Here is a 70,724-nt window from a genome sequence, read left to right on the forward strand (position 1 = left end):
AGAAGCTTCTCCCGAGCTTGAACAACTTCAATTGTAGCCGGCGGAGATTGCAAAGTAATCCTACTCTGTCGTGTTTAGAGAGGAGAGAAGAAAGAAGGAGGACGAAGGAGAGATGTGACGATGAGTTCAAGGTCTACGACGAACTAAGACGGCCGGAGAAGATGGTGTCGATAACGAAACCTAATCGCCGCCTCTTCGTTAGAGAGAAAGCAAAACCTGAGTCGACGACATGTATCAAATTTTTACTCTGTCTCTGTTTTTTTTTACTTCTTACTTATTTCCTGAGTAAATTACATGACTTTTTTAATATATGTATTTCAAAATTAATAGAAAGGACAAAACGGAATTAGCATTATTGTTTATACTATAGGGACAAAGATTTTGGTTTTAATTCTAAGAGGACAAAGTAGTAGTTGTTTGGTTCTCTTTTCCCAAATTTCTGTTTTCTAACGATTTTCTCATGTAAAGTTGTATGAGGATGTGTGAGTGCATATTCTTTCTTGACTTTTACGTATAATAGCTAAAAACTAATTAAGGAAGCACAGTTTAACTTTTATACGGAGATTATTTTAAATAGCAAATCCGTAATTTTAGTGATGGAGCAGCCTTCTTAGACGATGGAGACCCATTATCAAAAAAGATCAACACATAATCTTTGATTAATTAGTTTAATAAATTTTGTGCCATTGGTTTAAACGCATCGTATTGAAAAGTCTACAGCAGGTGAAACCAATAAGAACACAAAGGATTCAATACCAACGGTCTTTTTATTAAGAATCACTTAAATAATATATTACAAAGACTTGTCTAATCCGAATTACACAACGCCACACGCGGTTTGTCACGGACCAATTCTTAATCTACCCTTTGCGTGAACCAACCCCTGTTGATCACGTTTACAAATCACTCACTTCTTGTAGTTCTCAGTAAGTTTTCTTTCCAGAAGTTGACTCTTCTCAATTTCTTGATTCAGCAGCTGTTTCATTTGATGAAACTTTATTTCAGACTCTTGTTGAACTTGGTTTTGCTCTGCAATCACTATCTTGAGAGACTGAAGCTCGTCTTTACCATCATTCTCTGCTATCTTCGATGTTGTCTCAGCTTTTGTAGAAGGTTTTTCTAGCTCCAGAATGTTGACTTGCGCTTTCAAAATGGATGTATCTTTGAGGAGTTGCAGGTTTTCATGACTGAGCTCTGCAAATTTCTTGAACAATGTTGTATATTCAGACTTGAGATCAGCAGTCACATCTTCCCCTTCTCTTTCTGAATCTGAATTTGAATTTGAGTCTGAGCTAGAATGATGATCAACAATTGTATCTTAACCAGCGAGAGCAACAAAGTTGTTTAACAAATGTTCTTCATCACTCTCACTTTCTGATTCAGTGTCACTAAAGCATAACAGAGACTTGTCTTTCTTCAGATTATTAGGACAATCACTCTTTGTGTGTTCAAATCCCTTGCATCCAATACACTTGAGCTCTTTTCGTTTTGCTAAGGGGCATTTGTTACGAAGATGATCAAAGCCTTCACACTCTTGACACTGTAAATTCTTATCCCTCTTTTCCTTAGACGAATCAGACCTAAAACCTTGATTGCTGAAGCGCTCTGAATCATTCCTGGAGAACTGATTACATGACCTGCTTCCACCTTTCTCAATCTGTTTGAGCATTTTGTTGAAGTTCCTAGCCATAAGACTCAGATTGTCTTCTAACCTTTTAACACCATCTTCTTCTTTAGACTCAGCCAAGAACACTATTCCCTTTGAATCTTTTAATAACTCATCAGTTTCTTCCAGATCATGTACTTTCAGAATCCCAGCCAGTTGATCAAACTTCATATCATCAATGTTCATGGCAATCTGAAGGACTGCCTTGTAAGCTTCAAATTGTGGAGGCAAACATCTTAACAACTTCTTAACGAGATTCTTTTCTTTATACTTCTTACCAAGGACAGTAGCTTCATTAGCAATTGAACTTAACTTAGACACAAAGCCAACAATGGACTCGTCATCTTCCATTCGCATGTTCTCAAACCTTGAAGCTAAATGATCAATCCTTGTTCTTCTTACACTTGTGTCACCTTCAAAGTGATTAACCAGCACATCCCATGCCTCCTTTGCTGATTCACAGCCCTTGATAATTTTGAATTGGTCGAGTTCAACAGCTGAGAATATCATAGTAAGTGCTTTAGAGTTGAACTTTGTTTCAGCTTTTTCAGATTCTGTCCATCTCTCCTTCGGTTTGGGAGCATATGTTTTATATTCCATGTGCATAGCAGGTGCCGACCAGCCAATTTCAACAGAAGTCCAAGCGTCTTCATCTAGTCCGCGAATGAGATGTCTCATACGTGCTTTCCAATGGCCAAAACTCCCTTCATCCAGGATGTAGAGACTCGGTAGGGTGATGAATTCTTTCATGGTTTCAAGACTTCTTCCGCAGGACCTCAACCTGTATGTGAATATGGAATCCAACAAGGTGACCCGCTATGATACCAAATGAAAAGTCTACAGCAGGTGAAACCAATAAGAACACAAAGGATTCAAGACCATCTGTCTCTTTATTAAGAATCACTTAAACAATATTTTACAAAGACTTGTCTAATCCGAATTACACAACGCCACACGCGGCTTGTCACGGACCAATTCTTAATCTACCCTTTGCGTGAACCAACCCCTGTTGATCACGTTTACAAATCACTCACTTCCTGAAACCACAAAACCCTTGTTTGTGTTTCTGTGAGAATATAACGTTGAAAGCTTAACCTAATCCTAAGTCTAAGCTTTCCTATATATTACCACCAATTCTTTCCAATTGTGCAATATCTCTTTTCCTAAAAATCAGCATCACCAAATCTTCCAATTTGTGATCTGAAGATCTTCTAGTTTGTGAATTACGTCCAAACAAGATCAGCCAATGGGAACTCTCCACGTCACCACGTCTTAGTACCTTTTGTCCACGTCGATGTGTTACACATTATCGTCCATGTGTAACACAACAGCAACACGCCAAACTTCAACATTCTTTCTATATATCCGAGCCATACTCCAAAGAACCCTGTCAATCAACACTCTCTCTGTGTCAATGCACCAGCATGTCAAGCTCCAAATCTCCGAGCTTACACTCTCCCCCTTTTTATCTGAATATGTCAATCTCTTGAAACTGCAAGCATCAACTCACAAACACACAACCAGTGAAGCGCAGAAGCAATATAATTCACTAAACCATCAGCCACAGAACAATATGTGAGTTGCTCAATTCTCAAGCAGGTACAGTGTAAAAGTACCTACAACAGTTCTAGATAATTAATCAATCTTTTACACGATTCTCCCCTGATTGTGACCACATAACCAGATTCTACTTGATTGCATATTGTGATAAAACTAACTGGTTCACAAAGAGGATACTTACCTGGAGTCGCATGAGTCGCATGATCATGGAGAAGAATGACACTTATCTGTTGGCTACCATTCAGAGGAATATGGATGTACTTTATAAGACTCACTCAAAAGATCTTGTTAGTAAAGACATCAATGACTATAAGGACAGTTAAGACCCAAATTATTCACTTTATCAAACCAGAGATTTAAATTCACTTAGACACTGAAGTGTAAAAGACATAGCAAGCTGAGTTCGACACATCTGCAGAGAATAGATAAGGACCCCATGATAAATCACCTAGCATGTACATCTGAGATAATTAAATGAATTTACAAAATTGAGTTTGATAAGTTCCATGTGTCAGGAAGATAGATCAGCCGAAACTTTATCACATATTTCATCACAAAAGACGATTAAAGAGATCAACTTGTCAGCGCAAACTTGTAGCTATTTCTCAGCCGAGTAGCTGTCACAAACTCTTCTGTCCAGCTACTAACCGATTCCACTTTGACTGGGATCATGATCACAACGTTTTCAAACAACACGATGGGTATCTTGTGTTCCTACCTCTTCCTCTTCGATAGTGTTTTGTTCATGTTCTTTTCAGAGGATTAAAGTACATGAATCACCTCTGCCCAATCAAGACAGTGATCGATGTCAAATACAAAATGTGTTGCATCCTGATTCAAATCGAGTGTCTATCACGTTGGGCCTTATTAACCTTTTCTTTTAACAGTGTGTAAGACTTCATGTTCTTTGCACGACACACTTTTAACTTCCCTTTTTTTAAAAAAAAACCTCAACAGGTGTTACACTCATCCTCTGCCATGTTACTTCGTTCAATCCAGACAGTGATCAACACCAGAACCAAAATGTGTTGCATCCTGTTCCGAGATGAGTGCCTTTCTCCAGTGAACTGCTATGATCAGACCCAGTCATTGTAGTTTATGTTATTAACATGGACAAAACTTGCTGACAAGAGGTTTTAGTTGGTGTGACTCAATATGTGATTTCAGCTATGCACATGACCTTCTCTCAAAGACAAAACAGGTTAGAGATTAGAAATTCCAAAAAAAAATCGCATACACAAAAAGTCATTGAATTCAGGTAGTTTGGTAACTGTGTCAACTAGTTTATTCTCAGATGCAACATGTTCAATGATAACAAGTTTTTCCTCGATCAATTCTCTAACAGGAAGATGTCTAGTTTCTACTTGCTTAGTCAATGATAATTGAACAGGATTCTCGATTATGCAGATGTCATTCAAGTTATTGCAGTGAACATCAAAATGGTCAAAAAGACTACCATACTCAACGTATGTCGATCTTTTTACCAATATATGGGTCCACAACTTTCTCAAGGCTGTGTATTCCATTTCAGCAAGAAAACGTGACGCCTTGTGACCCATCTTCAAGTTGTTCTCAACCCAGTAACACATCCAACTGACATCACAAGTTCCTGCCATCATCATGTTAGTGTCAAAAGAATAATGTAACTTGAGCTTAATGATACCTTTCACATGGTTACTGATTTGTTTGACAACCAGTTGGTGTGATACTCTCGAAGTAGCTTGCCATGTGGTGCATATGTTAGTGGTAAGACCGAGATATGATCGCCTGGCAGTGAGGTATATCAAGCTCCCACTTATACTCTCGTGTGTAACACTTTCGTCTCTGTGTGTTACATCTTTCTGAGACAGATTCTCTGTTTTAGCAACGATGGCTTTAGGGATGATTGATCTCATCTGATTCACATGCCCAATCAGTTATGTACCAGTTTTCTTCTTGTTACAACCTCCGTAAACCGTGACTCCTTGATCACCACGAGCTGAAGTTCCCTTTTCCCTTTTCATCCTTTCTTCCTTTTCAAGGTGACTTTGAGACAAATTGCATACACAATCTGCAGTATGTTCCTCTCTACCCAGGTGTGACAAACCATGTTTGAGATTTAGCTTCTAACTAGCTTGATTTATGATCTCTGGTTCTTTGACCTCAATGCGTGCAGAGTTACATATAACTTCTTCAACATGTTCTGCAACAGGCTTGTGTGACACATCTGTTTCAAGGTGTAACCCATGACGCGTCTATATTCTGAATTTAGGATAAAGATCTCTTTTAGCAATCCACACACATCCATACTTCCTGGACTCTATGAAGCACAAATTTAGCCTCCATGCTCTTTCAACCTGATTTCTGCGAGCATAACAGTAAGCAACACTATGTCCGATCTTACCACAAAAGTGACAGTCATTCCTTCGCTTAGCAACAACTTTTCTGTCTTGTATCTTTGGAGTCTAGTGTTTGCTTGATATTTCATCCTTTAGTTCAGCTGAAACAACTGGGATTGGGCGCTTTACAACCTTGGTAATTTCATTCTTTTCAACTGCCTGAGAACTAGTTCCATGATGACCTCACTTTCCTCTTAATAAGTCTCCATTCCTACAAGCTGTGTTTTGATTCTCTTTAGACTATGTCACTGATCCTGATTTTTCTTTAGCTTTTGGTTTGTCAGCTTTTTCTCCTCCAGCTTTTGGTGTGTCATCTGATTTTACTCCAGCTTTTATGAACATCATCCCTTCAGCTTTGTCATAATCTTGTGAATTTGATCCTTTATAACCCAAACCCCAATTCATTTTTGGAGACTGACCCATTGACAAGATATGATCTAGACTTGATGATCCAGTGTTCAACATTCTTACTTTCTTGTAGTTCTCAGTAAGTTGTCTTCCCAGAAGTTGACTCTTCTCAAGTTCTTGATTCAGCAACTGTTTCATTTGATGAAACTTTATTTCAGACTCTTGTTGAACTTGGTTTTGCTCTGCAATCACTATCTTGAGAGACTGAAGCTCGTCTTTACCATCATTCTCTGCTATCTTCGATGTTGTCTCAGCTTTAGTAGAAGGTTTTTCTAGCTCCAGAATGTTGACTTGCGCTTTCAAAATGGATGTATCTTTGAGGAGTTGCAGGTTTTCATGACTGAGCTCTGCAAATTTCTTGAACAATGTTGTATATTCAGACTTGAGATCAGCAGTCACATCTTCCCCTTCTCTTTCTGAATCTGAATTTGAATTTGAGTTTGAGCTAGAATGATGATCAACCATTGTATCTTGACCAGCGAGAGCAACAAAGTTGTTTAACAAATCTTCTTCATCACTCTCACTTTCTGATTCAGTGTCACTAAAGCATAACAGAGACTTGTCTTTCTTCAGATTATTAGGACAATCACTCTTTGTGTGTCCAAATCACTTGCATCCAATACACTTGAGCTCTTTTCGTTTTGCTAAGGGGCATTTGTTACGAAGATGATCAAAGCCTTCACACTCTTGACACTGTAAATTTTTATCCCTCTTTTCCTTAGACGAATCAGACCTAGAACCTTGATTGCTGAAGCGCTCTGAATCATTCCTGGAGAACTGATTACTTGACCTGCTTCCACCTTTCTCAATCTGTTTGAGCATTTTGTTGAAGTTCCTAGCCATAAGACTCAGATTGTCTTCTAACCTTTTAACACCATCTTCTTCTTTAGACTCAGCCAATAACACTCTTCCCTTTGAATCTCTTAATAACTCATCAGCTTCTTCCAGATCATGTATTTTCAGAATCCCAGCCAGTTGATCAAACTTCATATCATCAATGTTCATGGCAATCTGTAGGACTGCCTTGTAAGCTTCAAATCGTGGAGGCAAACATCTTAACAACTTCTTAACGAGCTTCTTTTCTTTATACTTCTTACCAAGAACAGTAGCTTCATTAGCAATTGAACTTAACCTAGACACAAAGCCAACAATGGACTCGTCATCTTCCATTCGCAGGTTCTCAAACCTTGAAGCTAAATGATCAATCCTTGTTCTTCTTACACTTGTGTCACCTTCAAAGTGATTAACCAGCACATCCCATGCCTCCTTTGCTGATTCACAGCCCTGGATAATTTTGAATTGGTCGAGTTCAACAGCTGAGAATATCATAGTAAGTGCTTTAGAGTTGAACTTTGTTGCGGCTTTTTCAGATTCTGTCCATCTCTCCTTCGGTTTGGGAGCATATGTTTTATATTCCATGAGCATAGTAGGTGCCGACCAGCCAATTTCAACAGCAGTCCAAGCGTCTTCATCTATTCCGTGAATGATATGTCTCATATGTTCTTTCCAATGGCCAAAACTCCCTTCATCCAACATGTAGAGACTCGGTAGGGTGATGAATTCTTTCATGGTTTCAAGACTTCTTCCGCAGGACCTCAAACTGTATGTGAATACGGAATCCAACGAGGTGACCCGCTATGATACCAAATGAAAAGTCTACAGCAGGTGAAACCAATAAGAACACAAAGGATTCAAGACCAACTACCTCTTTATTAAGAATCACTTAAACAATATTTTACAAAGACTTGTCTAATCCGAATTACACAACACCACACGCAGCTTGTCACGGACCAATTCTTAATCAACCCTTTGCGTGAACCAACCCCTGTTGATCACGTTTACAAATCACTCACTTCCTGAAACCCCAAAACCCATGTTTGTGCTTCTGTGAGAATATAACGTTGAAAGCTTAACCTAATCCTAAGTCTAAGCTTTCCTATATATTGCCACCAATTCTTTCCAATTGTGCAATATCTCTTTTCCTAAAAATCAGCATCACCAAATCTTCTAATTTGTGATCTGAGGATCTTCTAGTTTGTGAATCACGTCTAAACAAGATTAGCCAATGGAAACTCTCCACGTCATCATGTTTTAGTTCCTTTTGTTCACGTCGATGTGTTACACATTATCGTCCATGTGTAACACAACAGCAACACGCCAAACTTCAACATTCTTTCAATATGTCCGAACCATACTTCAAAGAACCATGTCAATCAACACTCTTTCTGTATCAATGCACCAGCATGTCAAGCTCCAGATTCGTGAGCTTACGCGTATGTTTTTGCATGTCCCATTCCTCATGTTAGGCGTGTCAAAATGGACGTTCTTGCATGTCCCATTCCTCATGTGAGGCGTGTCAAAATGGAAATCTCTACCCAGTGATTTACCCGTAGACGTGATAAGCTAATAGTTTAAACTTTAAACGCAGACAAACACATACGTTAGTGTTATTGTGCTCCTAATCCGAAATTCGGTGGAAATTAAAGAATTCTTTAACCGTATCATTAGCGGGGACGAAGACTACGCAATGGGGACCTTTGTAAAAATTATTTATATTGTGTCTGTCGCGAAAGAAAATATGCTAAATCAATTGGGAAATTTATTTTGTGTATCTATAGCATCCCAAGTTCGATTCCACCTATTACTTTTACTAGCTAGATCATTTCTCCGCGCTACGCGCGGATAATATATTTAAATTTGTTACATTTATCATTTTTATTTATATGTGAATTTTTGTATATTAAATTATAAATAATTAATTTTTAAATTTGATTTTTTTTTATATTTTTAGTTTGAAGTAAGTATTTCTATTATATGTAACATAATTAACTAATAAAATATGAAGAATCAAGTCCGGGATTTTAGAGTTATGTAAAAAAAATATAATTATGTACATAACATAGGCCGCAACTGGATATACATTTTTTGGAATAAAATTATGTCGAATGAGTTATTCATGAAGATTCCACAGAAAAGTTACCAATTGAGTTGAACGAAAAAAAAAACTTTATTCCATCAATTCCAATGGAATACATGGAAAGGAATGGAATGAAGTTAAAAATCATTCATAAACAAAAAGTCTCGTGAATGGATAGAACAAGAGGAATGAAAAAAATAAAATAACAGTTTTTTATTATTTAGATTGTTCTATTAAGTTTAAAATAAATTTGTTTCCATCCCACTATATTCCCGTAAAAACTACCAGTTATGTTACACAAATATTTGTAATTCCATTCATCTTATTTCTTTAACTGCTATCATTCCATTTGCTTGTATTCCATTTTTCTTAATTCATTTCATTCCATGTATTCCTATAAACTAAAACCAGTTACAGCTATAAATTATCTTAGTTTAAAAGATCAGAATCTCATTTCGAATAAATTCACGAAAAGAAAAAGTACTCCAATAACTTAATTAAAATATAAAACTCCCTTTAAAAAAAAAATCGTACTTAATAATATTTTTTATGTGTAATAGTTAAAAACTGATAATTGAATATCGATCTAGAATATTATTTTAATATATCTAATGGTAAAATATTAATTCTAATAAACAAATTTTGAATTTTGTAATATTACATGAATTAGAAGTCTTTAAAATCTAAAATCTAAAATCTATTTTGTTAACATAATATATTTTTTATTCATTTATTATTTTGACGCTACAAAATATTGCTTTAGTTTTATTTGTATATTAATTTTTTAATAATTTATTTTCTTTTTAAGTAATTTTAAAATTATCAAGAATATAATATATTTAAAATTATTGATTTAAATATATCCAAATATGATGTCTCATTTTTATCTGTGTTTGCATTGAGCATATTTAATTTTTAGTTTGTATATTTAATAACACCTTGTTGCGTGCCGTTCTATGGTTTTAATAAATGTGTTGTCATTTCATTTTTATTACTACTAACATGATTTTTTAGTGATCAGTGATAATTTATTTTTGACGTTATGTATTATATTTTGTCGTATATTTTCTAACTCTTCATGCTGGCACTTTTTTAGAATCATTTTAATTAGATAATAGGTTTAAGGATGTAAATAAAACTGTGTATGTTGTAAATTTAGACTTTTTAGTGTAACTGAGCACTATCAATTATGAAAATTATATTATGATTTTATTTTACTAAATCTTTCTTTCTGTGTATATTTTTTGTTTATTTTGTATTTTTACAATTTTATTGTCTTATTCTTTAATTGCAGAGAATTGTTATTTCTAATTTTTTTTCATATACGTTAAAAGTCTTCGGTTGATTTTTGTTTGTTTTCTTTCTCCAATTATAATGTACAGTTCGACCGTTTCTTTTTTTTTTGGATCAAACTACTAATATCATCAGATAGAAAAGCTTAAACTTCAAGAATGGAGTGAGTATTTGTGCTAGAGAAAACTGATTTAGCCACTAATATAGTGAGATATTATAATATTAGAAGGTACATAAACTCTTCTCTGTTGTCCTACGCTGGACATAATTAAGTTGTTGTCAATTGATTTTATATTTGTGATAACTGAAAATACATCTTTATGTCTTCCTTACATCATCCTTAATTGATTTACAGTTAGACCATTTCTAATATACTGAGAGTAACATAAGATTAGATGTTGATTATCTCCTTCCAATTAGGAATGCACAGAATGAGAGAAATTCAAAGTGAGACCACTTTATAATTTTGTCCTCATATCTATATAGAGTTAGTTTATAGATTACTCTATCTGTTTCAAAATGTAATCAGTTTTAATTAAAATTTATAATATTTAAAAGTTATTACTTTAGAAAACTGTCATTTAATATATAAATTTAATCAATTACACAGTAATTTACATAATTTAATTGGTCACACAATATCCAATAAATATAAAGTTACATTGAAATATAAAAACAATTTATATAGTGAAACAAAAAATACTTTTAAACCATTATATTATAAAACAAATGGAACATTCAAATTATATTGAAACATTAGAATAGTAAGAATCAGAAAAGCTGAAATCTCAACGTCGATCATTTACGTCGGCCATGCCTTTAGACCATCTCCAATGTATTCTTCTAATTTTTCTCTAAAATAGAAGAATTTCATAATAGATATGGATTTGTCTCCGATGTATTTTTATATTTTCTCTCATAAAAAAGAATATTCTTGATATATTCTTTTCTAAGTTTACAAATAATATTTTTTATTTGTGAAAGTTGAAAACCAGCCCAATTTATTTTAGCATTTTATAAAATTATGATATTATTTACACTAAATATTTCTTTACAAACTATAATGTAAACAAAAAATATATAATTGTATTTATATAAATAATATATTTATCTAGGGTTCTCTTCTCTTCTTTGCTATTTTATTAAATATCTCTAACACATTATAGAGATATTAACTATTATAGTATCTAGTGCTATGAAGATGCATGCATGCACGTGTAATATACAAATTTAAATAATATATTTAATAACTTATATTTATAACCAAACTCATCTCCACAATCATGATCAATGCTCACATCATGTGATAAGCGGAGTTCTCTTTGTAATTGATGTTTAGAGGTTGTAGTAGATCAAAGTGTGACAATTCTTTTTGGTTATTCATGGTCTTCTTGGTTTTCCAGATTGACATATGCAATGATGGAAATGTAATACTTGCCATCAGAATAGGAACTCGTTACTTCTTGTATTAGTGCAGTATTTTTTATAACCAACATTTGCTTGCTTCTTAAGTTTTTTGTTAGATTTCATTTTACTATATTCATTTTCTTTATCATAAGTTGTAAGTGTCTTTGTTTAGTTGCCAGATTGATCATATGCAAACTTCTCTTTAAAATAATCCAAGAAATTCTCTTTGTTTTTCATATTTTCGTAAAGACTTACAATCAATAGGCCGTTTTTGTTTTGTCACATTTTTCTTAAAGACTTGCAATCAACAGGCCTTTATATGAAGGACTATTCTATATAGCTTAAAATGCAGCAAAGAAACGATGGTTTTCGACAAACCAAATTTAGGTAGGTAATTAGGACTTAGATAACGTTATTTGGAGTGAAAATTTGTAAAAAAACTACCGTTTGTGCTTAGAATTTTGGAGTCCTACTGCTTGAAATAGAAACTTAGGTGATCTCAGTGATTTGTGATGATTCTTAGCATAGACAGGCCATTCTTTCCTCAAATCAGAGCGACACTTTGTCCTGTGTTCTTCAAGTGAGTTAGTATCACCGATGAGGCGATATGACAATTCTTCTCAGAAACTCCATAACGTCAAGCCCACGATACCCGCACATCCGCTCAACGCACCTTACGTTCAGCACTATTAAATCATCACATATAAATGCATTAAGTAACTTTTGATCAAGTATCGTTCAGCACATATAAATCATCATAAATAACGTTCAGCACTATTAAATCATCACATATAAATAGCACCAAAGGATATGATCAAGTAACTTTTTCCCTGATAAGTGTTTTTTTTTATACTAATTGGTGTCTTTATGAGATGGTGTTGTTGCTGATCGTCTGCAAAAAAGCTTCCACAGGCTTAATTTCTGTATTCACAGACTCTAGTAACATGTCTAACTAAAACCTGAAACCATATTAGGAAATTAATAGATCAGATGGAATTAAAATTTGTTTGGGAAATAGATTGTTAGGCAAAAAACAAACACATGTATTAACATAAATTTCAAAAACTTAGTTAAATTACAAGGAAAGACTCAATCGGATAAAAACATTCATGATCTCACAAATGTTATTGGAATATTCCTAATCGAGATATAGTAAGAATTTCGAGGAATCTAATATGTATGAGTTAAACATCCTCACTCTTATGTAACAGATACCCAGTCATCAGTATATACCTTTTCACATAGTGTGTTTCTGTAGTTTGGAATCTGAATAGGATACTGCACATGAGAAATCAAATTATATGTTATACAGCACAAACTGAAGTATCGTAGATAATGTTTCAGAGGCTGACGCCATCTGGCATATATACCTACCACTGTTACCTCCATAATTGACAGAAGCTTGGGCTGTGGAAATTTTCTTCAGATTTTCGACGCTCGTGTAGCTCTAACGTGTCATCTCCACTAACCACTATCCATTTTATCTGAGTTACAACCAATATTTGTTTTTAACAACAAATGAGTCTTCTTGTCGTCTCAACAATCACAAGTTAACAAAAAAAAATTAAAAATCAGTCTTTGATCCATAAAGCACACAACTTTCTTATGTACAGAACCCAAAATAGTAGAAAGCTGAGCAATACCAACATCATCGAGCGTAGACGGTAACACCAGCCTCTCCTAAAATATCTGTTCAAGAACAAAATAAAAAAGTGGGTATTTTTGAAACATGAGTTCCAAACTTGGCAGATAGGACACAAATAACTGAAAGCGCGACACTAAGATTTATATGTATGTAGTAGGTGGAGGTGATGGAAAAAAAGAAGCCAAGGAGGACCTGTATCAGGGATTTGCTGATGATTTGCATGTACACCTGCTTATGAATCGAGAGGAAGCGTAACAGGGAGTGATGTTTCCAATGACTCTGCTCCGGATTTTCTTGGATCGAGTCAGATATGCAGTTTCGCAAATCGAAGCGGCATTCGACGGAAGAACTTCGTCCTCTCAGGATGAAAAAGGACACAAAATTAATCAATTAATCGGTCTTTTCAATTTTCTCCGGTGAAACTGTCGCTTAAGAGAGAGAGAGAGAGAGAGAGAGAAAGACTTACCAGTGACATTGAGGACATCCAAAATGATAAGAATGATAATAATCAAAATGCTCCTTCTCAGATATACTATCCCGATTCCTTTGGAATATGAAGGGAACTACATCAATTTTAGGTATTTAATATTTAATTAATGACATACATTAATTTTAGAAGAAAAATAAGAAATTGGAGACTTTTTTTTCCGTGTGTGACGTGGACAAAGACAACCTTTCTGATAGGTTGATTTTCCAATCCTACGTGGATGGCCTAACTGGGACTCATATTCCCATTTTATTAGTTGTTTGATTTTTTATATAACATCGTATGTGGAATTGTGTAATCTCAACCAAGGTGTGTATATATACAACATATTTAGCATAACCTAACTAAGCAATAGAAAATACATATTTAGCATAACCTAACTAGCAATAGAAAATACATGAGAGCATCATTATCCCTTTTAAAAAAAGGTTGCTTATAGCCTGGGGCCCCACCAAAAGCACAAGCAACATCTCTTCCGCATGCAAATAAGCATCCAGTTTTTTTTGTTGTTTGTACTGGTCGCGGTCTCCACCAACACATGGCGGTCCGCGATTGGTGCACTTTTTAATTTTTTTCTTTTTTTATTCAAATAGAAAAAAAAAAAATTTAAGCAACTTTTCATGATTGCTGGGATAATGATGTTCTGATTAGTCTAAATTCCCTTAGACATATATAAGAGTCTATATTTATCCTAATCCCATTATTCTATTTTAGTGTGCCGAATAAATAAGTATCTTCGATTCACCACTAGTTATTGGTATTAGCAAGTGCAGATTACGGACCAGAAAATGCAGTGATACTAGTTTTCTATATTTTTTAATTTGGCTTGACGTGTTGGAATTTCACTTAAAGTACAAATTATCTAACGAAGAATGCGACATTTACTATGCATGGGAAATAGATATGAATAGTGTGTAACTGTCTTTGAAGATGACTGTGAAAGTATTTAGAGTGCCGGAAAATCACAATGTGAAAAATGAAGAACTAGTGTTGCAAAATATGGGATTGTGTGCTTAAGATAGACAAAAATATGATAACGTCTCACATATAAAGGTATAAAAGATATGATCCATCCATTTATCATAAGTTAGTTATAAAATAGAAATACATTTAATCTTGAAAACAAAAAGAACTCGTGTTGGTTTGTTTCTATGATGTGGCCATATGATTTGGCAACATACCAAACCGGTTTGGTAATCTAATAGTTAGGAGAAGTTAATTCCACTAAACCCCATTAGTCTATTACCTTTGCTTTAACATATTTTTGTTCCTACGTAGAAAATACTCTCTCTGTTCCTTAAAGTTATATATTCTAAATTTTTTACACATCTTAATAAAACACATTAAATTTACATAGTTTTTGCGTTTATCTTTTTTCCATAATTTTAAGACAATAAAAATTTAACTAGTGAAATTAAGTTTTTTTAAGTTTGCAATTAGTTAATAAAATATGCATTGAAAATATAAAAGATGGATCTTTTTGAAACAAAATTTTTCTCTAGAATATGTAATTTTAAGGAACGAAGGGAGTATTTTTTTATAAGCCAGGAATATCTGACAGACTGAAACCCAACCAACTAATTCCATGGTGGTTTGTCTACCGGGACCAGATAGACCCGGTTGCTCGAAATGGGAGTTCCATACCCATATTTCATGATCACACAAACGAGTTAATCTGAATTTGGTATGTTTCGAACCTGAGGCTAAATATCTTTCTAATCCCACCGTACCACTCGACCATGATTTTGTGGTTAAAAACAATACCGAGAGCCGGGCTTGTGGGCATACGTACGAAACATTTGAATGGAACCCCACTTTGTGGGATCCCAATTTTTAATGTTTTTTTTATATTTTATACACATATATTAATATAATTATAGATAAACTGTCAATAACAAAATGAGTTTTATTGGTTTTTTAGAATTAAAATAAAATATTAAATAAATTTAATGTTTTGATACCACTATAAGAAAACGTTTCCGTAACGAGATTTTCTTCGTAAACTTACAAGTAGTTTACGAGAATGTTACGACGAAACTGAAATTCGTCGTAAAGACGACGTAAAATTACAATGAAAATGTTTTGTCGTAAATACCTTGTAAATTTACGACGAAGGTACATGGCAACCAATATTCGTCGTAAATTTATGAGGATATTACGACGACACATGTTACCGTTATTTATTGGTGAAAAAGTGTATTGAATGCGCTTTGAATTTCCTAATTTCGTTGTAAACTCGTTGTAAAGCAGATGTAAGAGAGATGTAAAACCCTAGTAAAATATTCCTAGTAAAATCCTTGTTATCTTCACCTGCCAAACTCGAAAATTTTTCTATATATATTTCATTTCTCACAACTCACAAACGAAAACAAAGAAAAAAAAATCTGAGGAAAAAAAATTTCCCAAAAAAAATTTCCAAAAAAATTCCCCAAAAAAATTCTAAAAAAAAAAATTCCCCCCAAAAATTCCCAATTTTTTTAAAAAAAAATGGCGGATGGCGGTAATATTTATGAGTTAAGGAGTTGGATGTATTCCCATAAAGATTCGGAAGGGAGAGTGGCGAATGCATTTCTGAGCGGGCTAGAGACATTCATGTACCAGGCGGGCTCTACACCGCTCACGCAGGAAAGCAGTAAGATGTTATGACCTTGTCGGAAATGCAAGAATTCAAAATTTTCACGTAGTGAAACTGTATGGAAGCATTTAGTAAACTGGGGATTTACACCATAATATTATATTTGGTATCAACACAGAGAGGGTTATGGTGGAAATGAAGCTAGTAGTAGTAATAATAATTTTGGGGATGCTGGTAATAATGAAGAACCGAATCATTTGCATAATGAATATAATTACCATCAAGAGGAGCAGATGGTAGATCATGATAGGGTTCAAGACATAATTACTGATGCATTTTTAGAAACAGCTACAACAATAGCTGATGGAACTGGAAATGTAGAAGAACCTAATTTGGATGCAAAAAGGTTTTATGAAATGCTAGATGCTGCAAATCAACCAATCTACACTGGTTGCAGAGAATGTCTCTCTAAATTGTCTCTAGCAGCTAGGATGATGAATATTAAAACGGATCATAATTTACCTGAAAATTGCATGGATGCATGGACGGAGTTCTTTAATGAGTATTTGCTAGAAGACAACGTGTCTGCTGAATCTTATTATGAGATTCAGAAATTGGTTTATAGTCTTGGGTTACCTTCGGAGATGATAGATGTTATATATCTCATTTTAGCATTGATGCTATAAGATAATTTTAACGGTTATGCTTTTTGTAGGCTGAGTATGACGATCCATATTACCCCGTATGGTTTCACGATTTGGTCCAAGGTCCAGTAGCAAAGGTCACCACATCACCTATGTATTTCACACGAGGTTTTACCTTTCACACACACGAGTATGGGAGACATCGGGCAACAAGTAACTACGGAATACGTGTGAAAGGCGAAACAAACTTTTATGGGATCTTGCACGAGATTATTGAAGTCGAATTTCTGGGGTTATTGAAGCTAAAATGCGTCTTCTTCAAATGTGAATGGTTCGACCCCGTTGTGAACCGAGGTGTTCGGGTTAACAATTTTGGTGTTGTGGATATCAATTCTGGGAGAAGATACAACAAGTTCGAGCCTTTCATCCTAGCTTCTCAAGCCGAGCAAGTTAGTTTCCTTCCATACTCTCGCCTTCGCAGTTCTGGGATAAACTGGTTAGGTGTTATAAAAATTACACCTTGTGGGCGAATTGTTGCTGGAGAAGAACCACCTTTGCAAGAAGAAGATGCTATCAATAAAGTTGATGTACCTTATCAACAACTTAATGAAATCCTTCTGATCGATCCGGAAAACCAACAATATGAAGATCTTCCCAAAGATGTGACAGATGAAGCACGTGAAGACGAGTTCGACGGAAGCGACGATGATCATTGTACTGATCTTGATGAGAACGAAAACGATTCAGAATGATGTAATCTATGTAACAAATTTTGTTTTTCTTTTTCATTTTCTCATTTTAATGTATGTGTATCAAAAGGTTGTGTTTATATAATATGTTTTTTAAAAAAATAATAATAATAATTTGGAGTTTAGGGTTTAAGTTGGATAAAGAGGAAGAAGATGTAAAGAAGAAGAGATGATGTTATAAGATAAGTAACTTTGGGGTTTAGGTTTTCTGGTTTCGGGGTTTAGGGTTAAGACTCGTAAAGTCGTCGTAAACAAAAACACGGGCCTGGTAAATTCGTCGTAACCTGGTCAACGTAAATTCGTCGTAAACATGGTCCTCGTAAAGTCGTCGTAAACAAAAACACGGGTCTGGTAAATTCGTCGTAACCTGGTCAACGTAAATTCGTCGTAAACATGGTCCACGTAAATTCATCGTAAACTTAAAAACACGGGCCTGGTAAATTCGTCGCAAATGAAAAAACGCGAGCCTGATAATTTCGTCGTAAATGAAAAAACGCGGGCCTGGTAACTTCGTCGTAACTTTACGACGACTTTATGCCTTTTCTTATATATAGGTGACGCCTCAGAACGAGCTTTGCTCGTTCATTCCTCCCAAATCCCTCTCCACTCCTCTTAAGGTAACCTCTCTCTAATTATTTTTTTTTTTTAAACATTGTTTAGTTTTAGGTGGTTAGTATAGGTAATTAGCTTAAGTGGTTAATATAGGTAATTAGTTTAAGTGGTTAGTATAGGTAATTAGTTTAGGTGATTAGTAAGGTATCGGAATAATATTTTTTAATTATGTCGTTATTGATAAAACTAACTGTAATTTTTTATAAAATTTAGATGGGTCCTAGAAGAAAGCCAGCAGCACCTACTTACTCTCAGATATTTCATGATGGTATCGGGACATCTTCTTCTGGTCCATCATCTTCCGAGGCAGTTCCATACTCTCAGACATCCCAGAGAGTTTCTTGGAGTCCTCCTCCTCCTGCACCTCATATGCCTCCACCTCCTCCTCCTCCAGCCGCTGCACCTCAGCCTGTCCCAGCAGGTGCAGTTCATCCAGATTTGTGTGTGCCTCCATCAGCTCCATACGCGAGATATACAGTGAAGGATTTGCTCGCCCAGCCTGGACGAGAGGGCTTGGATGTTCTGGATCCCGATAGACCACCAGGAACTTATTGGTAACTTATTATTTTTTAGTACATTAAATTTTAAATTTTTTTTTCTAACAATTAGGTTCTCTTTTTAGGTTTGGGGCCAACAACCATGTTGGCCGGAGCGTGTCGGAGACGATCAAGGGCTACTACGACGGAGCCTACCCGAATTGGAGCAAGACTCCAGACCACGTTAAGACGACTTGGTTTAAATGTTTTGCGGAAATTTTTTTTTAAACATCTAATTAAATATTTATATCTAATTAAATATTTATTTTAATTCTTTTAAAATTTTGTTTGTTTCAGCAAAGGTGGCACTGGTCCTTGGAAATCACCGAGAGGGTGAAGAGCGAATTCATTGCAAAGGCAAAGACCTGCATTTGCAACACTATCTCCGATTGGAAGGACAAGTAGGAGATCTACGGTTATGAGGGAAAGCCCACCAAGCTCGCGAAGGAAGTATGAGATGATCTCATCGCCTTTTGGAAGCTACCCTCTTCGATCCATAAGGCGAACTCGTGCTCCGCTTCCCGAAGAACGAAGGACTAAGATGGTCATTTGCCCATGGTTCACAGAACCGGAAAAAAGCCTCACGCCGGAATCCATCTAGAAGCTGTAAGTTTGTTTCTAATATTAATTTTGAATTCTTTAATTAATTTTAATTTTAATATTTAATTTTTTTTAATTTTTTTTTTGTAGTATAAGAAGACATGAGTCTTACCATCTCTATCTGATCTATTCAAGATGACTCACGCCACATCAGACGGGATTTTTGTGGATCCGGCGTCCGAGAAACTCTTCAACGCAGTGGCTTCTCGGGTTGAAGAGCGGGAGACGCAATTAACCCAGCAGTCTCCTGATGGATTACCCGTCAAACTGACGACCGAAGAGGTCGACAGGATCTTCGAAGAGGTAAAACTTTATAAATTTAACTATTTAATAAATTTTAACTATATTAATATGTTTTTATAGGTGGCTCCTAGAAAGAAGGGACAGATAGTGGGCATAGGTTATGTTAACGAAGTTGCTACATACGCTTCGAGACGGGATGAAGAGAACTCTCAAATGAGAGCTCGGATGGATAGCCAGCAAGATCGTTTAGACTCTCTTGAAGATCTGGTGGACGTGATGGTGGTGGGAAACCCGATTTTGCAGAGAGCATTAAATGAGAGGCGAGCAGCTCTCGGGATGCCAATACGGAATCCCGAAGATGACGATCCAGACCGTTCTCAACCGAGCACCGCCACCGACTACTTCGATAATATGTAGTAGCTTTTTTATTTGTTTCCTTTTGTATTATGAATTTAAATATTATGTTATGACTTTTAAATAGTTTTTAAATATATGTTTTGATTTTCATATTTCATTTTATATTTAAAATTTTTTAAATTTTGAATATTAAATAATATTTTAATTTTAATTTAATATTAAATGGTAAGAAACGATGTAAATTCGTTGTAAACTTTACATGGATTTTACAACGAAATCCTCGTAACATCGTTGTAAGGTTTACGTGGAGCTTACAAGGGCAGCGTTGTAAAATCCTCGTAAAGATTACATGGAGTTTACTTCGAAATAATACGAGTACTTTACAACGAAGTATTACGTCTCGTTTACGACGAAATGTTTCCTTCCGTTTTACGAGGAAAACTTTCCTCGTAAACGTTACCACGTCTTTATGACGAAACCTCCTTTACGACGGACGTTTAACAACGAAACGTTTTTCGATGTTAATTCGTCGTAACACCCTTTTTACGACGAATTAACAAGAAATATTGCCCCCTTAAAAAATATGTTTTCTTGTAGTGTACTTTAATATAACCAAAAAAAAAAAAATCTATTGGTATTTTATTTTCATGTCATTTAAGTTTTCTTTGGATTTAATGAAAATAAACTAAGTATTAAGAAAAAATATATTTAATATTTAATATTTTAAATTTAATTTAAATAAATATTTTTTTTTATTTTGAATAGGCCCCTTCGAGCTCAGGACCGGCTCTACGTACAAAAGATACATTGCTGACATATGTAAAACGGTTAGATAAGTAGAGATCTGGAAGAAATCTAGACATAGAAAAAATGTTGAGAAATCAAACAATTAAACTGTGTCACGTGATTAATTTCCATTAATTATTTCTTGAATAAAAATGCATTTTAATCAATACGATCCTATCAGCCGGATGATTGGATGAGATAGGCTATAGAAATTAGTTACTAAATTTTGTTTGGCTGTGGACAACAAAACAAAAAAAAGTTAGGCATTTGGAGTTCACAGTCACAAATGCACTTGATAAACTCGTTATGTTACCATTTTGTGTGACATCACTGTAAATAAACTCAACCATTAATGTTTTATTCTAATTAACAAACACAAGCCGGGCAAAATCACTGAAGATAAATCAGATTAATATATAAAATCGCCCAAAGAGATGCTCTTTGAGAGATATTTGAATGCAGATTGTGCATGTAATATATGCTTTCATTAAATGTACAGTTTGATAGAAAAGAAAACAAAGAAGATGGAGTTGGTTCAGATGCAGAAGAGAAACATGTTAAGATTGAAAAAAGTTTATTTAAAAATCGTCACGATGATAAACATAACTTAATGGCAATAAGGTGAAGTTTTTTCTAGGTTTTTCATGTCTAATAATTGTAAGATAATTACGTATTCGACATTTGCTGGAAAATGTGCTATTTCTAAAATAAATAAAATTAACATTTTAGCCTAAAGAATTACGTTAGCTTTGAGAAATCAACCAACGATATTTATTTATAGCTCTCTAACGTTTATCTTTTCAATTATTTTTCGCACAATGAGGCCATGTTGTAATGACTCAAAATCTAACTGAGGTCTTTAGAAAAGTTTAAGCAATTCGAAGCAGAGTATATAATTACAAGAGTTGAAGCCAAAGACAGCAACATATTAGTATATTACATATACAACGACTTTCTAATAAAGTGTATCTAAAACAGAGGAGCTTTCATAAAGGAATAGTTTGATCACATTTCTTCCTTCACCCTCTACGGCGTTGGAACTTTCCTTTGCCGTCTCTGATCCATATCGTTGACCTTGTTCTCCTAACACGATCAGTGAAGAGACGGTACCTGACAATGTACAATATAAAGAAGGAGACATGCATGAGAGTCTGAGACAAGACAAAAAAGCTTTGTGAATCGCTTGTCGGATAACAGTACTAACCTCTCGTACTCTAGTTTTTGAGTAACTATCCCATTCAGCACTAACTCAGAGCTATACACCTCAGCCCCTGAAGAGAATAAATAAAACAAAACTTACATATCACATGAAATCCACGACATATATATAATAAATCAGGAGTTTATATAGATCAAAGTGTAATTCACCTCTTTCTAGAAATGGTACGCTGATATCTCGATCCTCTTCACATGATAAAACTAGAAGATTCTCTGGGACCTTCTCGTCGCTCAGGACAGATCTTCCAACTCTTTCTACAGGCTGCCATTTGTTTTCAGTACATATCAGTATTATTTTGGGTTTTGTCCACATCAAACTGGGAAAGAGACTTAAAGAATCAGTACCTGTCCATGAACTGCCTTAACCAAAGTTGTGATTGTGTTCAAACCAGGCTTTGTATTTGGGGTTATAAAGACCCTTCTTCCCTGAAGTGTAGTGTAACACTAATGAGCTAAAAAGAAAAGAAACTGAAACCAAAAGATTGTGAGATACCTTTAGTAGCGGATTCTGTCGTGCACGAGCCAAAGAAACCCCCATGTTGAAACCGAACTCCTTCTCCTTCTTCGAGTCTCTGAGTATGTAAAGATCCTCGTCAACATAAATATTCACTTGATCGATGCTTTCGAGCCACTGTGTAGTCACCACTGGCTTCCCTGAAGCGATTGCCTCAAGCATGTTCCTTGTGCGCGTAAAGTTATCCGCTACAAAATGTGTTGCCTCTGTCATGGAAGATGCTTCCGAGATATCAAACCTAGCCAAAATCTATCAAGCAAATGCCATTAGAAGATTACTTTTGTGTAAAACTGAAACTTAACTAATCCAAATCATATACCTTCTTCTGATGCTTGGTCACATCTTCATCAAGATGCTGGCTGAACAAGACACGTACACTACCTAAATCTCTTCGCTTCCTTGTACTCTTTGTCTCGGGAACAGGTTCCATCAATGGTGAGGTCAAGTTACGGAACTCCCTTGTAGTGTTTGATGTTCGTGAATCCTTGCAAGAAAGTCTATGATACTCATCGCCCATGCATATAGGTGATACATTCTTTGAAGGCTCCTTAGACTTAACTGGAGTGTCAAAATCGGGTTCTGAACTCCTCTCTGCCTCGTTAACCTGATCTTGCAAGAAACGAGCTGACCTTCTCCGCTTGGGATAACTCAACACATCTGCTTCACCTCCACTTGGTTGCTTAAGTAGCTTAGACACAACAACTTCATCTGGCAAATCAAGTTTCTCATTCTTTGAATAAGCCTTGACAAGAACTGATTTAGCCTTCTTGGTTTTTGGTTTCAACGATTCAATATCATCATCTACAGCTTGAATCCCCTTAAGTCTCTTGGATTTTCTGGTAACAACTCCACGTGACGATTTCTTAGCCTCATCCCTGGCGTCTCCAGAGTGCAGAGCACTGATCACTTCAGCAGCCATCTGCGTATCAGGGCCTGCTTCTACCTCTTCTCGCCTATTAAACATTCTTGTTTTACTTTCCTTGGAAACTTCATCCATCTCATCAACAAGATTATCTCTACTCTCTCGTGGAGCAGTATGGACAATCCTTCTCTTCGAGCAGTATGGACCTCCCTTGTCAAGCTGGTCACTCTGTAAAGACCTTTCAATACTCTTCCTGCAAGCTTTAGCAGGACTCGGACTAGCCTTATTCATCCTTCTTCTCAACAATTCCTCTTTACCCATAGCTTGAATCCTCTTAGTTCCCTTGGATTGTCTAGTAATCACTCTCTCTTCTCCCGGTGACAGTTTATTTCCTGGACTAGCCTCACCATTAACTTTGCTGCGACCACCAGAGCGCACAGCATCAACAGCTTCAGCGGCCACTTGTGTCTCATACCCTAACTCTACCAAGTCACGCATATCAGATATTCTATTATAACCTTCCTCGGAAACTGCATCTAACTCTTTACCGAGATTCTTTTTAGCAGCTTGAATCATCTTTGGGCCCCTAGTCACACAACGCTGCAACAGTCTGGAATCAGAATGAGCCCTTCTTTGACTTTTATCCACTGAAACTTCAAGTTCCCTTCTCTGTTCTCTTGGCACGGAAGAACGTCTTTGTGCTTTACTAGCAGCTCCAAAAAGTTCTTCTTTTCTTCTAAGACAAATATCGCCACCTCCTTCATCCTCACGATTATCATCCCACTCGAACATACTGTTTCCAAGAGCTCTCGCTTTGTAACTTGCTTTCTTTGCTAATTCTAGTGGACCTTTAACACTTGAGATTTTGTCTAATTTTTCTTCTGTTCTCCTTCCATAATCAGCTTCAGCTTCAACATCAAAGTTTAGACCAGACTCACTAATGAGTTTATCAACAAATTTAAGAGCACTGGCCTGTGATGCCTCACCAGGCTCTTGAGAGTCTATATAACTCAAACCAGGAGAAGGGCAGTTTTCTTCAGGCGAATCATCCTCAAATAAAAGCTTTCTCGCTGTTCTTTTCCCTTCATTTTTCTTTTCAACAAACGTATTGGGAGGACAGTTCTGATTCCCTACTTCTCCAAAATGTTGTTGTAGAAGGGAACTAGTTGTGGCTCCTTGACCAGAAGAATGGCAGCTGGCTAAAGTAGGACTGTCTCTGTTGAGAAGCTTCTGGGCTGAAACAGCAGAAGCACGAAAAGCTGCTGAACGAACCGAAGCGAACCTGGCCACCTTTCCTGTAAAAGAAGAGAATTCCTATGAACAAATATGAAAATTTCAATCAACAGCAGAAGCTCGAAATCTTTACAAGTGTTGATGAGAACACATCAACAAAAGATTCTAATTGGGAAGCCTGCAAGATATCATATAATGACTAAAAACATTACTAGCAGCATATTTAGAGCTAAACCTCAAAACAATTGGGGTTTCAAGCTAAAGTATCAAAACATGCTTGTTCCGACAATTGACAAAGAATATTTCACATGTTTGGAGACTGGTTATTTAATTTCTAACCAACTATTGTATAGTAGATGCATTTTGAACCAAGAAACATAACCTAGCCAACTTTTAGTTTAAACAAGAAACAAAAACGAGAACTTGATGCAAGAAAATAACAACAATAATATCGTTATGTTTTCCATAAACAAAGTCTACCACTTTGGGTTAGAAACTCACCCGTTGGCTTAACGTTTTCATGTCCACTCGACGGAGCATCAAGGGCACCCATTGGTTTCATGTTCTCGTCAGCACGCTCTCTACTCTTATCTTCACTTGATAACAGCTTTCTTCTACTGCTCGAGTCACCACAATCAGAGACCTCGCGGTTGTCCACCAAGAAAACAGTAACATCAACATCATCACTATCCTCATCAGAAGGATCCAGCACCTGTGTAGCCAAGCCATCAAAACCTTGGAGTAACTGCTCATCCTCTACAAATGGTTCTTCTTGAGTTTGAAACCCCAAATCCACAGCTTGAGTTTCGCGACAGAGAAGAAACTCGTCGTTGTCTATGACCTGAGTCTCCTTAAACTCATCATTGATCCAAGCATCGTCCTCGAAAGGTACAGTGTCGTTCATAAACTCATCGCCAAGATTCCCAAAGAAACCATCTTTCTCTTCACCTAACATACGAAACAGATCGAAACCACTATCAGACAACAAGTTAAAAAAAAAAAAAGAACTCAACTTTAACTAATTTAATGTCGAAAAACCCAAATCGAAGAAAATGGGGGAAAAAAGATCACAGCTTTATAAAGAATAAACCCTAGAGAGAGAGAGAGAGATCGTACCAGAGTCGGAAGGGGAAGAGGGAAGAGAATCAATCGGCTGGGTGTCTTGATTCTCCGAAAAGTTGTGATCTTTAGTCATATCGATTCATCCACTGACGAAATTCCGACCAAAAGTAATCTCCTTTCTTAAACAATTTGGTCGGGATTGATTTGTCGACACACGAACTTGTACGCGAAAGTGAGGAGAAGAGGGAAAGACAGAATTTAGGCGCGGAAAGACAGTAAAGCGTCTCGTTAGGGCTCGCGTGGAGGGAATTAGGGTAAATGTTTAATTTAATACCAATAACTAAAACTATTGATCTCAAAACGGGCATTTGGTCTAGTGGTATGATTCTCGCTTAGGGTGCGAGAGGTCCCGAGTTCAATTCTCGGAATGCCCCTTTTTTATCCTTTTTGTATAAATTAAAATTGGATAAAGTATGCAGTTTCGTTAACGCTTTACATATGCGTAAGAAACTTAGATTCATCAACGCAGACGAGACAACACTGAAAAGTACCGTTTTTTTTATTACAATTCAGACAGAGCATGTCGGATCTCTGCAGTTGTAATTTGCATCAACAGTTTACACAGAAAAATACACAATAGACTTATATTCGCGTTATATCTTAATACAATGCGATCTGAAGCCTTCTTCAACACGTTCCATTGACTCAGGCTTGTCTTCTTGCCAATGTTCTTCAAAACGTATCACATACCATCAGTGAGGTCCTTTATTATATATATGCAACCTGAACCTGTCACTTGCTTCTCTCACTTAGCTGAAACCATCTTTCTGGAACTCATCAGCTTGGTCTCAAACGCATTTAACGAGAACTCGATGCTCAGAGACTGCCAGCGATGCAATCAAAACTGTTGGAAGAACTATAAACCACTTCTGCTTCAATGTTCACCAGCTTCCCTCACTATTCGAACCTGAGTTCTTGTTAGCCTTGTCACCCTCTTAGCCTTTTTACAAGCGACGAGGATAATGTTCTTGTTTCATACTCATCAGGTGTCTTTAGTTCTTTGACGACTGAAATATCTAAGTCGTGTTGACTCAGGTCAAAACTAGTGAGCTTAATCCTGTGGATTTCTCAAGACCCCTTTTCTCCATTTCCACTCTCAACGTTTCAGCTGTTTGCCAACTCTCGGCATGTGCATACAAGTTCGATATCAACACAAGATGATTTTCACTGTCACCGTTTATGACGCTTCCTGCAGTCTCGATTATCTTCATCACCTGTTCAGCCATTTCTGTATCCATGTGAACCTTACAGGCACCAAGTAAAGCTCCCAAGACTGTATCGTTCGGTTTCACAGGCATTTCTCTTACCAATCCGTAAGCCTCTTTCAGTTTCCCTGAGCGTCCCAAGAGATGAACCAAACATCCAAAATGCTTCACATTCGGTTTCACATCTCTGTTCTTCATCTCCAAGAATATCTTTAGACCATCCACTAGGAACCCTCCATGAACACAAGCGCTGAGAGCCGCCAGAAAAGTGATCTCATCGGGTTTTGTATCCATCGTTCTGAACATCTCTAAAGCTTCTCCGCCTTTCCCGTGAATGGCAAGACACGAGATCATAGAGTTCCAACAAGCAACACTTCTCACACTTAACGACTCAAACACGGATGTGGCGTTCTCTAGATCCCCACACTTAGCATACATATCGATCAATGCGTTTGAAACAAACTCGTTAAGCTCAATCCCTATACGGTTAATCAGAGAGTGAACTTCCCTGCCAACATCAAGACGACATGATTGAGCACAAGCAGACAAAACACTTGAAACCGTCACTGCATCCGGTTCAAACCCTTCTCCTTGCATCTTATAAAAAGCATCAATAGCACCATCAGAGTACCCATTCTGCGCATAACCGGTGATCAAACTGTTCCAAATCACCAAATCACGAACCTTTACACGGTTAAAAACACCACTAGCCTCATCCACATCACCTGCCCTAAAATACCCAGAGATCATCAGTGACCACACAAAAGAGTTCTTCTCCGGTATCTCCTCAAAGAACATCCGAGCAGCCTCCATCTCTCGATTACTAACGTACCCTCCAAGCATCACCGCCCAAGCCTTCACACTCTTCATCTCCAGAGGCATTCTCTCAAACAAGTCTCTAGCTTTCTCAGTCTCGTTTCTCTTCACGTACCCTTTCATCATCACGATCCAAGTCACTTCATTTCCACTCCCAATTATCTCTCCGAACAACCTAGTGGCCGAGAGCGCGTCACCGTTCCACATATACCCACCGATCATAGCGTTCCAAGTAGCAACGTTTCTCTCAAGCATTTCGTCGAACACGTTACGTGCAGAAACTATGCATCCACTTTGGCTATACATCTTGATCAGAGAGGTTCTCACCATGACGTCAGAGTGGATACCGAACTTGATCGATTCGGAATGCAGTTGCTTCCCGAGAACAAAGTTTGGAACGCAAGCACATGCTTTTAGAAGCAGAGGAATCCATCCCGGAAAGAACACTCCTTTGCGGCGGATTGCTTCGTACAGAAGCAGAGCTTGTTTTGGTGATCCTTTGGAAATGTGTTTCCTCATAAGATTGGATATATCAACATTGTCCTGCAAATTCATGACCAAACACAACTCTTCCCTAGTTTTGGCAACTGATAGATACAAATTGTTACGGGTAACAAGTTATTTAACTCGACTTTTATTTCAGTTTCTTTCATATATTGATTACCTTTGCCTTTTTAAAAATGTTATAAGGGGGATGTAACAAAATAATTGGAAACCGAATCAAATAAAAATTTAAATTTAATATGGTTTTTATCGGTGATGGCTGAATGAATTTTTGTTATCTACATATATTAAATTTTGAACTATAATTGAACTATATGTAGATAAAATATACAAGGATCATTCCATTCAAAATTTAATATATTTATTCACCAATTTATATACCTTCTGTATCAAAATGATCCATATTTAAGAAAGAAATTTAAGTTTTACATTTTCAATACATTTCTATTGAGTAATAATTGTAAATTATACATATTAAAAAAAAAATTGTATTTACTGGTTAAAATTGTGAAAAAAAATTAATCACATAAATGAATACATTTATAATTTAATATAGTTTTATTGTGTTAAGACTTCAAAATATACATCATTTATTAAATAAAACTAGATCATTTCTCCGCGCGATGCGCGGCAAAGTGTGTTGATAGTCGATTTTTGATTATAAATTTCAATGTTTTTGTTTGGAATGGAAGCATTGTGTTTTCCAAAATGTTTGGAAAATTGGTGAATATCGAGTTTATGCAATTGTTTAAAAACAAAAAGAGTAGCTAAATAAACATAAATAATGTAAAAAAGAGATTAAGTCTTTTGAAGATCAGAAGTTGCGTTGTGGTTTATAAGAAAAAAAAATAGCCTGGAATTGGTTAAGAATAAGTTAGTTAACTTAAATTTAAGTAAATACAAAACTATGGTTATTTATATAAAAAAGGTTCATACGTGGCATAGCTGGGTAAAAAACTCTGTGTAAGTCCTTCTTTATTTGATTGTATCATCGTTTGGTTGATATGTTGGGCATTGTAAATTTGTAAATATAATATTTTATCAGAAGACTTCTGAAAAATGGTGGAAGTGAAAACTACTAATTTAATTAAAAATACCTTTGTGGGGAGGAAAGCCTTTGAATATTTCTTTGTAGACTATGTTCTTCACTTCCTACGGGCAGGATATACTTTACTTGTGATCTACGTTATTAATTTTTGTATGATTTTGTGGTTTGTGTTTTTGGTTTGCATTTGTAAGAGATGTGTGATAATGATTTTTGTCTTTTAGAAAATATTAGGTCATGAAAGATTACATGTGATAACATATATTTTGCTTGTTTGCAATTGTTGTTTCTGTTAACCATGTTTAAAAAAAAAATTATAATAACCATGGTTGTGGCCTTACAATCTGTGCTATTTTCAGAGATGAGTTCTCTATTGTTTAACCATATTATGCTTCGTATAATGGACTGTTTTTTTTTGGGGTTGCCCGATTGGGTGGTGAGTGGTTCGTATCGGGAACAAAAACGTTATAGTGATTGTAAAGTACGATTAGTTATGAGATTTTTTTAAAGTTTAAGGTTCTTGTAATATGGTTAGGGTGTCTTTGAAGTTTTGGCAGAATATATTGGTGGACTCCTTGTTTTCTATAGTAAGAATATAACAATTATTGTGTTTATATTGATCTAATAGGTACTGTTTAGGTATTGTTGATTCGTGACTTTCCACTTCGGTACTACTCAATTTAGGTTAAGAATTATCATACTATTAACAGTATATCAAATGTTCCATAATAATCTTCATAACTAACAATACATCAAATAGTTAAGGTTTTCTATTTTTTATGAGTTTAGCCTATATTTTGTTGGTAAAAAAGGAAAAACAATTGAGGAATTCTTTTTTCAAACTTTTGTTGATATGAGTTATAAGTAACATAAAAACAACATAAATATATTTTTTCTCGAATATAATAATTCATAAATATATAAGGGTTTTCTGCAAAAAAACCATCAATGTGGTTTTTTTTTGCAAATTAATCCGCGAACTCAAAAATCCCCGGGTCAACCCTTCAAGTGCCAGTCAAACCGCAATATAATCCTCGGCCGTATTTATGTGTATTTGACTGTGTATAATTTTAACATTTTTTCAATACTAGGTCGTTTTGGCGCTAATTTTTTAATGAAAAAAAATTGTTGATCTCGTGGTTTGAAATTTGAACCTTAAATACCATGTGCATGCTATATAACCATCTCGGCCAACAAATATATTTGTTTACTTAACAAACGCAATTATATAGATTTCTAAAACGAAATGACCTTGTTTTTCTCGGACATGGAAGCTTGCGTAAATGCACAATGAAGGTGGGGTTCAACAAATTTTTTTCATTAAAAAATTAGCGCCAAAACGACCTAGTATTGAAAAAATGTTAAAATTATACACAGTCAAATACACATAAATATAGCCGAGGGTTATATTGCGGTTTGACTGGCACTTGGAGGGTTGACCCGTGGGTTTTTTAGTTCGCGGATTAATTTGCAAAAAAAAACCACATTGAGAGTTTTTTTGCAGAAAACCCAATATATAATCTAAATTTTTATTTATAAATATTAGAAAGCCACAATTTATATTATATTTTATGCTACTTGCTTATTTTTTTAGAAAAAGATAATAAATTGGCATTTTCTACTTATTAGAATTATAAAATTTAAGAAGAAGTATATTAAAAATCTATTAAATACAAGAAAAGTAAATACTGTGAAAATAGTAAAATAGATATATGTGTGTTTAATATAGTAACAAATATATAATTCCTAAAAGAAAAATAAATAGTAAAATATGTCATAAAAATAGTAAAAATAATAATTAAAACAAACTAAAAATTTATTAAAATTTTAAACAGGGCCGCCTAATAGCACATGCAAGTGGAGAGGTCGAACATGATCCGAATCAAAAAACAAAAAAATAATTAAGAATTTTTTTAAAAAGTGTATAAATTACAATTTTAGATATAAATCTACATTTAGAGCATATTATATTTTAAAAAATAATTAAATATTTATACAAATAGTTAAACTATTTTATTACATTATTAATTATATTTTTAATATTTTTGAACATGATCCAAAAATTAATTAAGACGACCTGATTTTAAATATATATTTTTTTTCATTTGTTTACCCGCCCGTAGGGCGGATCCGACCCTAGTATATCATATACATGAGGTGTAGAATTATGCTTAAAATGTGCGTAAGTTCTAATTCTATGTTTATATTGATTTCATAAAATTTGTACAAAATGGACTTTACAACATTTTAAAATTAACTATTTTTCATTTGAAATTATTAACATGTATATATCTTAAATATATGTTTATCTCCAACATAAGTAACTTAAATTTAGTTTTGAATTTATTAGTTTAAAATCAAATGTGAATAAAAATATATTTATGCATATAAGAAGCATAGTTTTTTAAATGTATTTTTAAAAGTATTTTTTAAATTTTAAATCACATATACAGTATTTTAAAATTATCCTTTACAATTAGGTTAGAGAACTTCTTATAACATGTAACAATACCATAGAATTATTATTTATTTAAATAAGTGGTTCTGGAAAATGTTTGAATTTTGTTAGAAATTACTATCCACCAATAAATGTTTAAATTTTTGAATGAAATAGAAAATACATGAAAGTACAACTAATAACTATATAAGTTGAAACATATTAAAAACTTAACCTTTTATATACATATACAATGTTGAAGGATTTGCAAATTTATATGCTGTTATTTTTTGAAATAAAATTTGGATACATATAAAATATTATTTTAAAATTTTGAGCTGATATATGTATTGTTTGTTAGATCTTTGTACAGTAAATATGTCATGTATGTATATTTTAATACATTGTTGTGAAAATATAATTTGGACCACATGATACCAATAAATTACAGATGATAGCAAAGTTGTCAAAAATCCATTACTTCGGTAATCGGTCTTTCACCATAATAAATCAAATTTACATAGGAAACATTTTTTTTTAATTGTAACTGCACAGAAAAACAACTTATCAAAGCAAATATATTTTCAACTTAAAGTATCACTCTGCTCTAGCTCATTCCGATAGTCAACTTAAAGTATTAGAAAAATCTGACTACAACACCAAATCCCACTGGTATGCTCGTTTCAAGGGAAATATTTCCGGGCACACTGGAAAATAAAAAACAAAAAAATCAAAACTATGAAATATCCATCGCCCAAAAGAGCTTATGACCTTGAGAAAGACTTTTCTCTAATCAGAACCTACAAAGATTGTAAAAGAAACATATAACATTATAAGTAAAAGTTGAATCAACTGATCAAAGATAGAAACTACAACAGTCACATCGTCCAAGCAAATACCCTCTGGTGTACCTGAAAGAAGGGGTGTTACAGAGCCTCCGCAGATGGTGTCTTATAGTAAATGCACCTGATGGAGTACAAAAATTTGATACTAACCAACTTCTAATGTGCATAGATAGGACTGTAGAAGTACTTCAGGTGCTCTCTTTGGCTCTACCTATCAGAACAAAGCTTTTAGAGTCAGTAAGGCAACAATGGTGTGGCCACTAATCGACATATTGGTCACTGAAGTACAATCTTTACCAGCGTATAACAACATACTCGATAAACGTGGACTTAAACGAAACATATGGGTCACTGAATTAACCTCCCCGCTGACAAAAAAAAAAGAAAAAAAAAGAATTAACCTCCCCTGCGGTGAAACAAAAAAAAGGAAAAAAAAACATCCCCTGCCAGTCCAAAATCAGCAATGTTAATATTGGGTTTAAAAGAAACAGATTATTTTTGCAGCAATCAACACAGCATAAACATATACTGTTCACAAACAAATTAACTATGATTGTTAGAGAGACCTAGTGGTTAGAATCAAAACTGTCAATTTTTATAGCGGATGTTTCAAGTCTTGTATCAATTGACCACACTGATTATTGTCAAAGTGACCTCAAGGCTATTAATCACCTGGCTTAAGATCACGTTTGATGCATGTAAGGATTGCTTTGAAAGGCTTGAAAGTACCAATTTCTGATATCATCTACAACAAAAAAATTTTTTGCCAACCCTTCATAAGCTAGTAAAATATTTTCATTCCTGATCAAATAGAATGAGATACACAGATAAGTTCCATGAATTAGTATCAGGAAAATTCAAAATGCAAGCAAGAAGAAGTATAACATGTACTCAAAGAACAGCTCGCCAAACATTATCAAAAGTCCATCACAAACCTCTTTGATTAACTTGTACATATAAGTTCAAAGGCAACTCACAAACCAAAAATTAAGGGACCAGATGCTAAAGATATCAAAAATAATCAATAGAGTAATTTAAGCATGTCGGTCGTCTTTCTGGTGAAGCAAAGTGGCTTTATTTTATGTATGTTAATAACTTTTGAAAATTTTATATAGCAACAATCTTTTAGTCGTTCGTAGCAAGGACTGGAAGCAAAGTCAGTCCTCACTCCTCCACTCACAAACTCATTCCTGCATATACAGTGAAAAGGAATTTTAATGTGAAATCTTTTAGAAGCAAAGCTTAATTGAGAACATACATCAAGATCCATGGGGGCTTAATACAATTAACAGATGATAATTACATATATTTTGCTTAATCAATTTGGGAGGTATTTTAATCGGGGAAGAGAGTAAACAAAAGGAAATCGGATAAGTTCGAGTAACGCATTAGATTTGATTTGACCTAATCAATTTCTAACTGAAGACAATCATCAATTAGTTAATCATCAGCTAATACAAAAAGATCTATAAGGAGTAGAAACCCCAGAGAAGCGAATTTGGGAGTTAGAGGTTGGAGCTTACAGATTCGAAGGTGTATGAAAGTCGCCGGAGAGAAGGTAAAAGATGAGAGAGAGATCGGAGGAGAGTGGTTTTAATGCGAAGATGAGTTGACTAACGGCACCATCATTGAGGATTTTTGAAGCCATCGATGCGCTGAGATTTGTTTGGATGTGGGTGGAATAAGTGATCAGAGAATCGGAGAGGAAGTTATATATTGAGAACCTGAGTGAATCTGAAGAGTTATATGCTAGGTGAAACGAATTCATTAAGAGGGGATTAAAGAAATCTATTGATCGTTGAAGAAAGAAGTCGTTACAGAACTTCATCGAAGAAACGAAGGAGAAGGGTCGACTTTACGCTTTCATATGAAATAGATTTGGTGAATATGAACTGATATGAGCTTTTTTAAAAATATAAACAGCCCATTTGAAAGGTGATCACACGAAATATATAAACGTGGTATGACGTGTCAAAATGAAATCGTTTGATTGGATCATTTTTTTGGCAGACGTGGACACGCTGAGCACTCAGGATATCGGCCTTTTATTATTGTTAGATGACAAAATTAAAAATGTAATTCATATAAAAATACTATAATATTATATTATCATTTACCTTTTATCATTTATGGTTTGGACAAAGATGTATTTGCTACTAAAACTGTGAGAACGTCATTACTGGTAATGAGTTTTCAAATTTTCAAAAAAATCTATGATGCAAATATAAATAAAATTTTGTGTTTACTCGTAAAATGATTAAACACTAATATAGTGAATTTTTTTGAAAAGATTACCGATGAGATTACTTATGGCAATTTGTGTCAGGATGTATAACAGTCAGGAAAATTATTTGAGCGAGAGGGATACAAGGGGTCATATGTTGTGCAAGATGTAGAGTCAATGGGAAATCGATAAATCATGTGTTTTTTTAATATCCTCCAGCACTTCAGGTTTGGACCATTTCAAAGATACAATAAAATCAAACCATTTTTCCAACAAGTTATCTATTCACAAACATGGATCATCTCTTTGGGAGTTCTCCCACATATGGATGATCATCAGTTTGCATGGATTCTATGATACATTTGGAAATGAAGGAATAACAAAGTTTTCAGTAATTTGGACATTGAGCTGAGACACAAATTGACAGAAACATAATCTACACTTTGGGCTGAAGCACAAAATATTGAACATACAGAGGGCAGTACCACACATGGAGGCTGCGACCCTATCGTCAATACCATGAAGATGGTGTTTCACATATGGTTCTTGGAAAGAGAATGATATTTTTTCCGGACAATGTTGGTTTAGTACTCTAGCAGGTTTTGATGGGGTTTATGGGGGCGATGAATGTTAGGGCTAGTATCTCTCTTCTTCATGCGGAGATGGAAGCGCTATTTTGAGAAATTGAATGCATGAGGAACTTACGTCAGTTGCAGGTTACGTTTGCAACTGATTGTTCTCAACTGGTGAAGATGGTTTCGGAACCAGAAGAATGACTAGATTTTGCAAGTTATTTGGAAGACATCAAGACCCTGAAAGAAAGTTTCCTCAAATCAGAGATCATAAAATTTATGTGCCAAAGATGCATAATTCAAAGGCGGATAGCCTAGAACGCAATGTCAGGAAGCAACCATCTTTCGTCGTTCACATGGATGCAGATCTTTCGGTTTGGTTCACAAAATCATTATGAGTCTGTATAAATTGATGACAAAAAAAAGAGATGATCTTGTCTATTGCTGATCATAAAACATACAATAAAAATTTCATAGTGTTTGTAAATAGATTAGAGAAGAAAAGATTTGTGGGCAATAATATTCTCAAAACACAGCAACTAATCAAACTTAAATTAATATATTGATTACTTTTCTCTTCTTATTTGCTTTAATATTTCTCTTTGTCCCACTTGTTCATTTTTCCTTCCAGTATGTTTTTTTTTTTTTTTTTTGTAACTGTCATTCCAGTATGTTGTTTTCTGTTCAACATCAGTTCACCGGCCAATCAAACATGTCGCAAATTGGTCTATTCAATTAATATATAACTAGACTATGATTCACACTTAAAATGCATGTATATTTTTAGTCCAAAGTCTTATGAATGGTTCATAATTGTTTCTGAAGGGTTTATACTACTATCTATATTTTCAAACAATACTATAATTAATTTTATGTCCAAACAATATAAAACATTAGATCTCATTTTTTGAATAATCTTTTAACAATTTTCTTTCAACTTATTTCGATAAATTACATGATTGAAAATTAAATAATTTATAAAAAACAAATATAAATACAAATTATTTTTGCAGGTTTAAATACTACAAAAACATTTCAATTAGTAACAAATCAATTAAATTTAACGGGTTTTTTTTATTTCCTAAATAATGGCCACTACATAGTATATATAATATACATTGTAAATAACTAAATTGTACGATAAATACAATAACAAACATAATTATGAAATATATATTATCTGAAGAAAAATGTTTAACAGTAACTGTAAACAACAAATTTAAACCGATTATAATTTGGACCAAATTATTAACAAGATAAATTACACAAAATAATTATACTAAATTTAATTAAGCAATATAAAAAGAATAATATGATCAAGACACAATTATAGTTTTTAATTATTTTATATCTATCATTTTCTGTATCAAAATTTTGTAGAGACGCTATAATTTTATACAATTGCAAGACTGAAGTTTAAACTTTAGATTAAAACTAGGGCAGGCCCGCGCTACGCGCGGAATTCAATGTATCGGTTTTCATGAAATATATAATTTTGTATAAATTTTCTTCTATATTCAGTTGGTTGTAAGTGTGATTATGTTAAGAGAATGAGATTAAGTTTTCAATTACCAGAATTCTTTTTTTTTATGTCAGAGTATCTAATACTGTGGAAAATAAAATTTTAACTTTGAGGTAATCTTAGTCACTAAAAATATATTTTGTATTTGTTTAGGACAATGTCATTGTTACTATTAGTACTTGTGGTTGTTTTTTATATTTATGTTATATTTGAGAAATTATTTTTGCTTTATGTTATGTCAGTAATTTGCTAGGGATAAACTAAAACAAATGTAAAACACACCAAATAAACGGAGGAATAGTATGCTTTGATGATTATATATTTATACTTACATAAAATTTTAAACTGGCTATAGAATATTATACACAAACAGAAATTATACGACCAAATATTATTCTGTACAAAAATATTATAAATCAGCAAAATACATATTAAACTAACTATTATTTTAAAATTATTTTATTACGCTATAGTACAGGTTAGTTAATAGAATAACTATATATACTTTTCGATATTTGTATTAAAATTCTTTGTAAATCTAAAATATGAATATATTAACATCTCAAATTGATAGTAAAAGAAGACCTTTCTTATAAATTATTTCATCTAATCTTTAAATATTAAAATTAAGAATATATTTATAAAATAGTGATAATAATATTTATGAAGTTCAAAACATAACTTTTAAAAAATTAAGTAAAATAATTATTGTACACAAATTTAAATTTTTTTATAAAACTAAAATTATCTAGTTTGTGGATATAAATATAATTTCTATCTAAATATTTTTTTGAGGATAATATTGCACTCTAAACTAAACCCGGTTAATATGAATTGCACTCGCATCCAAAATGTGCAATTTTCCTATATATTTGTTTAGTTTCAAAATCATAATAATCCCCGTATAATACACTACATCTATTTATTATTATTATTTTTCTTTCCCTCAAACTAAAAACTAAAACATATTATAAGCACATTTTTTTTCCTTTTTAGTCTAATCCACTATTACAATATGTAACATAAATCGAGTACTATTTTGTATATGTAAACATGCATGTTTAATATATATGCCTAAACAGCCTATACAATTCATACTAACAAACGTATAATCTCTGAATAAGAATATTTTTCAATGATACAAAAAAAACAACTTTTGGATGTTTTAAAAATACATAAGCAGAACGAACCCGATGTCAAACGGTGTCGGTAATGTTAGATGCGCTCATGACTGAGCAAGGATGACGACATCTTATGTTACTCCACTATCTGCCTGCAAGTCCAGCCTTTCCTCTGTTTTATCTCTTGACCATAACTAAAAGTTGTTTTAAAAAGATATTAGAGTATTGTCAGGATATGTAGTGGATGCGATGGATCTCTCTATATACATATAAACGCTTATTGATGCGCATTAAAGTGTCAGTTACATACTACTTGTATGTATGAAAATGCGAAGAGATATATTCATTTAAAAAAGTGATGTGTTTTGAATGCAGGGACACGTGGCGCGACGATAGCCTTCGATTTTCTGACGTGGCATCCTATGTGGATGACCTAGGAGTGAAGAAAACTCTTCTTTATATATATAGATAGATAGATAGATTAGGTGACAAATTATGAAACTATAAAAATTTAAATCAAATTGGATTACATATCGGTCATCCATCGGTTCAGTCGGTTAGTTTCGGGTTTTATTGATATATACATGTTTTAAATATGAATATGTTTTAAAAACTTAAACCGAATTATCGGATCACCGGATTAACCAGTTTGACCGCATGTCCGGGTCTAATTTAAAAGCTCAGATTTAAATGCAAAAATCTTTTAAATACACATTTTTTTTACAAATTAACAAAATATTTGTTAAGTTATTAGTGAAAATTTTCATCATAAAATATTTCGCACTTGCATAGCGTGGGTCAATATCTAGTTTATATTGAATATGAAAATTATCTAAAATATTACTTAATTTTGTTTTAAATTATTTCAACTCGTTTCATTACGAATTTTTAATAAAATATTTATCATTTGTTTGTTTAATTTTGTGATATATATTTATTTGATACATTTTAAATTATAAAACTTATTTGATATAAATTTATTGATTTTAACATTTTATTTGTATAAAACTATTTGATGTCTACTTAAACCAAGCATAATCTCGCATATATAATTATATGTTCTTAAAAATCAAAATAATTTAAGAAAATAATTTAATATTTATTAAGTTTAAAGGAATGTAATTTTTATTTATGAAAATACAAATAAAATAATCTCCAAATATTTAATTATTTTTATATTTAATTATTTTTATAGTATGTAAATCTGCAAAAAATAATAATACTTATTTCAACTTTTTATAAGATATATATGAATAGTTTTAAATCAAATAATTTAAAAGAAGATAAATAAAATGTTACTAAAAAGGTTGAACCTAATATTTTATATTGTTTAGACACAAGATTTGTTATTGTGTTGTTTGAAAATACATTTAGTAGTATAATATTATTTTCTATAATTAGAAGAGTGAATGTAACTATATAGTAAAAGGATGTAGTTAATTTAAAACCTGTAAAAAAAAGTTGGATTCTGTTTTAATAAGAAAGATGTATCATGTATCATATTACTTAAACTATATCGTTAAATTATATCGTTATTTGTTGAATCATAATTGTTTTAATGGTTGTACACTTAACACTTGGATGTACTTTCTCTTTTAAATAAAGTTTACTTGTTGACAAAAAAATTTAATCTTTGCGGGTGAGTGGAAGATGGGAAAACTAATCAAACCCTATAAATAGATGTCACACCCACGAGTACAAAACAAGGTTTTCTATCGGATTCGTCTCTCTTCCACCCACTTTCGGTTCGTCTCTTCTGCCTCAAGCATACGTCTCTTGAACACCGTTAATTGTTTTGGTCAAAATAAACATCGTTAATTGTAGTTTGTTTCCATCTGTCTCGGCGTTTGACCTATAACTTTTGGAATATATAGACGTCTGATGTTGCTAGTCTAGGGCTTTTTTTTAACTCTGTTTTCGTTAATGCTGATTATGTCGTTTGGTTGCAACTCGTAAGCTATGTCTCCATATAACCTAGGCGGCTAGGCCTCCAAATAAACTTGCGTTTTCACTTTTTTTTTTTTTTTTTGCAGAACAGAATTTACAGTAGAAAAAATGATTGGTAAAGGGAAATCCAAATATGTTAGTTCTAAAGAGTTGAGTCAGAGATCTAAGGAAGATGGGGACAGGATAAGCAATTTACCTGACCATTTGATATGTCAGATAATTTATCTTCTCTCCACAGAGGAAGCTGTTAGGACAAGCGTTTTATCCACTAGATGGAGACATGTTTGGCTTTGGCTTCCTGGTTTTGAATTGAGTTCCAGAAAGTTCTCAGATACCAATGCCTTTGTGAGCTTTGGTGACAGATTTTTGGATTCTAGTAGGGTTACATGCATACGGAAACTCAAGTTAACTTTGGGGGATAATGCAAACACTGTAAAGGACGGCTCTTATTTCACGTCATGGATTGATGCTGCAATAAAGCTTAAGATCCAGCATCTAGACATTGATTGGGCTGCATACGATTTTTTCACTCACCGTCGCCTAAGGTTGCATAGCTGTGAGACACTGGTATACTTAAGACTCTCCAACTTGTTCTTGGATGATGAGGTGTTTGTTGTCTTACCTTGTTTGAAGACAATGTATTTAGAACAAAATTGGTACTCGAGTGAGACTAATTTGAAGAAACTTATCTCATCATGTCCCGTCCTTGAAAATTTAAATATTGTCGCATCTAATAGTGATGCACAAGTCTATCAGGTGCACTCTCGGTCACTGAAGAGACTCAGCATTGAAAGAAGAATTCTCAAAGTGTTGGATGGTGTTCCTGGAATTGTTATCGATGCTCCTCTACTAAGCTGTTTGAGCATCCATGATCATGAATCTAAAACCTTCATAGTAAAAAGCAATTTGGAGTCCAATGCAAAGTTATATATTTCTCTCAACTATGGTTTAGTTGGATCTGATGTCATAAAAAGTGTTTCATCCAGAAGTAGCTTTCGTGATTTTCTTACTGGGATTTCGATGGTCGGGGATATGATAATATCTCAAAGTACATCTCAGGTATACTAGCTACACTCCTTCCGTTTCATATAAGTGTCAGTTGTAAAGTAAATTTTCGTTACAAAATAAATGTCTTTTTAGAATTTCAATCCAAAATTTGTTAACTTTATTCTAGATATACATACACGTAGTTCAAAGCAGGCTTTTTGGACATGCATAATTTTCTATCGTGAAAGTAAGTCTCTGACAAACATTGCTGTCTTTGTTTGTTCCAGCTCATTTGTCTATACTCGAAGCTAGAACCGCTGCCTCAATTTGAATACATGTCGCGCCTGTGCGTTTCTCTCCACGCGACCAATTCGATATGGCTGAAAACATTTCTTAGGAGTTGCCCTAATCTGAGATCCCTCATCTTGGTACTGATGAATCTGCTAATTAAACTCAATGATATTTTTCTCATCACTATGAGTTTTCTGCAATATCATTTCTTCATCTGTTTTTTTTTCCCTCAGGAACAAATTGGTTATGTGAATTACCCTGAGCCACAATCCGAGGAGGAGAGTCCCAAGTGTTTTCTTTCGTCTCTCGAGTTTGTTGATATCTACTTTTCATCTCAAGGACGTTATATAGACATGAAGTTGGTAAGTTACATCCTTGAGAATTCAGCAATCCTCAAGAAACTCACTCTAAGTTGGGATCATCATTCAACAAAAGGTGAAATCATTAAGGAACTGCTCAAAATCCCAAGACACTCTACCAAATGTGAAGTTGTCATTCTTGGTTTTAAAAGGCAAGCGCCTTTGTCGCCATGGTGCAAGGCTCACCAAGGAGAAGGCCCTGACGCTACATACCTCTAAGGTGGTTGGCGTCAAAGCGGACTAGAAGGCTGGCTCGCCTTTGAGATCTCAGGGTGTTTTGACTTTTCACTTCATTCCTCTACTCTCTTATTCTAACTTCATCTCTGTGTCTTCTATGTCTCCACCTTAGAATTTCCTTTGTATTCTTTTATTGCTCTGATCACATATTCATAGTTGAATTTCCAATGTTTTTATTTGATTGCTTTGATCACAGATTCACAGTTAGGTATAAAGTTTACTTAACTGATCAAATCACGAAGACTTCTCTCAGAGACTCAAAACTCTTGTTTTCTTGTTTCTTTTCGGAACTCCTTATTTGAGCGAGGCTACAAAAGTGCAACTCATGTCAATTTGATCCAAAAGACAAACCCTAAAGAAAGAGTTTGCCGTAGAATGCACGACACTAAAACAGAAATGTGTTCCCCCCTGCTGCTACACTTTCCCTCAATAGATTTGAAAATATTATTCAACGGAGCAACCTTGGAATAGATCTTATAGTTGCGGTATAATGGGATCCAAGTCCTCAGCTGAGAAGAGCTTCATTCTTGTTTAACTCGTCCAAATCCACACTCACTCTTAAACCCGAATTCACCAAAGCATTGACCATTGCAGGGATGTCAGATTTCAATGAAGCTGCTACAGCCTGTTTCATTATTTTAGAAAAATGGTTTGCTTACAAGCTTTGGTTTCCAAGTATACATACATACAGTGAATTAACTCAGAGACAATCTTTACCTTCTTATCTTCTTCGTTTTGGTGCTTGAGAACATCCACTGGCCACTCGTTTACCAGCTTCTTGAATTCAGCCTCAAGTGCTGACTTCTTCTCATCAGGATATGCCTGTGATAAATTTACACAAATGTTTTTTTAGAAAATTTCATGATCAGAATTATGGAAAAAGGATGTTATTAACCAGATTCTAGCTCACACCTGGCAGATAATTTGGATGACAGCAGCAGCTTCTTCTGGTTTATGTTCTAGCAGAAAACCCTGTGAGAGAGAGAGAGAGAGAGAGCAAACATGAATAATGCTCCTAACATGAGAAGGCTAGAGAGAAATGTTTTTACCTTTGCACATGAAAAGGCTGCGGAAAGAGTATGTTGGGTGTAAGTCTCAGATCTCAGCTTATCAACCTTCCATAAAGACTCCGTGTCTCCTGATAAACGATTAACACAGAAAGCAGTTAGCATCTAAGCAGTATATGAAAATCTTTAACAAGCAGAGTTATATTCTGCTATGATTTAATTATATCAGGAGTGTGTGTACACATTTCTCAAGATGACTTCAAGTTCAAACTATGGGAACGCTTGAGACAAACTCATCTACATAACAACAACAAACATGGGAAACCAAATACACTCAAAACCTACCTCTTTTGGCAGCAAATTCCATCCATACATCAAAAGTGGTCTTCCTTAACTTGACTCCAGCTTTGCAGAACTTCTTAGAATACTTAGCTAATAGATCCCAGCTATCTGTCTCATGACAGATCCTGCAAACAATTCACTTGAAGTTCATTTCATGATAACAAAAGCTCATCGAATCAGCAAGCCATAGAAAACCGTAAAAAAAGTGAGCAACAAAGTAAGCCTAGCCACACCTGAAAACTAAATCTGCTGTGCCGGGTTGTAACGGCAGGTCATTCGCCTTCAAGAGTTTCATCACTTCGTCCATGAGGTTAGAGTTCTTGTGCTCTAACGCATAAGACTACATAAACAAGGAAACATCCTTAAAACCTTGAGGCATTAGAGAAAGAACCAACCAATTTATAGACTTGCAATACCAGTAAATGGTGAGCAGATGCAACGCTAGGAGTCAAACCATGAACATTATGTTTCCAAAGAGCCCGTTTACCTGATAATCAATTAAATTATAAGAGCTATATTAGTATTGACAGATTCTCAAGCCTAGTAAAGCAACAAGGTTTGAGATTACCATGGTTAATTGCTCCCACACGTACACAGGTCTTAGCAACTTGCCGGCATAGATTGCAATTAAAGTTGTCATGTATACGGAGATTGGACAACCTCTACAATCCATAAACAAACATAATCTCAGAACTATCTTAACAAGACAAGGAACAGAGAAGTAAACAACTAACTCACAAATCTCCGGAGATTCTGGAGAGCATCAAAGAGGAAACTAATGTCATCCTCCTTGCGACAATTCTCAATCAACGACCACAACAAAGCATTTGGAGGCATGGATCTCTTGACATTCACAGAATCAAGTATCTTACCATGTAGCTCCTTGACAGCCTCTGCATACAGAAACACTCTAGTGAGCTCAATAGCCATCCCAAAAACAAAGCTTTTATTAAAAAAATCAGCGAAAAACCTGTAGGATCTTCGACAAGTTTTGCTTCAGAGGAAAAGCTTGATCTCAGCATCATAAGCCCCGTCATGTGTGACTGAGTGTTCATCCCTACAGAACACATTGTCTTTTCAATAACTCACCAAATTACAAAGAAAGGTCAAGTCTTTAGAATCCGTTCCACATAAAGTCTTAAGCTTTTGTCCTCTTTCAGACACCAAACATTGTAAAAATGCGTGAAATGAAGAGATGGTACCTGGAGAGACAGAGACTGAAGGAGATCGATGGTTCTGCCATTGGGTAGAGTCAACAACATGAGAAGCGAATCTCACATCAGCCTCGAGGAGTGCAAGGGGTTTCAGAGCCCGAGCGATTCTACGAGAGTTCGATAGATACTGCATGACTCTGGATCCTTAGCCTCTCTGAGTCAAGCCGTGTTATCGAATTGAATCAATGAAGAACAACAGTGACGCAAGCTTTAGGGTTTATGTTTTTTTCTTACCCACTAAAAATAGTATTTACATAAAACATCCCCATACTGTTGGTTATTTGAAAATAACCCTCTTGTTTCCTGGTATTATAGACAGTGTCACTATATATCCATATCCAATTCCAAACTAACAACTAATCATTTCCAGATTTTTGTTATCTTACCAGGTATTAAGATTTATGCAGATTCTTTTAATTTTTAAGTATTGGTCTATTTAGAAAACACATCTATATAGAATTTGACATATCATATTTAAAAAAAAAAAAGTAACATGAACAAACAGATGAACTAGAAAAATAAATGTCTTTCTCTTTATTTTTTTGCTTTCTCTCTAGATTTCGTCAATTGGTTTGCTTTTATTTGCTTATGTTTGCCGATTCCAACTAGTTTCATAGAACATGAGTCGAATTTAGTTTCTTTTTGATGTTTTCTTTATACTTTCTAGGTTGATTTTTCATTAATGTTTTCTTTCGATTCAACATTCAGATTTGTTTTAGATGCAGATCTAGTTGTGTCATATATAAGGTGATTGGGAGCTATTGTTGATCTTTTTAAGTTTAATCGCTTTTGTTGCATGTTCTTGTCGACTTTAGTATAGTTTTCTAATTTTCCATATTCGTTTTCAGTTGAAATTTAGTTCTCGGTGATTGTTGTTGCATGCTGATATCAAGTTCTCTGAGAATTTTCTTCGATTTGATCTTCTGTTTTGCTTGCCTTCTTGTGATTGTTAGAATCTGGAGTGGTGCTTTCTCGTTCCTTTTCATCTACTAATATATGTGATTGAGATCTAATCTTCGTCAAACTTCTCGTCGGCGGTTTTAAAACTCACTTTATATTTCAAAACAGAAGTTGACACATGTTTTTTTTTTTATAAAAACTTGGGTTAAATATTTTCAAATGGTAAAATAACATATACAATGTTACAATAAATTATAAAAAAAAAACCTGAAAATCCTTATAGTTTTTTTAGAGTTGGACCAGATTTTAAAATATAGACGACGCATACAATTGTTGGTCCGAACCGGGCCAAACTGAAATGTTTACAAGTTTTGTGGATTTTGTGGTTGAGTCCGACCGGACCAGCCTAATTGCCATTCCTGCTTTGGCTATGCTTGCTTTAACCATTAGAGATGTGAAGGTCAGAGTAAATTCGGTTTAAAATATCAGGATCGAACCGGTTCAAGCCCAGGTTTATGATTGCATCTAAAAGTTCTTGTATGTGTGATTGATCAGCTCGTGTAACGAATTTGCATTTATAAGATTTCTATTTTTATTTATTTTTAAAGTTTTTCGCGGTTATATAATCCCCAAAAAAAATTCTATTTTCTCATCTCTTCCTTCTTTTATCTTTGCTGCTTCGTCTTCTCGCTTTTCATCTCTGAATCGATCGCTTAATACGTAAGCTCTCTGATTGATTCGTTCCGATCTCTCACCTGCTCCGTCAATTTCCCTTCTGTATCCACCTTTAAATCGAAGTCCCGTCGATGTGTTCAAAGTGATTTTGGATTCTTCTTGGTAAGCTTCATTTTATCCTCTTTCTCTCGCGATGAAGATAGTTTCAATTTCTGATTTCGTTGATTTCTCATGAATTATTGGAAATAATTGAGCTCAATTCATCGTATCTTTGAATGTTTGAGCTTTCGATTTGAAATTTGAAGCTCAAATCGATAGGTGTCAGGTCGTGTGATTCGAATTCGCCCAGTATAAACTAACCCAGTGTTGCTTAAGGAGATTAATTTCAAATTCGGAGAAAGCTATTTCTTAATCGTTTTTTTTTTTTTGGTCTGGGGTTTGAGCGGAAGTACTGTTGAAACTGATGATGAAGCAATCGTAGAATGAATTAGGTTTCCGCATGCAGTATTTAGTATGATCAATTACTGGATAGATGTAGGATTGAGCTTTTGGTGATTTATAGGTGCTATTGGGGTTGAATCTTTGGTAAAACTAAACATGGGAAGGTTGAATAGGTAATTAGAAGAGGCTTTGGCAAATGGCGCCTTCAAGATCAACGAAATCTAAGTACAAGAGAACTCCGCGTCCTAAGGATGTTTCTCCTCACAAAGAAGAAGAAAGTATGAGCAAAACCAAACCACGGGTAATCAAGCTCTTTTCTTTTTATTACGAGGCCTTTAGGTTATATGATTTGTGATACTTGTATTAATTACTCACCCAAATATGTTTGATTTTGAACAAAATTGTATCCCTAGGTTTCAGAACGATACCAATCTTTAGATGTCTGCTAGATTTTTAAGTTGTTGTTTCGGTTCCATTTGTTGTTGTTTTGCCGGAAAAATTATACAAGGATCAAGCATATCTTATTTTACTTGCAGAAGAGGAAGTTGTCGGATATGTTAGGTCCTCAGTGGAACAAGGAAGAGTTAGAGCGCTTTTATGAAGGATACCGCAAATTTGGAAAAGAATGGAAAAAGGTCTGTTCAATTAGCAAAATATACAAGATCTAAGTCTTGGAATGCGATTTGTAGTACAACCTTCCATGTGAGAAGAATACTAATAAACTGCTGCCATAGTTTCCGATAAATGTTAGGAGGATAGTTAAGTCATTTTATAATCATTTTGGTTTTGTGTAGGCCTAGTTTAATAATAGAGTTCTCCTCTCTATGGTTTGTAGGTCGCTGGTTTTGTACATAGTCGTTCTGCAGAGATGGTAGAGGCTCTATACACTATGAATAAGGTTATCATGCTCTCCCCCTTCTCCGGTTTATCTTTTGATATTGGTCTAGATATTTTTCAACTTATGTTGTATCATCTCTACTTTAGGCTTACTTGTCTCTTCCGGAAGGCACTGCTTCTGTCGTTGGCCTTACTGCAATGATGACTGATCACTACGCTGTTCTGGTAAGAGCTATAAACCGTTCGGATAGTTATTTAATTTCAGTATTTTGGGTTTTTCCTAACTTACACAGAAGTGGTCCAGTTCAGGATACTAATTTTTATAAACTCAAAACAACTAATAAGTCTGACACCCGTTCCTATGGAACACCTGCCAACTACTAATCATGCAAAACTTTCTTGTTGTTTCTTGTTAAATTTTGTGCAACCTAGGGGTGTAGCACTCTTGTCTGTTCAGATATTGTCACTTGAAAATATAGTTTAGCTCATGGAAGACAAATTCTTACATTTTTTGTTTGGTGTTTCTTTGTTAAGTCGTTATGTGTTGATAAAGTAATACATTTGTGTTTCAAAGGAATATAGTTTGGTAGTGTGGAGTTGGTTTGCTTTATGTTATTATGTAACAACTCTTTCTCCTCTCTAGCATGGAGGAAGTGACAGTGAGCAGGAGAAAAACGAAACTCTGAGGTCAGCTTCTAAGCGCTCTAAATTGAAATCCTCAGATCATCCCTCCGCAGGATTAGAGGGTCTGTCTGACCGCCTGCAGTTCAGGTCCTCTTCAGGCTACTTGCCATCACTGAAGAAGAGACGTACTGGTAGTGTTCTCTGCTTCTCTTTGCCTCAAAATCTGTTCACCGATTCACAAACATGAGTTTTGCGTGCACACACGATATTCTATATATGCACGAGTCTTTGCGTGGTGCAAATTCTTTCTCTCTCTCAATTATTGCAGTCCTTCTGATGATACGATTTTGCTCTAAAGAATTAGCTTATATAGGACTGCTCTGTTTATTTTACAAAATAAATAATCTAGCGTCGATAATGTACACTACTACACAAAGTTACATTGCGGACATGCAACATAAGTTAGTACCCACTATTGTATGCAAAGGGAAAAAAAGATTTATCTTGCCCAAATTTTATTGCTCATTAGCTATCCCTCTGATGGACAAGATCTATTATTTCCTAACTTTTCTTATAATCGTAATTTGCATGTGCCAAGAGACAATGCCTCGTGCTGTTGGAAAAAGGACACCTAGAATTCCTGTCTCATATACCCCTGAGAAGGATACTAGGGAAAGATATATGTCACCTGTTAAGAAGTCTCTAAATCAGAAGGGGGATGATACTGATGATGATATGGAACATGAGATTGCATTAGCATTGACTGAGGCTTCACAACGAGGTGGTTCTACCAAAAACCCACACACACCAAATAGAAAATCAAAGATGTTCTCCCCTGATACGAAGAGTGAAATAATGGTAATTTTCTTTACTGCTGCTCATAATTCATATATTTACTTCATGAAACTATAGCTCTGTTTCACTACATGATAGTCCTTTCGCAAATTCAGTTAACAGAAATCTAGCTTAAGTAGCAACAGTCATATAGTAATATGGGACTGATGGATCTTGATATTCAGCGTGCTGATATTGACATGGCGATTGCCAAGCTCCGTGCCACTGATACGGAAGATGCCCAATGTGAACCAAGCTTAGAAAGTACTGAAGCTGAAAATGTGGATAACCCAGGAAATAGAAATGAGTTGACGAATGGAGAAGATAGAAGTGCCATGAAAGAAAAACAGTACTATAGAAGGAGGTTCGGCATCAAAGAAGATGATTCAAAAGAGGCCTGCAGTGGTACAGACGAAGCACAAAGCTTAGGCACTCTCGATGAGAAATTTAAACAAGAAGGGGATGGGAAGTTTTTGAAATTCACATATAGAAGTTCAAGGAGAAAAAGTAAAAAAAGTCTTTTTACTGCAGGTGTGTTCTAGTCTCTCACTTCTCTGTTAAATTCACCTATCTGCTATGCACATCGAATTAGGATATAAAGAAACATCACTTAACCTTTATTCAAAGCACCCTTATAAAGGCAGGTGACCACATGCCTGGTACACTTTAGAGAAACACCAATTATAGTCTAGCTACCCACTGACAAAAATAAGACACGGAAGTATATCTGAAAATCATAAATTGAGTTAATGTTTTGGTGGTCACTCTATCTTGCGTTTCTGAACTTTAAAATCCTTATTTCTGGTACTGTTATTGACATTTCTCTTGTCTGAATAAAATTTGGGATCAACAACTGCTTGTTCTGGTTATCTAATAAGAGTTGGCTACTGAGCTTGGAATTCAAATTTGACCAAATTAATAATGAGGTTTATGGAGGAATTTTTCCTGAAGATTCTTCTCATCTATGACAAACTTAAGAAGCTAATTTTTCTCTTCAGATGAAGACACAGCATGTGATGCTCTCCAGACGCTGGCAGATCTATCGCTGATGATGCCTGAAACTGCCACGGACACTGGTGGGATACCTATGTTTGACCTATAAGCGTTTTACATTAAGCCTAGTGTCTTAAGCTGGTTAATGTTTATTAACTTTCTCTATCGAATTTTTGTTTGAAGAGTCATCTGTTCAAGCTGAGGAAAAGAGAGCTGGGAAGGCTTCAGATTATAAAGAGACTGATCTAGCGTCCATGTCTAAAAGGGGCTCTCTTAGAAAATGGAAACAGAAAAGACCCGTCTGCAATGATCTTTGTAATACTGAGCCCGAGAGAAAGAGTCCAAGTAGCTCTGTAATCAGAAAGGGACGGCAGAAAGCATCACCAGCTAAAGTAAGAGAAGCTATATACTTAACAAAGATACTTGCTTTTACGGTTATGTTGTCTCAATTCATGACCATGTTGAAGTTGTTTCTTCCTGCAGGTTCCTAAAGATGAGCTTGCTGCAATTTCACAAGTCACTGAGCCTTCTAAAAACAAGGTACGTGTCTTGTATAGAACACATCTCTTCTATTAGACAACATTGCATATATTATATCTTCGACAGACATTTTTAAATATTTCAGGTTTGTTTTTCTTTGTGGAATTTCGTTTGTAGCTTTAATCTGGTACTGATTGTATTGTTGCAGGGAATAGGTGAGGAAATTAAGCCTGTTGGGAGAGGTAAACGGTCTGCAAGTATTCGAAACTCGTATGAAAAGAAGTGTGTCAAACCCCAGGATCGTACTTCTTCAAGTAACAACATGGTAGATGACGATGAGTCAGCTCCATCAACTGCAGCCACGCAAAAAGAAGTTAACTTGCCAACTAAAGTTAGAAGCAGAAGAAAGATAGTAACTGAGAAACCTCTAACTATTGATGACGTGAAGAAGTCAGAGATTTTGGTGAGTGAAAATTTCTGATCATACAACTCTGTTGCCAAATGATAAAGAATCACCAACGATATCAGTTAATCTTAGTTTGTGGAGTTCCCTGATTATATGTTGTACCATATACAGGAGAAGTTTTCGCATTGCATATCTAGTTTCAAAGCACGAAGATGGTGTCTTTTTGAGTGGTTCTATAGCGCAATTGACTACCCATGGTTTGCCAGACAAGAGTTTGTTGAGTACTTGGATCATGTAGGGTTGGGCCATGTTCCTAGGTTAACTCGCGTTGAATGGGGTGTCATAAGGAGGTTATCACTACTAAAACGCAGTTTATTTGTTAATTTCTAATTTTTCTGTGTGCATATGTATGTTTCCTTAATCATTCTTTGTTGGTGCAGTTCTCTTGGGAAACCAAGGCGTTTTTCTCAACAGTTTCTGAAGGAGGAAAAAGAAAAGCTATACCTATACAGGGATTCTGTAAGAAAACATTACGATGAACTAAACACGGGTATGAGGGAAGGACTTCCGATGGATCTGGCTCGGCCTCTAAATGTTTCACAGAGAGTTATTTGCCTTCATCCAAAGTCAAGAGAGATTCATGACGGCAGTGTCCTAACCGTTGATCACTGTAGGTACCGGATTCAGTTTGACAACCCTGAACTAGGGGTGGAATTTGTCAAGGTACTCTTCCTGCAACTGCAAATTTTTCTGGCATTTCTAGAATCAGAATCTTTGACATGAAGAATCAACGTTAATATGGAATAATACTGAAACTGAAAAAAAAGAGAGGAATGAATCCTCGGCTCCTCGCAGCTGACTGCACATTTGTGATTTTAATTAATGTCTCAAAAACGTTTGGTAAATAGAATCACTACTGAATTTCTTACAACAGAATTTTAGCACTTAATAGTTGACCAATTTATCTGGTGCATACTTCACGAGGTTCTCTACAAAAGCACTAAGAACTAATCTGAAATCTTTATGACTTTTGAGCGAGAACGAATTTGAATGTTAATAACATTTAAATCTCTCTCTTTTGCTGAAGGATACTGAATGCATGCCACTAAATCCTCTAGAAAACATGCCAGCATCACTTGCAAAACACTATGTTTTGTCGAATCATCACCGTCAGAATTCCAGCGAGGAGAAAATGCATGAGCGAGTAAAGGAAAGCATGCCTGAAGGGTACCCCAAACTTTCGTGCGAGGCAGGCTATCCCCAATCCTCACCAAATTATATCATTAACAATTCACTAAAGCAGGAAAAGGTTAATATTTTCTGACCATCACACATATATTCTGCTTTTGTATATGCTATAGATTATTTTGTGGAGGTTCATTTTTCTGCATACCTGGAAGAATTGATTTAGTATCACACACATCTAGGAGTTTACGGGGTAATTTGTTGTTTACTAGTTTCAAATATTAATGGGTTTCCATCTAACGAATACAATCTCTTGGAGTTTCTCTGTCTGAAGTCTTTGACCAATAACAGTATCTAGGAAGGTATGTAGATAATTCAAATCTCTTACCGATCTTGTACAAAATCAACGTGCATGTTCTATCACAGTTCTCGCTGAGACTGTAGCTAATGTTATTCCTCCTCCTTACTTGCATCTACTCTCTCTTGCAATGCCTTGTTTGGCATTTGACCACAGTAAATCTTAGCTACAGTTTAACAAAATCACGATAGATATATTAATTATATTCAAGTTTGCTTAATTTTATAGGTAGAAATTTCAAGTTCGGATCCACAAGCTCAAAATGGAGTCGATGAGGCTCTTGCTGTACAATTGTTTAATTCTCAGCCCTCAAATATTGGCCATATTCATGCGAGAGAAGCTGATGTCCAAGCTCTTTCTGAACTAACACGTGCGCTTGACAAGAAGGTTCGGCCTGTTATTAATTCTCAGCCTTATTATTACATGTGTGATACGTGCTTGTTCTTAATCTTCTTCAACATAACACTTTTTCTATGGCCTGGTTACTTTTCTGTCTGTTTACATATTTCATGGTATTGCTTCAGTTTTGCTAGCATTAAGCTTCTCCTTTCCTTATTCTATAAGTAGAGATTGCAAGATGATATGTTTGATGGAGTAATAGTTTCTAATTGACTAATAAGGAATGTGAAATCATGTAACTACTATTACTAATAAGCTTTAACGGACTAATAATGTATTGAATTTGATTTGTTACTCTTTGATTCACTCTATTTTAGTTTTTTTTTCTTCCTTGTCTTCCATGTTTGTTTAGCTCTGTCGTTGTGGTTTACACTTCAACTAATTAAAGCTTAATCTACACACTGCAGGAGCTAGTTTTGAGGGAGCTAAATTACATGAACAACGAGGTTGTGGAAAGTGAGAAAGACGGACACAACGCTCTGAAGGATTCTGAATCTTTTAAGAAACAATATGCTGCAGTTCTCTTTCAGCTAAGCGAAATAAATGAACAGGCAAGAGTTTATGAAGGAAATGTAAGAGTGATCTTGTCGTCTTTACTACGTACGGCTCCTGAAGTTTCGCATTCTATGTCTCAATATGCACAGGTTTCATTGGCACTTCTTGGCCTGAGGCAACGGAATACTTACCAGGAGAATGTACCATCTTCTTCAATAACACACATGAGCAACTCAGGGGAACCTGATGGACAGTTGACGTACGTAGACAATGATGCATCTGATACTAATGGATTCCATGTCTCTGAGATTGTTGACATTTCTAGAGTAAAAGCTCGGAAAATGGTATTCAGAGCTATACAGGTGTGTGTATAACGAGTTGATATGTTTCTGTGTTTGGGATCTACATGTGACAATTTACTAATCATTTGTTGCGTCTCCAGAGATCTAACCAACTCAACCATTTTGTCTCTGTATCTATTGCAGGCATTGGCGTTATTAAGGAAAGACGAAAATAATGTTGTAAATATAGAAGAAGCCATTGATTTTGTTAATAACCAGCTCTCGACAGATGAATCAGAAGGATCATCATCAGTCCAGCAAACACAAGCTTCCCAGGATCAGCGTCTTCCCTCTACACCAAATCCTTCTAGCTCTACTCAACATGCAGATGATTCCCACGTAAACCCACTAGACCAAAATGACCTGCAGGTTCCGTCTGAACTTGTTTCACGCTGTATGGCTACATTGCTCATGATTCAGGTGACAATCTCAAATAATCCTTTCTGTTTATTAACACAAATACATTATTAGTCCCGAGTGTTCTCTCTCTTCATACCGTTTTAGATATTAGAGAAAGTTAAGCCTTTGGTGTTGGTTTCCTTTTGCTCTCACTCTCTGTAATGGCTGATTGGTTAGTTATCTTGTGTTGCGTTCTTATTTCGTTCTCAGTTTGTGATCCTAACAACTGAAATCTTACGATGCAGAGATGTACAGAGAGGCAATTCCCACCAAGTGAAGTGGCTCAGGTTCTAGATTCGGCTGTAGCCAGCTTACAGCCTTGCTGCTCACAGAACCTTCCTATTTATACAGAGATACAAAAGTGCATGGGAATCATTAGAAACCAGATTCTAGCCCTCGTACCCTCCTAGAGCCAAGACTTAATAAAAACCCTCTTTGTCTCTCCATGCTGCTGCTTGTTTCTCTTGTAAAATTGATGTTCCCTTGTAGAAAATCTCTTTATATATACCTCAGTTATTTGGTGTGTCTTGACTGCGAAAGAGCAAAACTCATAAAGAATTCAAGACCGCATCGACCAAAACAGTTTATTTTGTTCCGAACAAGATTCCCCTTAATGATTTGGAGTGTGTTGATTCATTAAACTTCCTCGATTTCATCTTTTACACAATAAAATCCATCAATCATTGGACACGACTGCGTAGCCCTCCATTGTGTTTGTCTAATGGTACTTAATTGGTTTCATTCCTTATCTTATTTAAATTAATTACATTCTTGTTTTCTTTGTGTCTCGCATGTGTACTTACTATATCTATCATCTTCATCTGTTTGAGAGCAGTCTTCTAATCTTTAAACCTTTCCACTATTGCTTGTTTATCAGCTATTAAAACAGGACTGCACTGCGGTCCATTATCATTGTTTTATAGTGGTACTAAACTAATTTCATTCGAGTATCTTGTTAAAATTAATTTCTGTTTCTGTTTTCATTATGTTTACCATCCTCTTCATCTATTTGAATATGGTCTAATCTTTAAACGTTTCCACAATTTGTTGTTATTTGTTGGATTTTTAATATTAAAACCCTTCAACTAAGTTTGTTTTGGATAAAAACCCCTACACTAAATATTTAACGAAAAAAATCCTAAACTAACTTTATTTAATGAATTAAACCCTAGCATGTCATAATTACCAATACTACCGATAAATCTTTAGTTTAGATGTTTCTACATTAAGTAAACATAGTTGACGGGTTTTATCATTTAATGAATTTATTTAATAAATTAAACCCTAACAAGTCATAATGACTATTCGGGGATGCTCAGAGAATTTCAATTATGTTTACTTAATGTAGAAACTCCTAAACTAAAGATTTACTGGTACTAATAGTAATTATGACAAGCGAGAGTTTAATTCACTAAATAAAGTTAGTGTGGGGTTTGTTTTTGTTAAATACTTAGTTTAAGAGTTTTTACCCAAAGCAAACTTAGTTGAGGAATTTTAACATTAAAAATCCTTATTTGTTTTTTAGTTAAAAATAGGGAAATGTTTACTTAATATAAGTAGTATGCGACCTGAGCATTCAACAATAAAGATGTATACTTGTCTGGATTAAACTATACACAATAGTTTCAAAATTCAGCACTCTACTATTTTTAAAAAATATATTTTAACACTTCATGTCAATATTTTTTACCTCATAATTCAAAACACATTTGATTTTAACACAATACAATAGTTTTGTTTAGTAGAATCAACACTCTATTTTATTTGTTAATAATAGTAATTATCAATGTCGAAATTAAATAAACCTAATCTTTAATTAAAAATAATTAAAATAATAAGTTTTCATATAAAATATTAAAATAAATTATTTAATTTATAATAAAATATTGATTTTAAATAATTAGGATAATATGAAATATAAAAAAAAATTAACATATGTCGGTATCTACTTTCTTTTTGTTTAACATGTCAGAATTTTTTCAACACCAAATAATTCACATCATAGCATTTCATTTTTCAACTTATTCTGATTCAGTTGTTGAATCTTGTATTCAACATCTCCGTTATAAATGGTCTAATAAGTCGATCGGTCCAGCCAGGCTCCACTGTGTCCCAATTCGGATAGAACATGTTTGGTTTGGCTGAGTCTGATTTTGGATCTGGTGTAGTAATGAATTGGCCCAGTCGTATTTTTGGGTCGACTTCAGATTTTTGTCTTTATTGAAACAATCAACAAAGAGTTAAAACAAAGTGCCTAGCAGTTAGTTTATATACTTCATACACATAGTGATGATATAAAACGAAAAAGTGCAATATATCTTTCTGGAGGAGTGATAATTGAGATGTGACTATTCTAATTTATAACAAAGTGAACATTTTGATTCTATACTAGAATTATTAAGTTGTAATCTTAGGTTAAATCATTTTGATATGATATTTTATTATTTTTTAAGGTTCCCACCATAATACTGACGTGTAACTACATCATCCTCCGTCCATTTTTCTCACTTCTAGTGCTTTCTCTCCTTTTGGTCTGCAGATTTTTTTCCTATCATTTGGTAAAAGTGACAATAACGACAAATAAATAAGAACTGACAATGCATTTGTTATGTAATTATTATTGAGCTATTATTAACTAATAATAATAAATAAAATAGTTTTTTTTTGTTTTTTTGTTTTTTTTGTCTCATAATGGGGACCTTTTGTCGTTTAGTAAAACAAGTTAAACAATAATGAAGCCTTTTGCCTTGTTTCTTCTCGATTTTATCTTCCAAATCGTTCAAATAGATCTTGAACATGATACTTCACATCCCGTGAAGAGAGAAAAATTGAGACCATGTCTTGATCACACATATGTTTCTCTTTGATTAAGCACTTCCAAAGATTTATTTTTCTTTTACCAACACTGAACGAAATTATTATACGAGAAAAATTATATTAAAATTTACATAAATAAATAAATAAATATATATATATATATATATATATTAGTAAAATATTTTAAAATTTAATTGTAAATACTTCATTGTTATTAATTATTTTTCATAATTTTATCCAATTAAAATTTAATAAAACATAATTAATTTTTTCAAAGTTTACAATTTACTAATATTTTTTTTTAAGACCAGGATCATTTTCAAATGAAAGGAGTATATGCTTAATGATACAAACTAAGGAAATACATTATATGCACACATGTATCGACATAAACATGGATCTGATGTTGTTCTTTCTTATTCTTTATGTTCCTTCTCGGCATACATATGGATACATAAACACACCCAACTCCACCCACACACACACATAATATATTACAAGTTGTAGTTACATTGGGGAATTTAATCATGACACTAAAACCCCTAAGTGGGAAACATTCCTGTACATTATACACACAAGAGTCCCACAACTAAATTCTTAAAAATAAAACAAATTAAGTGGTAACTAGTTAATGGAAGGTGAAAGGGGTGTGAAAATAATATAGTTAATTGAGAATCTTGGCAAAATCAAGTGACTTCTTGCCTTGGAGCTTGTTGGAGACATAGTGATAACTATAGTCACCATGATTGTAGCTTCTATACTTGCATGGGTTGGTTTCATCATCAACCAACTCACCCATTGGTTCTATTTTAACCTCGTAGTTGGGTGCATAGAATGTCACTATTGTAAGCCTCTCCCTTTCTCTATTTGTCACTGCTCTATGCTCTACACTCTTGTACTTCCCATTAGTTAGCACCTACACGCACATATACAGAAATTCATAATTTGTAGAAATAATAAGTTAACTCTGATTAAAGTCTATTTAAAATAATACCTCAATTGTATCACCAATGTTGATGACAAGGGCATTTGGAAGAGGTAGTACAGGGACCCAAGTGTTGTCCTTGAGGATCTGAAGCCCAACACGGCTGTTCTTGCTCTGTTGAAGAACAGTGAGAGCACTTCCATCAGAATGTGGGCTGAGTCCCATGACAAGATCAGGACGTGAACATGGTGGGTAATAGTTCATCCTTACTGCTTGCACTGCTTCCCCAAACATTTCTTCAAATCTCTCTTCTTTTAGATCCAAGCTTATTGCTATGTACTTCAACAACCTCTTGCATAATTTCCTTATCTCTTTTGAGTAACCTTCAAGATTTTCACTATAGAAAAAAAAAGTAATTTCTTAGCCACATATACTTTTAGAAAAAGGAAATTTAATAATTGAAAAATATGTATCACTAACCTACGCTATGTGATATTTTAATTATCTGATGATCCACTATAAGTTTATAAAATATGAATCATGATTAATCTCGAACGTGGATACAGTTTACATGACACTTTCTAGCAAAGACTATTTTATTGCGCGCCACATGCTCATTAGTTAATCTCTACAGAATATGTGATCATGAAAACTGAACGAAGGTATTTCGGAAGATTAAATAAATTTTGTTATAAGAAAATAGGGGTTTTTGTGGAGAACCTGAACCGGGCCGGTTTAGAAGGCCATAGTTTGGGGTTACGAATAGAAGGAGGATGAACACCAAGAGCAAACATGTTGCACCAATCAAGCTTCTGATCTTCAGAGAAGATGAAAGCTTGACCGTAACCTTGTACGGTCCCTGGCTCCATTGGATACTTCTTCTTCTCCTCCAGTGGCATCTCGAAGAACTCCTTGGCGACCTTCTCTATATCTTCCACCACACCCACTTCAATCCCATGATTTATAACCTGTAGAAGAAAAAAATTCTGATATTCATATGTAGTTCATACATGTTAAGGTTGATCTAATAAACATGTTAAGGTTGATCTAATAAATCCAATTATCTAAATAATGTGTTTATAGTGGAAAATAGATTACTATACAAGATTTTGACTAATAGACAATGTTTTGGAAGAAAAAAATAATAAATTTACTTGGAAAAATCCCCAGTCTTCACAAGCTTGTGAGAGCTTAAGAATCTCAAAGAGAAAATCATCATCAGTGTGAGGTTTAGACAGTTTAGACAGATCAACAACAGGAATATGATGATGAAGGTGAGTCTTATGAGACACTAAGACACCTCTCTCATTGGCTTCTCTTATGAACCTCTCTGGAACTGTGTTTGGTTTTGATTTTATTAGTTCTTGAACATCATCTATTTTCCCAACTCTAATCGAAGAAATGGGTAGATGAGCCATATTGAAGCAAGCAAACTCGGTTAAGATCTTATTTGTTTTCTGTTTCCTTTTTGGAATTTAGCTAAAACAAGTGGCTCGCTGCGGTGTGAGTCGTGAGAGAGTCTACATTTATAGAAGAAATGCGTGGAGCTCAGTGGTGTCTATTATGTTTGCATGTTGTGGGTTAACTGAGTGTTGCAGGTTTTGTGGAGTGGGGGTCCATTTTGTGCACTTTCGAATTTCTTTCTATTTATTTTTAAGAATTTAGTGTTATGGCATAAGTCACCCTGAATATAAATATTTGTTTTCCAAAGCTCCTTGTATATTCATTTTGTCGACCAATTAATCATTAAAATCTTTAAATAATCCTCAAATTACCCACCAACCTCAATCAATAAGAAAAGTAATTGTTATTTAACTAATTGAAAACTCTCAAGTTGTCCATTTTATGTTTACACTATATTTGTATAGTAGTAGTATTAGTAGTGAAACAATACGGAGTATTATTTTGGATACTAGATTAAAAAAAATTCCAACAATGTTTTCAAAATTTTGGTAGAAAAATTGCTACTTTTCCATTTTAGTTCATGATACTGAGGGTTCCGATATATACTTTTTCAAATTTATTGTATATGTTCAGAGTCAGCAAAAATTAGTGATATAATCTCAAGAATCTCTATTATTAAAAGAGAAGTACTCATTAAAAAATATCCCTAAATTTTCTAACTTATTTACACTTCCATGCCACTGAGAATTAAATTAAACTACATATTTTAATGCCTGTCTTTTCCAGCTAAATTAATGTGTTTTCCTTAATCAAATTTAAACTTAATGTCATTAAATAAACCTACCTATTTTAATGATTGTCTTTTCCAGTTAAATTAATGAGTTTTCCTTAATCAAATTTAAATTTAATGTCATTAAATGAACCTAAAAACACATCATATTTAACATAGCTTATTACGTACGACTACGACCCAATAATGAACTTGAATTTTATTTTTACGAAAACGTGAATCACTTGACTTATGTAATATTTAAAATATATTAACTACAATATAACAAATGCATATAACCTACCCATACTTTAGTTTGAAATAATCATGTTCAAGTTTTATATAGTCAACTTACATCATGCATCAATCGATGTACAATATTCAAACCACCTATAGTTTTCGTTTTCTTTATAAGATGTATCAACCAACCAATCATCCATTGATTTTCTAAGCTTTATAAAAAAATAAATCAATAAATACAAACTCAAAATCAAATATCTTCTATTAACTACAATATAACAAATGCATATAACCTACCTATACTTTAGTTCTATTAATTCAATATCTTCTGATTTATCTCTATTATTAAAAGAGAAGTACCCATTAAAAAATATCCCTAAGTTTTCTAACTTATTTACACTTCCATGCCACTGAGAATTAAATTAAAATGCATATTTTAATGCTTGTCTTTTCCAGTTAAATTAAGGAATCCAGTTAAATTAATGAGTTTTTCTTAATCAAATTTAAACTTAATGTCATTAAATAAACCTATATATTTTAATGCTTGTCTTTTCCAGTTAAATTAATGAGTTTTTCTTAATCAAATTTAAACTTAATGTCATTAAATGAACCTAAAAATACATCATATTTAACGTAGCTTATTACGTACGAGTACGGCCCAATAATGAACTTGAATTTTATTTTTACGAAAACGTGAATCACTTGACTTATGTAATATTTGAAATATATTAACTACAATATAACAAATGCATATAACCTACCTATACTTTAGTTTGAAATGATCATGTTCAAGTTTTATATAGTCAACTTACATCATGCATCCATCGATGTACAATATTCAAACCACCTATAGTTTTCGTTTTCTTTATAAGATGTATCAACCAACCAATCATCCCATTGATTTTCTAAGCTTTATAAAAAAATAAATCAATAAATACAAATTCAAAATCTAATATCTTATATTAATCAAAACAGAATATCTTCAATGTCGTATCTTTAATGTACCTATTAAATATAGAAACTGTAACCATAATTACACTAATTATAAGAATAGATTTGATTCCAACCAATTGATCTATTACTATGGTAATTGATTTGCTTGCAGAAGAGGAAACAATAAATTTAAAATTTATAAGAATATAAAGATATAGAGATTCCAACCAATTGCCTATATTTGCGTATGATTTCCGCATAATAAGCTTCAAATTGAACATTGAAAAAGATAGAGATATTTTTTTTAATCTTTTACCGACACAAACTTAAACAAAACGAAGAGTTAAATGTAATTTATTTTTGTTACACTTTCCGAAAAAAAAACGGTTACAACATGGGCTTTCATAATATGGCCTTTTAACATATTAATGTTATGGACATTTAATAATTATCTTGACGAAAAAAAAAGACTATAAATAATTATTATTAATAAAATTATGAAATTATTTACAATTTGATGACTAATTCATCGCCCTTTTTTATATGTTAAATTTTTCATAAAAGTTTAAAAATCATTTTATTTTCTTTAAACATGTATAACTAATTTATAATCTTTTATGTCATACTAAGTCATAATATAATATTTCTTCATATTTTACATTAATAACCATTGTTTTTATATATCATCTACAATTCTCTAATTACGTCTATTTGTTCAATTTTTTATATGATATCGAATATTCATCGCAAATAGATGGTTTAAGATGCCAAAATTTTTTTTACTTGGTGAATATAATACATCAAATATTGCAAATACATTATTTAGTTAAATAAATAATCAAAAACCGAAAATTCAAACCCGCGCTGGCGCGCGGGTCAGGGTCTAGTTATATATTAAAGGAGAAGCATTGTAATAAATGTGTTCACACTAAACTGGACACATGTCACGTGTAGAACCATTGCAATAAATGTGTTCACGCTAAAATAGATACATGTCACATGTAGAAATTTTCTCAGCCAAACTCTACATAAATATGTTCATACTATGTACTTTACGTTTTTTTAATATAAAACTCACATACATGATTCTTCTTTACTTTGTTTTTACCGTTTACGAATAGAGCTGGACAAATTATTCATAAATTTTGATTCGATTCGTTCTCTGTTTTGATTCGAACCGAAAAATTCGGATATCTGTTACTCTACGAAGTAAATCAAATACTAAAATCCAATATCCGTAAAAAAAAAAAGCAAATCATAATTATCAATATTTATAGGAACGGATATCCAATTTGATCTGTTATATGCATATATATATATACATATATTTAAAGAATTATATATAAGTTATATATTATAGTTTATATAAATTTTACAATATTTTTGTTTTTAAATAATTTCATTTTAAAAATTTATGTTTCATGTATTATTTTGAAAAAATGTCATTTAATATTAATTAACAGTACCTTTCTATATTTATCAACCATCTTTATATACTTTTACATACACATACATGGAGAAAATTACCAAATATGACTCACAACTTGATTTCAAATGCAAAAGTAAACCCAAACTTGAATCAAATGCAAAAGTAACCTAAAAGGCTATTGAAATTACAACCAGCTCCTTGTGAACAAACAAAAAAAACGAATTGTTTTTACACTTCTAACCCCCGTAAGTCGTCTGGACTAGTTCTACTTAGAAATAATTTAAAAATTTTGTAAAAAATATTTTGATAAGTGAAAAATTGAAATCATGTAATTAACATATGTTTTAAGAGATATAAATTAAGATATAACAAAAGTTAATTGTTTTCAACATAGATGAGTGAAAGTAGTGAGTCATGATATTCTTTAGTTTAGGTTTTGCCAACATATGTTGTAGTATTGTATGTGTTCTTAGGGTTAGATTTTGGAACGCATAAATGTTTTTTTGAAAACTTTAAAATTTACCTAAGTGTGTTTATTTCTGTGTATAGTAAACACTATTTAAGTATAATTACGGCTTTATAACGTGGTTAGTTAGTTAATTTAGTCAATTTAGTTTAGGGGTTAAATTTAGGGTCTGGGACGACTTACTAGTAAGTCGCCTGATGTACAGTATTCAACAGACGAGTTACTAGTAAGTCGTCCAAACCAGACCGAACCTTTAATTTTTCAATGTACTTTTAAACATAACCGGATTATTTACCGGACATATATAAGGTGTTTTTTTTATTCACTGTTTCGCGAAATTCAGAAAACCCTAACGTTGTTTCTCTCAAAGGCGATTTCGAAGGCGATTTCCTTCGATTCTCTCTAATCCATCGTTCTCACCGCCAGTTATCTCTCCGCTGTTATCACCGTCGTTCTCACCACCGTTCTCACAGCCGCTTCCTCTATATAAGATATGAGAGGAAACCCTAGCGCTCATTCTCTCAGAGGCGTCTCGTTGAACTCCGCCGCCGGTAAGTTATATCTCTTACTGTCGAGTGATTGATTGAGGAAAAGATGAACATAAAACGTTGTCTCTATCAATTTATACACTCGTTCTTTTTTTCACGTCTATTTTTGCAGATATATAACCGCTATGTCGAAGGCGACTATATCTTCTCCGAATTTTCAGGTCGGCTTTAAAATGTTCTACAGGAAGTCTTTCAGCTGGAAAACTTGCCAGACGACTTAATTATAAGTCTTTGATTGTTTTGAGATGGTTGACTTAATTATAAGTTTTTGATTGTTTTGAGATGGTTGTCTTTGATTGTTTTGCAGAAAAAAAAATGGATATACCATAACTCCCCCGTAGGATACATACATTAGGGGAAGAGTCTCCCGCAGTGCATAGCATTTCGTATCATACTTGTTGGACGTTGCATACTGCTTTAAAGAAAGCTCTTCATGACGACGAATATGAAGAGCTGAAGGAGTCGAAGTTGGGAGTTTTCATCAAGTTCCAAGAGCTGGGATTTGATTGGGCTTCAAGGCTGGTTCACTACATGCTCAGTTTCCAGCTGGACATAAAGAAGAAGTATGAGCTGTGGAGTCTCGTTGGTCTAGAACCTGTGAGGTTTTCACTGTTAGAGTTTGAAAACCTCACTGGTTTAAACTGCGAGTACATCGAGGACCTTGAGAGACCTCACTGTGTTGTTACAAAGGAGTTGACTTCTTTCTGGGAGATGTTGGGAGTTTATGTCGAAGTTGGGCCATCTACTCAGGAGATAATAGCAGCATTTGAGAGATGCGAAGGGTGGTCTCCGGATGATCGCAAGCGGCTCGCGTACCTTGCCATCTTCACTGGACACAATGAAGGGATAAATTATTCAACCCCTACACGGGTTAGTCTGGCAAGGCTAGTGATGGAGCTAGAACGGTTTGAGAATTATCCATGGGGGAGAGTCGCGTTTAAGGTGCTGATGGACTCTGTGAAGGGCAGAGATATTTCGGGTTGTTGCACTATTAATGGGTTTGCGCAAGCTCTCCAGATCTGGGTGTACACAGCTCTGCCGGAATTGGGTGCTAATTATGGTAAACCTTTCCCAAACAATCTGTCTCCACCGATACTGGCTTACTAGGGTCGCAAAGGATGCAGACAGTTTAAAGAGGCTATCCTCAGTCAGGTATTTACTTCAATCTGGACGACTTCGCAGAAAACCTATAATTAAGTCGTCTGATAAGTCTTCCAACTAGACGACTTAGTAGAAGACTTATAATTAAATCGTCTGGAAAGTCTTCCAGCTGGAACTAAGTCTATAACTATATTCATCCACAGAAAACCTATAACTAAGTCTTCCAGCTGGAAGACTTTCCAGACGACTTACTTATAAGTCGTCTGCGAAGTCTTTTCTTTCCCTCTTTCTTAATCCGTCAAATATCTAAGTTCATATCTTCTATTTACTGCAGACTAGGGTGATCAACTTTGTTTAGAAGGACATTGGTGAAATGTTTCCAAAACGGGAGTTTGATGTTGAGGACACGCCCGCGGAGAACATAATTAAACTCATGTTTGTGAAGAAACCGTGGAAGTGGACCATTGATTGCTGGGAAGTCACCGGTACATGGGTCAATACAAAGCCGGCGGTTGTGAGTCCAACAAAGAAAAAGGTAGTGAAGAAAGACAGTCCAAGACCTCGGAAGAAAGCTTGTAAATAGGCTAGTGAAAAGGCAGCTGCAGTGGCTAGTGATGAGGCAGCTGCAGTGGCTTGATACACAAAGCCGTACTCCATGCGTTTTGGTTATCTCGAGCAAGTTTCGAACTTGTCTATCACTTGTAACATGAATATGAGGGGTGTCTAGAGCCTGCATCATTTCGGCTGGTAATGAGTAGGTTATCTCCACAAATTCTGTGCTCATGTCCAGGTTATAATCTTCTTGAGCCATTGCAAGAAGTTCAGCATGTGTCGAACCTTCCCCCCAAAAAATGATTATCGCTCCTTTGACATTATCAACCAAAAAATCCCAACGACAATCTTTCAACAACTATTCTCCATACAGTGCATGTAACTGACGCATCATCTACAAAAATTCAAAATAAAACACATTAGTAAACATAGAGAAAATGAAAGTTTACTAAACATTGACGCAGACGACATACCAGTAAGTCGTCCAAACATGTCATTTTTGCAATTGAATTTTAAATAGGACGACTTACAAGTAAGTCGTCTTGCTTTGTTTGTTAAAAAAACCCTAGACGACTTACCAGTAAGTCGTCTAGGATAAACGGGTTAGTTTTGCATTTGACCGAATTGTGTCAGATATTTGACTTTTCCTGGACGACTTACCAGTAAGTCGTCTCCCGGAAAACAAAAATTTCAATATTTTATTAAAGCTATACGACTTATTTGTAAGTCTTCTAAGGTTAGTTTGCAATTCGAAAAGAAACTTAAATATTTAACTTTACCCTGACGACTTACTTGAAAGTCGTCCAGGTAGACGACGTACGAGAAAGTCGTCCGAGATAAGCAAGGTTTGACCAGAATCTAGGAAATAAATCTGGACGACTTTGCTTATCCTGGACGACTTTCAAGTAAGTCGTCTTACTTGACGACTTCCGCGTAAGTCGTCTGGGAAAAGTTAAATATTTAAGTTTTATTTTTTAATTGCAAATGTAACCTGAGACGACTTACATATAAGTCGTCCAGCTTTAATAAAATATTGAAACTTTTGTTTTCCCGGAGACGACTTACTGGTAAGTCGTCCAGGAAAAATCAAATATCTGACATAATTCCGTCAAATGCAAAACTAACCCGTTTATCCTAGACGAAAAGTCAAATATCTGACATAAGTCGTCTAGGGTATTCTCTAGATTTTTTTTTTAACAAACAAAGATGACGACATACCATATCTCAATAGATTGGCGTAATTTTTCTACCGCATGTACATTCCCATAATGATGGTGTTTTTCCAAAATCAAACTTTGTTGTTCAGCATCTTGGACAAGCCAGCCCTTAGAAGGTATCGTTAAAAGATCATCAATTCCTAATGAAATGGATGTAGCAGTTGCTTGCTGGAAACCCAGAGTCTTTACTTGATCTAGGATGTGTGATGTATATGTCATCCCGAAGTGATCTATTAATCGGACGTTTGACCAGAAGACTTACCCGTAAGTCTTTTACAGCCAGACAACTTACAGGTAAGTCTTCTACACAAACAGATCTGGAAAAAATTCCAATTTCATACCTTAAACTAGTGAGATGACTTCCTTAGCACACAGAGTATTCTCCAACCACCCAGAATCTCAAACGAAAGTAACCCACCAAGAATAGTATGCTTGAACGGCTCTATCAACCATAAAAAAATTTGAATCAAAAGCTTAAGTTTTTTGGATGAATATGGAGGCAAAGTGAAAGAGATGTTGTTTTTAGTTCATAACAAGTGAGAAAGAGAGAGTGTCAATCGATTTTAGGTGCATTAAGAGTTTCAAATTGGTTGTTCATGGTGGTTGGGGTATTGATGACAATGGCAATCTTGTAATTAGTTGAAGATGATGAGGGTGAGAGAGTAAAAATGTCATTTTCGGAAAGAAAAAAAATGTGATGGCATTTTCCAAAAACTGGTCATTTTTGTTTTTCTTATAATTTTGAAAATCTCAAGAACGATTTGGTATTTAATAAAATTAAATGACAAGTTATGGAGTAATTAATCTTCGTGTATATTGTATACATCTAGTATTAAAATTTCAATACCAAATTTTTCCAAAACATTTTAGTGTATTAAAAGGACCGATCATGATATTTTGAAAGATATAAAAAAATTTAGTTGCAAATTTAATTGCTTTTCTTAGCAAATTAGAGTCATGTTTAATTTTGTGTATCCAGGACCTCTGAATGTATATATCTTCGAAATGATGGAGAAGTCAAATTCATTCTCATGTATTCTCCTTTGTAACGTTTATCGGGAGAAGAGACGACAAGGGACGATTGTGATGGATATTGGACTGAAAATGTTATACTTTGGGAATTTTTTTTTCAAGTGACTACTCAGGCCAGGATTATCGGGAGGAAAATAGAGGTTTTAATGGGGTTTTTAGGTGGGGGGGGGCCACAGATAAGGGTAAAATCGATCCCAGGGAAGCCGAAATAACGACCGATGTTTGGTGAGTTTTTCAACTGTTTGCGGGCCCCACTGACACGTGGCGGCCCGCAATTGGTTGATATTTAATTTTTTTTTTTTTTTTTACTCAGACAAAAAAATAAAAAAAAAATAAAAAAAAAAATAAAAAACCCCATGCGGGGTTTCTGCGTTAATCCTGCTCTCACAATTTTTGCAGAAAGAAGAAGATTTTATGGAAACAAAAAATTCAGCCAAAACATCCTGCCACAATTGAAATGAACACTCCGAATTCACAAAAAGTTTGAAATAATGGAAGCATCGGATACTCATCAAAGATAATAAAACAGTGGTTGGTAAGTGGTAATCGTCGTATGTTATTTTTTTTTATTAGTGTGTACATGGTGGCAAAGCTTGTGTTAGTTGGTAAACCATGAAAATATTGACATAAACGTTACAATGACTGAAAAAAAAAACGTTACAATGACTTTTTGCATATTAAGAAAAAAATTTGATAAGAAAAATTAAGAAGTCGATATGTGTTCAGAGAGAAATATATGTTTCTTTTTGGAAAACAAAACGCTAACTATAGCCTATTACGCAAATACTCCTTCCGGATACAAATATATGATGTTTTAGACTTTTCATTTGTATACAAATATATGATGTTCTATCTCTAATTAATGTTTTTTATTTAAAAGTAAAATATAAATTAAAATGTAAAAAGGTAAGTGGTTGAATTTTATTGGGATCCAAATAAAACTTTACATCTAAAACAAAAAATAATAAATAAAATTATATAATAAAGTTTTTTTAATATGCGTGAATAACCTTAAACATCTTACATTTGTATCCGGAGGGAGTATAAGCAAGAACTATCATTGATTATTATTAATGATAATTATTTAAAAATATATTAATGATAATTATATATAAAGATAATTAACTTTGCACAAAGATTAACATTACAAAGTATTCTATCCGTTCCTAAAAGATCCATATTCTAAAGAAAACTTTTGTTTCAAAAAGATACATATTTTATATTTTCATTGTAATTTTTGTCAATTAATAATGAGAAATTATGAAGTTCAGAAACATTAATTGTATTTCTTAAAATCTTATTGATTTAAAAATATAGAAAATATAAAATTACAAAAACTATGCATTTATAGCTAAGTTTTAATATGTTTTATTAAAAAAATGTGAAAATTCTAAAATATAGATCTTTTAGGAACGGAGGGAGGATAATTTATTTACTTACCATCTTCCAGCCATCACACCAAAATAAGGAAACGATTGTTTCGAGGAAAAACTCAGTCTCGACCAAATTACATTTAATCTTTTTATTGTTTTTGCAGTCCATGTGGTAAGCTCCGGCAACGATCCATACCGTTGTTCTGTGCCACAAATTCTTATACTTTAATAAAACGGTAATAGTCTGATGGCAAGAAAAAAACTTGAAACAATTTATAAACCTGTCGATCTTGGATTCGAGTTTTCCCGGAAACTAAATTGTCATTCGCTTGATCAGATGACATAGACGACCTGTTTCAACCCAGAGTATCATGAAGAGCTGTGATTAGGAAAAGAGTACATGCTAATCGTTAATTAAAATGTATTAAACTATAGTATTTTGTTAATTGGTAAAAGCAATGAACGGAAAGTGAATAAGACTTGCGATCCCTACTTAGCCTTTCTATGTATTGTGTGTGTGAATACGATAATGAAAAGATGCAGTTATACGAATTTTGTTTGAAAATTTAATATAAAAGACGAATATATAGTATGTATGTTTCTGTTTCAAAAAAAAAGTGTGTACGTTTTTCTCACTTCTCCAGCTTTACTTACGTTAAAAATAATGTACATGTAAAAGAAGTCTTACGGGGGTGTATTCAACTAAGAGTTTCAAGTGATTTGTGTTAAAACAACAAATCACTGTTATTCAAACACGGATTTTAAAAAACATTTTAAAATCCAGTGTTATTGAACTTGTCATTTCATAAAACACTCTGAAATCCACTGTTATTGAACAAAATTTAAGTTGAAAATTTTAGAGTACTTTAATTGTTTCTAGAGTGATTGACGGGAGTTCCTTAGTTATAAAAATAAAAATCAAAATCTCACTGTTTTAGATGAGATTCTAGAATGTTTTAACAAAAATCACACCAAATTCTCTAATTCTTCTGCAATCATCTACAAACTCATTAAAAATCAAATTAGTTCAAATGTGAGATTCAGTACACCCCGTAATGTCTTAGGATCAGTGTTTTAAGAAAAATCTTGCAAAAAAGAGAGATTCGTTAAGTTTACTTTGCTGACGCTCGCAGACTCACAGAAAGAGACAACTTATAAACCTAAAGTCAAGTTTCTTGAAAATTCAGTTTTCCTTAGTTTCCTGCAAAAATAACCAAAAGCAAACGTATACCAATTAGAGTTGAAATTTACCTAACCACATGCCAATTAGCTAGCCAATAGACCCAAGTTAAGCTAGCCAATAGACCCAAGTTACTCTATATATGTGATATTCCCGATGTATGATCAAATGATGGTTTTTATAGCTAGCAATACATCTTTACAAAGTCTCATTATAGAATTGGTTTAGAAAATATTTATAAAAAATATATTAAGTTTAATCGATTTTGGTTTGGATTGGATTAGCGTATGATTGTTTATTATTAACTTAAACGGACTTCCAACTTAAAATCAGTTTACGGTAGAACATATATACATATATATATATATATATTATTATTTTTTGCTAAAGACGGCTGAACATATATTGGTTGGTTGATACTTACTACTCCCTCCGTTTTTTAATGATAGACTTTTTAGAAAAAAATTGTTTCAAAAAGATGTAATTTTTGTGTTTTCTATGAAAAAATTTGTAAACTTCAAAAGAAATAATTGACTTTATTCAATTATTATTGGTTAAAAGTTATTGAAAATTAAAAATTACATAAAACGATACATTTATTATGGTAGTTTAATGTGTTTTCTTAATATGTGTGAAAATAGTAAAAAGTCTATCTTTGTGGTACGGAGGGAGTATAATTTAAACTTTTATAATTAAGTTCAATGTTATGTATCTTTGGAGGAAAATATTGGCAAAGTGGGCCACTTTCGAGTTCATAATTCGGGCTTTGGGCCGCGCGGAGTTTTAATTCGGCAAATGGGTCGCGTGTATTTGTGACCTTATGCGACTTGAAAGCGAAAGACGAAACGATCCTTGCTCCAGCTGCGGAATATCGGAAATGCCAC

General features: G+C 34.1%; 6 protein-coding genes, 1 long non-coding RNA gene and 1 other non-coding gene across 9 annotated transcripts; 3 read left to right on the forward strand and 5 right to left on the reverse strand.

Moving 5' to 3' along the window:
• Positions 1-11,310: 11,310 nt before the first annotated feature.
• LOC125587743 lies at positions 11,311-16,466 on the reverse strand. Its single transcript, XR_007324084.1, has 3 exons — positions 13,467-16,466; positions 13,273-13,318; positions 11,311-13,164 (listed from the first exon to the last, which is right to left on the reverse strand). It is a non-coding gene; the product is annotated as an uncharacterized LOC125587743 (long non-coding RNA).
• Positions 16,467-21,698: 5,232 nt separating this feature from the next.
• LOC106396872 lies at positions 21,699-26,034 on the reverse strand. Of its 2 annotated transcripts, XM_048756907.1 has the most exons (9): positions 25,807-26,034; positions 25,267-25,638; positions 25,192-25,230; positions 22,915-24,752; positions 22,575-22,844; positions 22,427-22,507; positions 22,232-22,343; positions 22,068-22,134; positions 21,699-21,973 (listed from the first exon to the last, which is right to left on the reverse strand). In XM_048756907.1, exons 1-9 carry the CDS (start codon positions 25,883-25,885, stop codon positions 21,883-21,885), a joined length of 2,949 nt encoding a protein of 982 aa, XP_048612864.1. In that variant the 5' UTR covers positions 25,886-26,034; the 3' UTR covers positions 21,699-21,882. The 2 variants fall into 2 exon arrangements, with proteins under 2 accessions (XP_048612864.1, XP_013692830.2); XM_013837376.3 differs by having other exon boundaries at positions 25,192-25,638.
• Positions 26,035-26,114: 80 nt separating this feature from the next.
• TRNAP-AGG lies at positions 26,115-26,186 on the forward strand. The gene has a single exon. It is a non-coding gene; the product is annotated as a tRNA-Pro (tRNA).
• A 107-nt stretch (positions 26,187-26,293) lies between these two features.
• Positions 26,294-34,781, reverse strand: LOC106392411 (pentatricopeptide repeat-containing protein At3g21470). Its single transcript, XM_048756908.1, has one exon. The coding sequence runs from the start codon at positions 28,386-28,388 to the stop codon at positions 26,844-26,846; it is 1,545 nt and encodes a 514-aa protein (XP_048612865.1). The 5' UTR covers positions 28,389-34,781; the 3' UTR covers positions 26,294-26,843.
• Positions 34,782-39,238: 4,457 nt separating this feature from the next.
• LOC106448257 (putative FBD-associated F-box protein At5g53635) lies at positions 39,239-41,906 on the forward strand. Its single transcript, XM_048757481.1, has 3 exons — positions 39,239-41,109; positions 41,325-41,465; positions 41,562-41,906. The coding sequence occupies exons 1-3, from the start codon at positions 40,159-40,161 to the stop codon at positions 41,904-41,906; spliced, it is 1,437 nt and encodes a 478-aa protein (XP_048613438.1). The 5' UTR covers positions 39,239-40,158.
• A 270-nt stretch (positions 41,907-42,176) lies between these two features.
• Positions 42,177-44,709, reverse strand: BNAA05G19700D. The gene is made up of 11 exons (XM_013887667.3): positions 44,476-44,709; positions 44,244-44,330; positions 44,012-44,166; positions 43,842-43,935; positions 43,690-43,760; positions 43,507-43,613; positions 43,277-43,398; positions 42,974-43,062; positions 42,837-42,896; positions 42,642-42,746; positions 42,177-42,549 (listed from the first exon to the last, which is right to left on the reverse strand). The coding sequence occupies exons 1-11, from the start codon at positions 44,618-44,620 to the stop codon at positions 42,430-42,432; spliced, it is 1,155 nt and encodes a 384-aa protein (XP_013743121.2). The 5' UTR covers positions 44,621-44,709; the 3' UTR covers positions 42,177-42,429.
• Positions 44,710-45,994: 1,285 nt separating this feature from the next.
• On the forward strand, positions 45,995-54,504 carry LOC106396667 (protein ALWAYS EARLY 3). The gene is made up of 20 exons (XM_013837127.3): positions 45,995-46,224; positions 46,677-46,804; positions 47,040-47,138; positions 47,339-47,401; positions 47,488-47,565; positions 47,984-48,155; positions 48,563-48,822; positions 48,984-49,329; positions 49,797-49,874; positions 49,975-50,183; positions 50,275-50,331; positions 50,480-50,734; positions 50,849-51,027; positions 51,118-51,400; positions 51,765-51,986; positions 52,449-52,607; positions 53,027-53,170; positions 53,264-53,476; positions 53,600-53,875; positions 54,100-54,504. Exons 2-20 carry the CDS (start codon positions 46,700-46,702, stop codon positions 54,262-54,264), a joined length of 3,363 nt encoding a protein of 1,120 aa, XP_013692581.1. The 5' UTR covers positions 45,995-46,224; positions 46,677-46,699; the 3' UTR covers positions 54,265-54,504.
• Positions 54,505-57,054: 2,550 nt separating this feature from the next.
• On the reverse strand, positions 57,055-59,111 carry LOC106396666 (protein SRG1). The gene is made up of 4 exons (XM_013837126.3): positions 58,751-59,111; positions 58,317-58,564; positions 57,666-57,993; positions 57,055-57,587 (listed from the first exon to the last, which is right to left on the reverse strand). Exons 1-4 carry the CDS (start codon positions 59,012-59,014, stop codon positions 57,336-57,338), a joined length of 1,092 nt encoding a protein of 363 aa, XP_013692580.1. The 5' UTR covers positions 59,015-59,111; the 3' UTR covers positions 57,055-57,335.
• Between the last annotated feature and the right edge of the window lie 11,613 nt (positions 59,112-70,724).

The sequence above is a fragment of the Brassica napus genome, chromosome C5 (genome assembly GCF_020379485.1).
Source record: "Brassica napus cultivar Da-Ae chromosome C5, Da-Ae, whole genome shotgun sequence".
Lineage (NCBI taxonomy): Eukaryota > Viridiplantae > Streptophyta > Magnoliopsida > Brassicales > Brassicaceae > Brassica > Brassica napus.

Coding starts and splice junctions, on each gene's coding strand:
- LOC106396872 (XM_013837376.3), bottom strand. CDS start 25,885: ATGACTAAAGATCACAACTTTTCGGAGAATCAAGACACCCAGCCGATT. Junction 24,753..25,191: donor TGAAAACGTTAAGCCAACGG/GTGAGTTTCTAA, acceptor CTTCTTTTACAG/GAAAGGTGGCCAGGTTCGCT. Junction 22,344..22,426: donor TTAAGGCAGTTCATGGACAG/GTACTGATTCTT, acceptor AACAAATGGCAG/CCTGTAGAAAGAGTTGGAAG.
- LOC106392411 (XM_048756908.1), bottom strand. CDS start 28,388: ATGAATTTGCAGGACAATGTTGATATATCCAATCTTATGAGGAAACAC.
- LOC106448257 (XM_048757481.1), top strand. CDS start 40,159: ATGATTGGTAAAGGGAAATCCAAATATGTTAGTTCTAAAGAGTTGAGT. Junction 41,110..41,324: donor TATCTCAAAGTACATCTCAG/GTATACTAGCTA, acceptor TGTTTGTTCCAG/CTCATTTGTCTATACTCGAA. Junction 41,466..41,561: donor ATCTGAGATCCCTCATCTTG/GTACTGATGAAT, acceptor TTTTTCCCTCAG/GAACAAATTGGTTATGTGAA.
- BNAA05G19700D (XM_013887667.3), bottom strand. CDS start 44,620: ATGCAGTATCTATCGAACTCTCGTAGAATCGCTCGGGCTCTGAAACCC. Junction 43,936..44,011: donor TCCAGAATCTCCGGAGATTT/GTGAGTTAGTTG, acceptor TATGGATTGTAG/AGGTTGTCCAATCTCCGTAT. Junction 42,747..42,836: donor TCATCCAAATTATCTGCCAG/GTGTGAGCTAGA, acceptor AATTTATCACAG/GCATATCCTGATGAGAAGAA.
- LOC106396667 (XM_013837127.3), top strand. CDS start 46,700: ATGGCGCCTTCAAGATCAACGAAATCTAAGTACAAGAGAACTCCGCGT. Junction 46,805..47,039: donor TGAGCAAAACCAAACCACGG/GTAATCAAGCTC, acceptor TTTTACTTGCAG/AAGAGGAAGTTGTCGGATAT. Junction 49,875..49,974: donor TGAAACTGCCACGGACACTG/GTGGGATACCTA, acceptor TTTTGTTTGAAG/AGTCATCTGTTCAAGCTGAG.
- LOC106396666 (XM_013837126.3), bottom strand. CDS start 59,014: ATGGCTCATCTACCCATTTCTTCGATTAGAGTTGGGAAAATAGATGAT. Junction 58,565..58,750: donor AAGACTGGGGATTTTTCCAA/GTAAATTTATTA, acceptor TTTCTTCTACAG/GTTATAAATCATGGGATTGA. Junction 57,994..58,316: donor TCTAAACCGGCCCGGTTCAG/GTTCTCCACAAA, acceptor TTTTTTCTATAG/TGAAAATCTTGAAGGTTACT.